General features: G+C 46.1%; 7 protein-coding genes across 7 annotated transcripts; 5 read left to right on the plus strand and 2 right to left on the minus strand.

The window, feature by feature from the left end:
* Positions 1-9,112: 9,112 nt before the first annotated feature.
* On the minus strand, positions 9,113-14,857 carry LOC117854026 (mediator of RNA polymerase II transcription subunit 6). Its single transcript, XM_034736306.2, has 5 exons — positions 14,467-14,857; positions 14,205-14,379; positions 13,931-14,000; positions 9,976-10,085; positions 9,113-9,724 (listed from the first exon to the last, which is right to left on the minus strand). Exons 1-5 carry the CDS (start codon positions 14,715-14,717, stop codon positions 9,566-9,568), a joined length of 765 nt encoding a protein of 254 aa, XP_034592197.1. The 5' UTR covers positions 14,718-14,857; the 3' UTR covers positions 9,113-9,565.
* Positions 14,858-16,101: 1,244 nt separating this feature from the next.
* Positions 16,102-29,002, minus strand: LOC117854027 (kinesin-like protein KIN-14L). Its single transcript, XM_034736307.2, has 23 exons — positions 28,587-29,002; positions 27,690-27,813; positions 27,240-27,326; positions 26,968-27,138; positions 26,697-26,803; positions 25,787-25,918; positions 25,486-25,664; positions 24,952-25,113; positions 24,691-24,782; positions 24,240-24,391; positions 23,476-23,649; positions 22,675-22,821; positions 21,962-22,147; positions 21,057-21,128; positions 20,440-20,495; positions 20,132-20,348; positions 19,734-19,925; positions 19,400-19,618; positions 18,559-18,909; positions 18,383-18,481; positions 18,007-18,147; positions 17,760-17,918; positions 16,102-16,791 (listed from the first exon to the last, which is right to left on the minus strand). The coding sequence occupies exons 1-23, from the start codon at positions 28,806-28,808 to the stop codon at positions 16,360-16,362; spliced, it is 3,873 nt and encodes a 1,290-aa protein (XP_034592198.1). The 5' UTR covers positions 28,809-29,002; the 3' UTR covers positions 16,102-16,359.
* A 9,824-nt stretch (positions 29,003-38,826) lies between these two features.
* LOC117852128 (uncharacterized) lies at positions 38,827-41,106 on the plus strand. Its single transcript, XM_034734097.2, has one exon. The coding sequence runs from the start codon at positions 39,317-39,319 to the stop codon at positions 40,859-40,861; it is 1,545 nt and encodes a 514-aa protein (XP_034589988.2). The 5' UTR covers positions 38,827-39,316; the 3' UTR covers positions 40,862-41,106.
* A 1,814-nt stretch (positions 41,107-42,920) lies between these two features.
* LOC117851853 (chitin elicitor receptor kinase 1) lies at positions 42,921-44,782 on the plus strand. The gene has a single exon (XM_034733756.2). It carries the CDS (start codon positions 43,029-43,031, stop codon positions 44,334-44,336), a length of 1,308 nt encoding a protein of 435 aa, XP_034589647.1. The 5' UTR covers positions 42,921-43,028; the 3' UTR covers positions 44,337-44,782.
* Positions 44,783-49,796: 5,014 nt separating this feature from the next.
* Positions 49,797-51,429, plus strand: LOC117851496 (12-oxophytodienoate reductase 1). Its single transcript, XM_034733320.2, has 2 exons — positions 49,797-50,293; positions 50,383-51,429. The coding sequence occupies exons 1-2, from the start codon at positions 49,945-49,947 to the stop codon at positions 51,165-51,167; spliced, it is 1,134 nt and encodes a 377-aa protein (XP_034589211.1). The 5' UTR covers positions 49,797-49,944; the 3' UTR covers positions 51,168-51,429.
* A 3,241-nt stretch (positions 51,430-54,670) lies between these two features.
* Positions 54,671-56,389, plus strand: LOC117853137 (12-oxophytodienoate reductase 1). The gene is made up of 2 exons (XM_034735510.2): positions 54,671-55,395; positions 55,469-56,389. Exons 1-2 carry the CDS (start codon positions 55,056-55,058, stop codon positions 56,251-56,253), a joined length of 1,125 nt encoding a protein of 374 aa, XP_034591401.1. The 5' UTR covers positions 54,671-55,055; the 3' UTR covers positions 56,254-56,389.
* Positions 56,390-66,972: 10,583 nt separating this feature from the next.
* On the plus strand, positions 66,973-68,494 carry LOC117851677 (putative 12-oxophytodienoate reductase 5). Its single transcript, XM_034733547.2, has 2 exons — positions 66,973-67,456; positions 67,565-68,494. Exons 1-2 carry the CDS (start codon positions 67,117-67,119, stop codon positions 68,347-68,349), a joined length of 1,125 nt encoding a protein of 374 aa, XP_034589438.1. The 5' UTR covers positions 66,973-67,116; the 3' UTR covers positions 68,350-68,494.
* The last annotated feature ends 1,650 nt before the right edge of the window (positions 68,495-70,144 follow it).

Below are 70,144 nucleotides of genomic sequence, written 5' to 3' on the forward strand. Positions count from 1 at the left end.
AAAGCTGAGCACGAAAAGCTTGCACGACACAGCACCAACTATGTTGTGATCGGTAAGGAGTTGTACAGGAAGGCTGCATATACCGGCATTCTGATGAAGTGCATCCTCCGCAACAAAGGCATCAAACTCCTCCACGAAATCCACTCGGGTTCGTGCGGGAACCATACCGCTTCGGGCAATATGGTTAGGAAAGTGTTCCACTCTGGCTTTTACTGGCCAACTGCTATCACTAACGCAAAAGGGCTCGTCTAGAGGTGTAAAGGGTGCCAATTTTTATCCAAGCAGCAGCACCTCCCAGCGTAGGCCCTACATACCATCCCACCATCTTGGCCCTTCGTATGCTGGGAGCTGGTATGGTCAGCCCTTTCAAGACTGCTCTGGGTGGTTATACCCATATCTTTGTGCCCGTTGATAAATTCACCAAGTGGATCAAAGTCAAGGCTATCACCAGCATAGAGTCAGCCAAAGCTGCTCAATTTGTCAAACAGCTCACGCACCGCTTTGGCATCCCCAATAGGATCATCACCAACCTAGGAAAACAATTCACATAATACGAGTTCTAGGATTTTTGCCAGGACAACCTCATCGATGTATACTACACCTCAGTAGGTCACCCACGATGCAACGGCCAGGTAGAACGTGAGAATCGGATGGTCCTCCAATCCCTCAAGTCTCGCATCTTTGATGACGCATCTAAGTACGCCACCAAATGGCTCCGCGAGCTACCCCATGTCGTTTGGGGTTTGCGTACCCAAAAGAGTCAGGCCACCAACTACACCCCATTCTTCCTCGTCTATGGCTCAGAGGCCGTACTACCAACAGATGTAGCCTTTGGTGCCTCGCGGATTTAATACTACAAGAAAGGGGAAGCAGAAAAGAGTCGGTAGGTCGATATCGATAGCCAAGAAGAACACCGTGTGGCGGCTCTCATCCAACACGTGCGGCATGAACAGTAGATTTGATGCTACCATGATAGGAATGTCTTGGGACGCTCATTCAGTGTCAGCGACCTGGTGCTCCACCGGATCTAGTCCACCAAAGACATGCACAAGCTGTCGGCCCCTGGGAGGGCCCCTTTATCGTCAAAGAGGTCATTCAACCAGGTACATACCGACTGCAGTGGGCGGATGGCTAAGTCATCCCCAACCCATAGAACATCCAACACCTACGACGCTTCTACCCTTATGATATAAAAGCTATGTACTCTTTCAACTTTCTCATATTGAATAAATAAAACCCTAGAGGTTCTTTGCGTACCTTCTACCTTCTCGCTTTCTTATCCGAGCTCTTAATTATGCTCAAGGGCTATCTGACTTGTTCAACAGACCACACCCTCGCCTTTACACTCGGATGCTTCCTCCACTATGCGCCGACCTTCGGGTCCCAACTTTTCTCCTACCCCTCTCAAGGTTGTACGACTAACTCATGTGGACGGCGTCCTAGCATGCGAAACCTAGACAATCTTGCATTCGCCCCCTCTACAAGCTCGAGATCCACGCTCAGCAAAGTGCTGGCCATGCAAGGCTGGGCGCTTAGCAGCTACAGGCCTAGGCCACACGGTGTCCTGTCAAATATACCAAGGGAGGGAAGGAGTTTTTCCTTTACATAAGTTAATCAACAAGTTTTCTTGCCCCACGGCATAGATTGATACATTTTTACAATTTTTTATTACAGGTCCAGTTCCTTAACTATGTCCTCCATGGCTTGTTGGTATTGCTCAGCTAGCTCTAGGAGGTTATCATGATCAAAGTCCTTAGCAACGCCCGTTCCGACGCACTCCATGGCCAGCCGGGGGAAGTACGTCTCCAGAAGCGCCATGACATTCTTGGCACACTCCATGGCAGTCTCCTTCATGAAGGCCTTCAGCCGACTTAGCACACTCTTCAGGCGGTCCAGTAGCGGCGTTAGCTCATCAAGGTTGGCCTCAATCTGGATCATGTCCATCACATAGCTCGCGGCCAACCTCAAGTCCTCCAGCTCCACCTACAGCCTTGGAATTAGCACCTGATCATGCTGAAGACTATGCATCGCCGCAATCAAGCACCGGTCCATATCCTTGCGCAAGTCGGTCTCATAGGCAAGGTTTTGTGACATGGCATACTCACGGTGCATGGCAATATCATGATCTAACTGGAGTTAGGCTTTGGCTGCTTCGCACTTTTTGAGGTCTCTCTTAAGGCTCTCTTCTTTCTTCTGGGCATATGCAAAGCAATGAGATTCAAGAACAAACACTAGTCGCATCTAGAGGATCTGGACTCACAACAAGGATCGAAGCTGTTACCATTTAGCATGGCGTCGAGGTCACTCTGGATGCCATTGGTTATCTATTTTTGGTCTGCAATCTCCTGATCTTTTTGTCGGATCTGCTCTGTGGCGTCCTCCTTGGCCTTCCTGAGCTTGGCCTATAGGCGGTCGGCCTTGAGACGATACTCCTCGAGCGGTGGATGGCGTCCGCCCTCTTGTGCACATGCTCGGCCATGTTCTGGTCAACAATCATCCCAACTAATTAGAGAAGGAAACCAGAAACGATGATTAACATCAAATCAGGTCGCCTAACTTACGTATAACAGCTCCGCGACCTTGCCGGAAGCCTGCTTCAGCTCGGCAAGGTCTCTCTTGTCGTTGGCAGCCTCTTGCGCTAGAACCATCCCGGAGAAGTCCAACATGGAGGGATCATATTTTTCGTGGGCATTGACGTTGGCCTCATGGCCCACCACCCCAGCATCAACCGGTGCTTCCCTGGGGTCTTCCTCCATCTGGACCTCGATGTTGGCATCCATGTCACTGGGTGCGGCAACTGCAGCATCTTCAGCAATGTCTTGGCGAAGGGGCGCTTGCTACTTGGGCCTCTCAAGCTCTTTCACTAGGCCACTTTCACTACCAGCCTGAGTAGCAGATGCTGATGCAGCTCCCTGGGGTGCATCAGATGTCCGACCCTCTGCCTGGATCTTGACGCCAGCATCCTGCGGGTTCGACTCGTCCTCCATCACCGCCTTCCTGCTTGGATGGTGGGACACAGAGATAAAGTGACGTAGCATACAGACAAGCTTTCAACAACAAACAATGTCATGAAGATACTTACATCATGCTCTTCTTCACTCGGAACTTTGGGCGGAGAGGCGGTTGCCGTGGCAGGGTCAGCTCCTTCTGCTTTCCCCCGCGGAGCTTGGCCTTCTTCTTTTTCGCGACGAGGCTGGGCGAGTCGGAGTCTTCGCTCACCACCCCAGACGAGGCCTCAGCCGCGGAGGCAGATGCCGCAGCGGGGGCCTCGGTCTTTGCGGCTGCGTTCTTCTTTTGCTTCTTCTTCTCCGCCTCCGGCGCCTTGGACTCCGTCACTTTTCGCATGGCTTGGCGCGTCTGCGGACCAGTAGGAGCAGCGCTCCCCGCCTCTGTCCCGCTACCTTGGACTGGCACGTCCTCGTCGGAGCCATCGAATGAGGAGTCTGACTCCCAATCAAGGGCAGCAGGCGGTTGGTTGGCCTTGGCGGATGGACACAGCTTGGGCTACTGTTGCTCAGTGATTCTGAGGAGCAGTGCCAAATAGAAGAATTTGCACTCGCGGCTCTGGTCAATCAACGGGATCAAGTCGGGTAAGCGCAACACAAACTAAACTAGGAATGTCAACAACCGAAACAAGAATTTACCGAATCGGTTGGCCTCCTAAGGGAGTACACCTTTGGGCATCGCTTGTTTTTGATGACCCCGCAAAAGAACTCGGCTATCCGGCCAGCGACCTCTTCCCGGATAACCTTACGCTGTGCCTATCGAGTCGGATCCAATGGCCCCGAGTACTCATACACCGGGTAGACCTTGTCCTTGATCATCTGCGTTAGCCTCTAGCAAAAGTTGATGCTCACAGCCCTGGCTATGAGCCCACGACCTTTTAGGTCGGCAATCTCCTTCAGTAGCGGCTTCACTTGGACCATTTCTGTGGAGGTCGGCTGGTTCGACCACTCTGGCATTATCATGGGTGCATACCCGAGGCAGGGCGGCAGCTTGGGCTTCTGATTGGCGACAAGGAACCATTCCTTGTGCCACCCCTTGTTCAAGTTCTTGAGCTTCAAATCAAAATACTCCAGGACCCTTTTTGGTTGCAGTGGAAATCCACACCCACCGATGACCCTCGGCCCATTCCCCTTTGTCGCCACGATCTTGAGTTGGTACAGATACCGCTAGAGATCCAAATGGGAAGGGGGATTCTAAGGAAAGCTTCACAGAAATGGATAAGGACGGTGATATCCAAGATAGAGTTAGGGTTCAGATGTACCAACTAATCTTGTAGTAGTTGAGCAGCCCATGGAAGAAATCCCTCGCAGGAATCTCAAATCCACACTCGAAGAAGGCTGCGAAGACGACAACCTCAGTCTTGTCCTCAGTTGGGAATTCCTGGCCCGTTGTGGCCTTCCAATCAAGGAGGGATTTGGGCCCGAGCAAGCCCTAGTTGACGAGGGCTTGGATCTTTTCCTACGTCATCATGGACTTCACCCAGTACATGGATGGATCTGGTGCCTACTCCGATACCATCTCTTCAGTTTCTATCCCCTGGGACATAGATCTGATGAAGGTGGACCTCTTGGTTCGCATACGGCGGCGTGGCAACAATGGATTTGGGATGAGGCGGAGGAGGTGAGCGAGTCGATTTGGGAGAATGACGGCACAACCTAGGGTACGCAAGCGCGGAAATGATGGAATCTGCGAACATCGGTCTTTGAGAGTGAGAGAGTGGAAATGAAAATGGAAACTGCGCCTCTTCGGCTTTCAAAGGCATCGACGGTGTAAACCTAGCGACGGAATCTGCAGTCACCTATTAAGGCTCAAGCGATGCACGGAATCCACGGGTTTCCCATTAAGTCTCACGGCGTGCCTCTGCAGTTCTGCCAGTCCTCGCTCTCGGGGGCTGGGTGCCTATTTCAAGTCAGCGTGCCTCCGTGGCTCCGTCAATCCTCGCGCTTGGGGGCTGGGTGCCTGTTTCGGGTCGGTGTGCCTCCATGGCTCTACCAGTCCTTGCGCTCGGGGGTTGGGCGCCTACTTCGCTAGGTGGCTCCGCCAGTCTCGCGCTCAGGGGCTGGGTGCCTACTTCAGGTCGGCATGCCTTCGTGGCTCCGTCAATCCTCACGCTCGGGAGCTGGGCACCTATTTCAGATCGGTGTGCCTAGACGGCTCCACCAGTCCTCGCGCTCGGGGGCTGGGCGCTATATTTGGATTGCTTTTACGACAGAAACAATACATCAAATTCTTGACCATTGGATCGATTACTTTAATCGCTTCAATGCTCAGGGGCTACTCCATATGGAGTGCATCTTGTGACGCCCTCCATGTGTTTCCCTTCGATCTACAGGATGCCGGACATCCGAGAGCTCGGCAGTCGCATAACCATACGCATTTGGTCATACGCCTGTGGAAGCTTCAATGTTTCTTTCTTTTTTGAGCACTGCGCAACATCTCCATCACTATGACGACACCACAACTTCAGCTGAGTACATTACAAGCTTCGTTGAGCATCCATCAGGCTCCTGTTCGACTCCACATTGCTCGAGGGCTTGAGGGATAAGGGTACCCATGGGTCCTCATTGATCAGAATACTGGTTGGCCCTGACAGGTGGGCCCACCCAACCATGCCGTGGGGGCTAAGGTATGAAGATACGTGAAGCACAAGCTTAGAGGTCGGGCGAACGGATTCTGCCCAGATATTACGGGATACTTATTGTAGTCAGACTTAGATTGTTTTCCATGTAACAACCTTAGGTCATCAGCCTATACAAGGCGGCCAGGGATGCCCCCTGAGGGTACATCAACTCTTCGCATTCCATACCAGTAATACATCACCAGAACACATGCCGTAGGATATTACTCTCCGGAGGTCCGAACCTGTCTAAATCTTGTGATCTCCCCTGCCTACAAATCTACCACCTGGGTAACCCCCTGGTGGACTGCCAGTCACTAAATCCGACGCCTAACAAAAACTAAAAGGATATGTGAACGCACATTTGCTGCTCCCTAAGCACTAATAATCTCACAACGTCCAAACGATCAATGGAGTGGTTATGTAGCCCCACCCAAAAACTAGTTGATCCGTTGATGCGCCATGATTACGAAATTTATTCTCATCCGATGTCCTGGTGTTAACAAAATGATATTCAGTAGGACATCGAGTGAGTACAACTTAACTAGATGTTGGACTAGTCGTGCCAACTCAGCTCCATGTCCGTTGATCCTGAATATTGGGTGAGTTCTGAGGTCTTCGTGTCTCTTTAATTTTGTCTAACTAAAAAGCTTCTACGGTTGATTTCTCCTACGTCAAGCATCCGGTGAACTTAGTTCCCATCATTAGAACATCTTATGACTTGTCTCTCACTAAACTTTTGCATCTTCAAGCTCTCATGTTAATTTCTCTAGTGTGAAGCATCTGGTACGGTGTACATTTTGTACGCATCGGGGTATAAGTTGAAACTTCCAGTGTCTACAGTGCAACGATGACTAGCTAGTCTAACAGCCTCTTTGGCACGGCTCATCGAGCGGTTTTTGATGAAGCCATGCCAAATGGTGCAAACTAAAATGGTTCCAGCCGTGAAGCTGGGGAGAAACACCTGGGCAGCTTGCCCTGCGGGGGAGAAGCCAAAAATTGTGGCTTTCCTCAGATCATCCTCTTCTCCTGGGGTCATTTCCCACAACTGCACCTCGTGGCACCTCGTGGGTGTACCGGAGGTAGCGGTGGCAGACAAGGCAAGTGAGCACCAGAAGTGGCAGTGGCAGGCGGGGCAAGCAAGCGCCAAGTGGAGGCTAGGGTTGGGCGAGCATGGGGTGGAGCCCACAGCGTGCGGTGCAGGTGAGTAGGCGAGCACAAGGGCAGAGCCTGCTCGATGACAAGCATTGTGAGCAGAGGGAGGCGAGCGGGTGCGCGTGAGCCAGCGTTGGCGGCACGGGTGGAGGGAGGTGGCCTGAGGAGTGGATAAGGAAGAAAGGGGCGGCTGGGAAAGTGGAAAAAGGAGGAAGAAAAGAAGGAAGAAAAAAAAGGAGGGGCAAGGGAGGAGAAAAAAGAAGAAAAAAAATAAATTGAAATAAAAAGAAAAAACAGAAGGTATTGTGGTCATTTTATATCTTTTATCTATTTAAAGCACTAGGTGAAGCCGTTTTACTGAACGTTTTTCCAACTAGACAAGCCAGAACAAAAAAAGCTACTTTTCCAGATAAATTAGAGCCAGAGTTATTTTGGTAGGAGCAAGAGCCGTACTAAATGGGGTCTGATCAATCTTTCTATCACAAACTTCGATAGCTTCTCCTTTCTTTCTTTTTTAGTACTGGGTCTTCCTATGATCCTTTAATTTCTTCAAACATGTTATTTTGAGGTGTTTTCTCAGTCACGTATCTTTGCATCCATATATATTACTCCCTCCATCCCAAATTGTAGGTCGTTTTGACTTTTTTATGTGTATAGTTTTTGCTATACACTTAGATGTAGTGTATGTCTAGATGCATAATAATATCTATGAACCTAGAAAAACCAAAACGACCCACAATTTGAAACGGAAGGAGTAGAAGACATGCTATCCTCCACTTATTATCATTTATCACAAAAATATCAGCGGTACGTGTCAGTGTGTATGTGTATGTTAGCATTTACGACCTGCGAGGATCAACGCTAGGCGAACGCGGATAGATGGTTCAAGCGTACTTAATTGGTTAGGATTAGACATGATTATTAGGGTCTTAATTGGTTATAATAGACATAAATCCTCTTGGCAGGGTTTCGACTTCTAAAACGGGGATTAGACATGATTATTAGGGTCTTAATTGGTTATAATAGACATAAATCCTCTTGGCAGGGTTTCGACTTCTAAAACGGGGAGGAGCTGGAGGAGCTTTTTTTTACTCCAGCTTCTCAATACAAAACGGCTCCGGCTCCTCTAGTGCTTCAAATGTGAAGCTGTTTTTGACCAAACTGCTTGGTAGGACTCCAGCTGGAGCTGTAGGAAAAGTCAGAGCCAAACCTTGCCAAAGGGACTCATAGTGGTCGGTAGGTATCAGGTCTAGATCTAATGTAATGGCCTCGAAACTTTTTTCCATCACTTAAAATATGGACAAAACCTTCTATCTGCTTTAAAGTTATTCACTGTTGCTAGCATTGTGGACCTAACGTACTGCAATGTACGTGCAATGGCTAAGAGCATCTCCAAGAATCCTCAAAATATAATCAAAAAGGAAACTCCTGCTCCAGCGGTTACCCAAACTAGTACCCAATTTTTACGCACGCCCAATCCCAGCGGCAAACGGAGCCAAATTTCCACCCCTTGCTCGCGCTCCCAATCCGCAAAGCCGATTCCCGCAACGCGAACCGACAGCCGCGATTTTTTTTCTTCCTCCGCGTGATTTCTCCTGCTACGCGCTTCTCCGCTCTTCACAGCCGACGCTGCATCTCCATAGTCCTGCAGGCGGCAGGCGGGCATCGTGCGCCCCCTGCATCTTCTCGGCAGGTGTTGAACCCGGCGGTATTTTTTCCCCTTTTGTTTCAGGAATCAGGAGGCCAGGACGTGGTGAATGGTGATCAATAGGCGGCGGCACGACTATGGAGCCGCAGTCGCGGCGTTCTTGGATCGAGGAAGATGGGAGTGGCACTGTTTGTTCGTTAAATCTTGACGTGAAAAAAAAAAACAATAGATGGCCCACCCAATGGATGAGGTGGCATGAATTTAAATCTGTTTTGGAAGTAATTATGGGAACTGTTGGAGAGTAGTGAGTTTTTTCCTCCCAATATTTTTGGCAAGTTTAAAAACCAGTTTTTATCTTTTGGGCACTCTCGGAGATGCTCTAATAAAGCTAAACCTGTCCTTGATCTCAGTCGGATCTGGAGATGTCAGATAAAACAAAAGCCAAAACAGACTGCTCTGCCATGAGCATGCATGCATGAGCCTACTCGTACGGTCGTATCTCCAGTGACCGGGGGTAGGTTTGGTCATCCTAGCAGCCATTTTCTTTCTTTTTTCTTTTTTAAGCAGCCATTCTAACCATTCTACACTGGTACTTGTATCTGTGCGGGCAGGTATAGTACAACACTGTATTCTAAAAGAAAAAATATCAGGATGGCATCAACAAAAAGATCATACAAGGGATCAAATACAAAGCAGGTACAACCTCCAATCAGGATTGAACTCTTAACAAAAGCAAGTACAAAATTCGGGAGTCAAATAACTTACTGTAACAACGTCATGACAGCAGCAGAAAATGGAAGTCGCAGATGGTCACCGGCTATCAGGTCATATGACTTTTAAGTCTACAATCACTAATGCATGAGTCCCCCAGTCTTGCACACTTGTAAAACCGAAAAACTATAGCCACTTCATGAAGTCAAAAATATCTCAGTGGAAACAAGTCAACAACAATAGCAGATAACACCGGATCAAATGCCATTGCCTAATCTACAGCCTAACCCATGGAAATATCATGCCAGGTGGTTAGTTCTGTCTTTTGGCCTTAAATAAAACCATCATGACTGAATCCAAAGTCCACATCTGCGACTTAAAAACATACAGGTAGTTCTTGAGTCAGCTGTATTTAAGCTACAAATCTCTCATTGGAATCTTGGTCTTTTTGCAGGGCCTTGATCAATGATAGGGTCAAGTTGAGGCGGTGCCTCTGATGCCAGCACATCATCTGGTGCTTTCTCTTGTTCTGCTGATGGCGGGACATAGCCCTCAGGATAAGGTGGAGGGGGAGGGGCAGCACCAATCTGCAAAGAAAATGTGTCAGAATTTTTAAAATATAATTAACCAACAAGGGAAGAGATGTAGCAGGTTGACAGGATCAACAGTAATCTCAGAAGTTAGCCACGGAGGAATCTCTACACTGCATTTACTCTTTTGTCTAACTAGTGTTATCATCTATATTAAGTGACCGTATAACAGAAGGCATTTCCTCCCTGAGCCACAATCCCACATAACATGCGAAGTTATTAACCACAGAAAATAGAAACCATATTACCTTCCGTTTCAAGGATGAGAGGATATGATCAATTCGTTTAAGTTCCTTCAGGTCGATTGCTTCCTTTTGTGTCTTTGATTCAGAGGCTGCTGCATCAGACTCAGTTTCCACTGCAATGTACAAAAACAGACATTCCTAGTAACACTTCTCTTTCAAAGTGAAGCTAGATGTGCTTCATGAATTACTCAGCAACTATTTTATGCATATGATCTTTAATGCAACTATCACTATCGAGCACGGCCAATGGGTCAAGTTAAAATGAAGTTTTGCATCAAATCTTAAGTTGCCCATACTATTTTGTTTCTGTTCTCAGCTCCAATAGCCAAGCCAAGAGGAACTGAAAAAAGAAGGCCAAGCCAAGCACTAATTTGGCAAATAGATCAAGTTACCAATTCATTTGCAGACTCTACTGCCAAAAATTGCAAAAGCCTGAATCAAACTATCAAAATACTCTTCTTCAGAAGGGGGAAAGAAATACAAGAACTAATTTATCCACCTGGCCCTCAAATGAAATGCTTATGCCATGAATCATACAAGGACAACAACAAAACCTTCTGCCCAAGCAAGTTAGGGCAGGCACTGCCGTGATCCATGCGCTGCTAATTTATGCATAAGCTGCTGCTGGTTCGTAAGCACACCTCCAAAAGCCAAGAATGGAACTACAGCCGTGTAACACCCCGGGTGTTAATATTACGATTAGAGAACTTCATTAGTGCATAATGAGCATCATGTCATTGCAACAGTTTAAACTCCGATAAATTGACATTTATTGTTCAAATGCAACTCTGTGAAGAAACTTCAGTTTTTGCAATATAATTGTGGCTCCTTTAAATACTTGATGAATTTAAATTTATTCATTTTATTTAAATACTTGATGCAAAATGATGAATTTACAGAATTTTTGCTTAATTTTTTTGGGTGATGTGTGCTAAGTGAAGTTTCAATTTCAACTGTTTTCCTTTTCAAATTCTGTGCCAACCTATTGAGCTCTGCAGTGGTTTCAAGCTTCTTTGTGTTCTTTGTGTTTTTATCTTTACAATGGATATTTTTTTTGGGGGGATTTTTGGTCAGTAGTAACTTGCTCTTTTCAAGGAGGAAAGATCTTTTCGAAAAAATGGCATGGGCCCACTCGTCACTCCTTTCTCCCTCCTCCCATCCCTCTGTTTTCCCTGTCGCGGGTGACAGAGCGCTCCCCGCGATGCCGCCACACGCCGGCGACCGCGCCTGCACGACCCCCTCGCAGTCAACCCGCAGGACGACTAATCGTACCATGCCCATGCCGCGGACATCCCGGGCCGTACCGCACCATGCCGCAGACGTTCGCGCCATGCCGCGGACGTTCGCGCCAGCACCGCCTCGCCCGTGCCCGCCACTGCTCGCTCGTCCCCACCATCCTTGGCCACTGCTCGGCCCTGCACAGACGCCAACACTGTGGCCTTATCTCCTCCCTTGACCGCCCGGCCTCCTCTCCCCTCCCTTTTTCTTTCTTCTTCCTCCGGCTGGACAAAGCAGAAACAGAGAAGAACCGAGCAAGCAGTCACCGCCCGCCAGCCAAATCCTTGAGCTCCCCTCCACCAACTCCAAATCACGGCCTCCCACAACTACTAAACCTTCCCGGCTACCTCCTCCACCACTCCTTGCCCGGCACCAGGACCCCAATCTCCAGGGATTAGAGCTCCCGTGCTGCCATTGCCACCGACCAAAACTCCACTCGCCACCACCCACCTCACTGTCGACACCCACCACCCCGACCTTCCTTTTGCAACCAACAACCAAAATAGACTCTTGGTGAGCCCCTGTTCGTGACGCGCTCTCTATTTCTTGGAGTTAGGCTAGTTGCCACGCTCGATTTCGCGCTCGCCGCTGGAGTGTCACCGCCGCTCATCGGGGGTAGCCTTAGAGCTAGGGTTTCAGGTAAAGGAGTGGGCAAGAGGGTGCGACCAGATGAAGAAGAGGTCACGGGGTAGTCACCAGGGCAGGGGAAACCACCACCGGCGGCCGTGCGTGCGCACGGCGCCTAAGAAAGAAGGAGAGAAGGGTGGTGTTGTGAGGAAATAGAAAGTCCAGGAGGTTGAGTGAAAGTTCTGGGTTTAAGCGCTAGTGGGAAATCTTCAAGGGGCCTAGGCGCTAGATCCAGGGGTTGGTTTGTAAAGGGAAGGGTAGATCTGCGGGTAAAATTTGGTTCCAAGGGCGTAATTGTAAAAGTATTTCTACCGTTTGCCATCCGCAGCTCAACGGGGCATGCATATGCCGTGTGTATAGGTCCACCTTGCAAGGTTATAAATCGAATCGATTCGCCGCCGCTCTCGGTTAAGAGAACCTTGATCACCGTGTCACATCGTAGTAAGAAGTGGAATGGAAGGAAATGTGAAATGATGTTGATGTTGTTAACTACTCAATTGTTTCTCCACACTGAATAGTTTTGAAAATGTTGCTCACTTAGAATGGTCAGCTCAACTTTAATTTGGATGCTAAAACTTGAAAGTAAGGATCCACTCTTAGTTGCTTTTTGGCAAAACAAATCCCTCAACCAAAAGCCTTTCATACTAGGAGTCGGCTAAGTATATACCATAGTTGGGTAAGTCTTGCTGAGTATTAGTATACTCAGCCTTGCTTTGTTGTTTACTTTCAGGTCTTAGTGAAGAAATAATAGAGTTGGTTCCCGATCAACTTTGGGATGGCTGTCCTTTACCTGAAGGGTGGTCGGTTGAGTGGTCTCCGGCCTCGCCTTGAGGTGATCGCGTGTTGGATGACATGTTGGCGGGCTACTCATGTCGTCATGTATCTCTATTTGCGCTTTATCATTTAGACTTCCGCTGTATTTTATTTAAGAACTCTGGCTTGTAATCTTTTATGAATTCCGAACTCGATTTGTAAATCAATTAAGAACTCTATGTTTGTAACCTGAAATACCATGTTGTATCATCTGCGCTCACCTTCGTGTGAGACTTGTTGCATGCTGGTTCGATCGAGATATTCAGTGGTTAAATTGGGCTTGACCCGACGGACTGTTGGATTACACCATTTTAAATGCGTGTGACCGGATTAACTATTAAAATGATGGTTAGCGCACTTGAGCCGGTTTAATTTGGGCGGTTCCGCCACAAGCCGCACCTGATACAATGTTCACAAATCACAACCAGTAGACACGCTCACTGTGCTGTGCCCAGGAATCCCATCCAGTGATAGCAAGAATTTCAGAATCTAAAGTTGTTAGGTTTAAAGAGTTAAAGTTCTTTTGACAAATCAAACATAGAAACTAATATTATTAGAAGGTTATCAACCAACAAAATCACAAGAAATGAAAACAAACACACTGACTCAGTAACATGAAACTGACAGGCAACGTATTTTTTGTTTTTCGTTGGAAACCAGATTGTAAAACACTGGTGCATACAGATGAGCAAAGCTTGCAGATTCAGCCAATTTGTGCATCTGTGACTAATTTAACGCTTATGTTCTTAGAGAAATCACAGATTTCAGGGATTTAAATTTGTAGGTGCTGTCATATAACAGGGGAGGGTTGAGAATGACAATTCTTTTATAAGCAGGACAACTGGTTTTGCAACTTTAGTGAGCTATTATATAAATCGGAATATCAGATGCTTTAGAGACAGAATCACATGTTCCTATTCAGAAAGTTTAACAGTTGTTTCCACATGATGAATCCATCACAGGTTTTTCTGTGAGTAACGGTGGTGGTAAATGTTTGATTCAGTAGGTAATTATAGCAACCATAAAGAATTATATCAGTTGGTTGTCCCATGGGAGTATCTTGCTAGCAATACAACAAAAATTTGGCCAAAGATTTACCCCCAATTCCATTTAAGACATCAAGTTCTTTAACCAGGAATCATATACCGTCATGGGGATAAGACACTTTTACCATCGATCATGTGAGAGACAGGTAAAAAGAAAAATAATGTAAATAACAGGTAAGGCGCAAGGATCATACCATTCCTAATCTTCTCCAACTTCGAGCATGCCACAGTAAAGGCTTTCGATATATGATGCATAGCCCTACTCTGCAATGTTACATGAGCAGTTCAAGTAAAACTCATAAGGGCTAAAAACACACAATCCCATTGGTACAACCCACTGAAAATGTCCACAGGATGAAAGGCTCAACTAACAGAAAGTTTTTACAGCACATTTCATAGCATTGATAGTCAGGAAAATGCAGAACCTACAATCCCCTTGCACCATAGGAAAAGGAGGAGAGGATATACTATGCGTGAGGCGAAGACATTGCAGAGCTGTGGCGCCTGGTAGATGGAGCCGTCAAGGATGTAGTAGGCGAGCATGGCGCTTGATTTCTCGGGGCTCTCCCGCTTCTGCTTCCGGATCACGAACAGGTGCGGCTCCATCACATCGCTCAGCACGTACTCTATCCCGGTCATCTTCCTGCGACCACCACACCGCACGGATCGGATACCAAACCAAAAATTCTGACGAATTGGTGGGAGATGGGGAACCGAACTAGGATCATACGTGAGTTGGGACATGTCGAGGGGGTGGATTTGTCGCGAGCGGAGGGACTCGTTGTTGCAGGTGATGTCGTAGAAGGGGGAGAGCGCGAAGTAGTCGAAGACGAGGTTGCGGTCGAGCGGGTAGCTGTTGAGCCACAGCTGGTCGCGGAAGCAGATCCCCGTCATGTCCGTGCCCGGCGGGGGCGGGAGCGCGCCCGCGCCGTCGGCCCCCGGAGGCGGCTGCCCCGGCGGGGGCAGCGGCGTCGCCGACATCGCTCTGCTCGGGTCCTCTGTGTATCCCTAGTAAGCGCCCTCAGAACACCGAGCCGAACGGATTGCGACTTAAGTTGCTAGGATTCAGGAGGTGGCGGGGCCCATGAGGCGAGGGCCGGCGGCGACCGGCGAGACGGGAGGGAAGTCTCTAGTCTGTACCCTGTAGCGCTTCAGAAGGAGAGCGCTTGCGCCGAACGTGAGATTAAGGGCCAGTTTGGCAGGACTCCGGCTCCGGCTCCGTGCGCTTACCGAAGCACGGAGGAGCCGGAGCCGCACCAAACGGTATTAACCGCGGAGCTATTTTTTGGCACATTTGGGAGGAGCCGGAGCCGTTTTAGGCCTGCATGGAGGAGCTCAAAAAAGTGGCTCCGCGGCTCCAGCTCCGCACGAGGAGCCCCTCGCGAGGAGCCCTGCCAAACTCGCCCTAACACGGACTCGCACGAGTGCTGCAAAATGAGCCAACTTTTAAAACCTAAAACTGTTTTTTGACATCTCTCACAACTCTTTATCAAATCAGATACTGATATTATAGACCCCTCTATTACAAACTAAAAAGATCAATATGTGGATTTATCTTTCTAGCTAAAATCTAAGATTTCTACAATTGGCACTACATGTTTTTTAAATTTAGGGATCGGGCATCTTACGGTTAGTTTCACTTGTCCACCGGAATTTAAATCGAGCATAGCTTAATCGATCGGATTTGAGTCTCAGACTCAGCGCGGGTGCTCACATTGACGTGCCGCGAGGCTCATGCAAGTTAATTCGTAGGGGTAGAAATTCATAGGGGTCCGTCTGTGTTTTAAAAAAAATGGAGTTTTGTACAATTAAGTTCTCAACTGTATATGTCAAAATAGTTCACACTTGCAAAACTGAAGATTTACTTGGTTTGAGGCTTTTGGTATATTATAGGATCAGGCGAACAGCTAAAACCCTGCAAACAGATCATATATACATATCATAGATCTACAAAAATTTCAATCATAGGAAGGGTAACTTAACAAATATTGAGAACAGTAGTACGATATTCATGTATAACGTTAATTACGATGAACGTCAAGTTGAATCCATTCCATGACAAAAATTAGAGCATTCTTCTACTAGAGAAATATAGAACTTCAATGATAAAACAGAACGTTCTTTTATTAGAGAAGTATAAAACTTTCTTGTCAAAGTAATAACGTTTTCACTTTTCAATTCATATATGTGCACAAGTTAATTCTTTTCAACAGTTTCATCAAAAAAAAAATTCTGCTCAACAGAATGTGTTATTAATCTTCACCTGTGTATCCATATTGCTTATCAGAAAGGAACTCCCTCGTAAACAAAGAGTTACAGAATAGCAGTCAGCGAAAGCGCACCAGGTAAATAGCCCAGCACAACATAAAAAAGAACCATAACTTCCCTAAGCTGGAAAGTTAACAAACTTATAGCAGTGCAGACACTTATCAACTGCAGCTACACTGTATTTGGCGACATTACCCAACCATTACACAGTTGACAGGCACTAGCAAGGAACATCTCTTGCCAAAGAATAGTGTTACAACATAGGCTTCCTCTTAGTATAAACAAAAACAGTTACAAGGGATGCCCTCAAATGGCATCCATATACAACATATATAACTCTACAAACGCACTAGCACTACGATGACCGGACATCCTTGAAAACACCACCTCTCTCCATCTCCACGACAATCTCTTTCAAGGCCGGCACTTTGCTAGCTAAGGTTCTGTACAATCTTGAATACCTGGCTCTTGTACCATCGGCTGTTCGTGCCAAGGCAAGCAAGCTGACTGCCTCTGGCAGTTGCTCGAACACTCCTTTTATTTCCTCAAAACTCAAGTCTGCAAGAACAGATGGTCTTGGAACAACACGGATCACCTCACCACCTTTAGGCTCCTGAACTCGCAAATCAGCTTTAATCACCAGTTCACTGCTCGAATTTGCTCCACATTTTATGATGAAAGGCGCTGTTGTTCCCGTGTTGAACTGCAGTACGTTCCACTGCGAAACTTCGCTTTCTCCCAATGCATTAGACTGTGGGACAGGATCATCAGGGTCTTCTTCCAGTGACTGCACCAAATGCATGGCTATTGTGTCAAAATAAGGTTGAACTACACTTTGTGAACATTACGTTCTTTAAAGAAAAGATAGTACGGAGACTTGCATTTATCAATGCTTGGAGTAAAGCTTGTGCAAATCATATACAATAAGCTTTCTTAAAATGAGATAAAGAGGTGCTGATTAGTCTAATATTTGCTAAAAGTCTTTAGCCAGTTCTAACTGTATGATATATTGAATGTTGAATGTGTTTCTTCAGGTGTATTATTGTTCCTTGGGTCTCTGGTGCGAACAAGACGTGGATATGAGGCAATCTCTTGTACTTTCACATATATAGATATTTAACAGTTCTGCAATGGTATCAAATGTTTGTGTAGTGGATGCGGTAACAGAAACATTAATGAACAGGGTAGTTATTGCAGGATGGTACCCCTCACAAAAAATAATTCCCTTCTAGAACTTCCAGATTCCAAAAGGTCATTTCAAATTGGAAACAACCACCAGAATTTGGAGGAAATAGTATGCACGGACTGTGTATTTGCCAATGCACTGCGGAAGAAGCATAGTTCTAGCAACTTGGGATGTATTGAGTTATACAAAAGCCATGAATGCCAAATTTCGTACATATGATAGAGTTGCAAAATCATAGGTAATGTCAAATCCTAGTTTCTGTTCAGAAACTAAGTTAAAAATGGTAGTTAGTGTACATTATATGTGCGAAGTTGGGCAGGATAAAAAAATGTTAAATGAAAAGTCGAAGTAAGATTGGGAAACTTAAGCTCTACTCACAAATGATAACAGCAAAGATGCAGTGAAAACAAAACTCACAGAGGAATACCATGCCATCACAATACTTCTCAAAAGTAGCGATATTTATGTTTCTAGCTTTCTTAATAAAACTGGGAAATGACACTCGACCTAAGTAGTGATATTTATTCTATTAATTCAGAGCAATGATTTGAAGGTACTATCTTATATACCTCTACAACTTTCCGTGCCTCCATGATCTGCTTCTGAGCACATGGATGATCTATATCAAGAAGAGAAGGCATCTGTGTCAAGAGGTCATTCAATGATTCTAGCAAAGCTTTCCTTTTTGATTTTCTCATAGGTCTTGTAACGCTTTGTCTCATTACTTCCTGATGTCACAGAATGAAAAGGCACAGCAAGTTAGTAAGCATATTATAAAAGCTACCTAACCATATCTGCATGGAAAAAGTATCAGACCTTGACTTGTTTCAAGATGTTATCTAGAGATATGAGAGATGCTAATCGCGCATCCTCAACAGCAGTAGGAGGATTTCGAATAGGTGAACCACCTTCTTCTTTGGTTAACAAGGCCGTGTCAGTTCGCATTTGTTGCATGATCTGAAAAGAGTATGGCATAACTAGGATCACTTAAGTACAAATGTCACACAAAAAAAGAATCATGCAAAGTTACAAAAAGAATGCATCATCACTTAAATTTCTGACTGCATCAGAAATTCAGAAATTTAAGGCACGTTCAGAAAACATTTGATCCACCGAAGCACACAAATATGGCAAGTGCAACAGGTGGAAATATGAAAAATGGAGGGTATCATGTGGTGATTCAGGTAAGCACCTTTCTCCTTTTGTGATCAACAGACTCCAGAGCAGAACGGAGTTTACTGACATGCGCAGGATCATCAGCCTCTTCCGTTGCCAATGTGCCAGCTATGTCCTGCAAAATTTGTGAATGATAAGACAAAAAACTTTAACAAATTTAGTTGACCAGATGATGAGACCGGGAAATGAAACCTTCAAGTGCTGTAGTTGTGATGTGTAAACACGCTTTGTGTATTCTGATAAAAGCTGGCCTAGAGCATCCGTGGTTGGGGGCTGAGCTGTTCCAAGGCCAGCCATCCATCCATCCATAATAGCAGTTGACAGCAGTTCAAGCTGTCCTGTAGCTCCTCCAGCAGCATCTCCACCAGTTACAGATAGAAACTCAAAGTTCTCAGCAAGCCATGCACGAATTTGGCGCTGTAATTCACCAGCTGGTGTGTGAACAAAGAGAGCAGCTAAAGCCTTGTTTCCAATTGAAAAGGCCTTGGCTTCCTCAGTAATTTCCCGAAGCTTCCCCCCAGTCACATGTTGTCTCCAAGTCTCCTGTCCAATTATTATGACATTAGCATTAGACTGGTCCAAAATGAAAATAAATGCCAGGTCAGGCAATGCCATCAATTTTTTTTCCTCGAATGACGTAGCAGAACTGTGTGTCATTTCATTAAGAAGGAGAAAACGAACGGGTCCAACCCAAGTACAGAACACACACCACACACCCCACCGGAACTAGATTACATACACGCCCCTGAACATGGAAAAGGACGACCAAGCAAATGCCACAGCCTAATGCCATCAATAGCTCAGCCTACCATGTCCAAGCTCGACACGTTGACTTCACTACAACGATACTACAATCCATATACTAGAACATGGTTACGTGGAAACAATTAAGCCAGATCTCATTGAAACATATATGTACCACAAAATTCAACTAGAGTGGCATGTAAACTAGTCCCATAAATATGAAGCGATTAAGATTAAGTAGAGGCTGGTAGAGTTATCTATAAGCAACATTCACAGAACAAAACTTTACCTCCTCAACACCACGAAGCTTGAGAACAATTGAGGAGAATTTTGATTTCCTTTCCTGCTTAATGTTCACCTTGAAACCATGCACATGTTCATCAACCAGGGCAGTTCGGGAACCATGATCATGGTGGTAAACAGGAGACCTTCCAGGACTACTTCCCCTGCTAGAACTTCTACTTCGACCAGTATTTGATTTCTCCAAGAAACGTTCAACTGGAAAGACCTTTATGAAGAAAGGTCAGAGACATATACTGTTAGGACTAATGCAAAATTCTAAGATGGCTGCTTAGATTTCTTTGGAAAAAATAAATATAAACAAAACAGCAAAATCATCATACTTTGATGGACTGTAGTTCTGGTGACCTAGCAAGCAAAGATCTAATGTATAATATCCTGACTCTTGAAACTAACATAGCATCCATAACTTTTCTTGGTTCCATTTTGCAAATGAATGAAAACACCGCATCACGGATCTCAGCAAGTATCTCATGCTCCCTAGCTGCACCAGCTTTGATAACTGCAGCCAAAACCTGCACACAAAACATTTCCACTATTGACACACGTTCTGTACAAAACAAGTGTTCAGAAGAAAAGGTGAATGATATATGTACCCAGGGATGTACAATGGAAGGGAAGGGGGCGGAACAATACAAGGGAAGAAGCAAAACTATTTTAGTTGAGAGGAACAAAAATAAAATCAAGTATTAATACTATCTGTTGGGGATGTATTAATTACCAGCATCAAAAGCTTATTAGCACCGTCAGCTATTGCAGCAAATCCCTCAAACTGGTCAGGATCAAAATCCATCAGTGCAGAGGTAAGGTACTCCCCAGCAGGTGTAGTTTTTGCTAGCTCATTGCTTGATTTCACAATAGCTCCACTGATTCCAGTTTTATCCTGAGACGTCGGTGATGCAAACACATCTGGTGATCGACTTTTGCTGCTGTCACTCCTGCAGATAGTCATAAATTTGGACTCGATCATGCCTAAATGCTTTTTACATTCAGTATTATTGACTAATTGTACGTGAGCAGTTCTTTTACCTGCCTATCTCCCTTCCCTGAGCATTAGCTGGCTTGTTTGCTGAAGGGCTTGAAGCCTATGAAAGTAGTTAGTAGTTATCCATCAGAACCTTGTCAAAAAAATTTGGAAACACAAGTACTGATAGGTCACATATTCACATATGCTAAGAAGAAACTTATCACCATAACTCAATAAAGTTTCAGAAAATTATTCAGTCAGAAATTCAAGTTGAACACATTCTAGAAACAAACAAGCAGCAATAGGCAAACTAGGAGCGTTTTCCTAATAAGTTCAAGCAGGTGTTTACTAAATCCATCAAGTTAAATGAGCAAAAAAAAATATGCCAGACAACTATTCTTCATAAACTCAATTTGGGTAGAAGCTAGACAGCATAAGCAATGAATGATACTGATCATTACTTTTCGTAAAGCCTCAGCTGCAGATTTTAGAATGTTGATTTTTTTTGTTGTTTCCCTTGATAAAAAAGGAAAGTTGCCTGTCTTACATTGCATCAGACACAGCAAAATGTGACATGAATCTTTGGTCCTTTCAACATGCAGGAAGGGTAAAGAATAATTGAAAACCAGCTAGTTGAAAACACAGAGCACAACAAAAGGATAAAGAATACTGTGACAACCTGTGGCGCGCTTCCTAATCCCGACTTCTCTGTAAGTCGGTCAAAAAGCTTCTCGTTCTCTTCATGCAATTTCTGCATTTGTTTTTGCAGCAAGGAAAAGGAAGGTTTGTGAAAATGTGATAAAACAAATGAAGAAGCTACAAAAGAAATTTAGATCAAATTGTAATAAAATATGTTTCAACAGTAGGTCAACAGAAAACTTGAATTGTGCTAACTTAAACATAAAGAACAGACAGATCATGCATCAGCAGGCACCGTGGAATGCACAAGCATGGCAAGAATCTTCACAACAATAGTGACAGTAGAAGGTACCAAAAATGCAACTTTTAGTTAGCAAACGTTAGAGAGAAAAAGGAGGAAAAGACCAGGTACTTAGTCAAAGGTTTTATGGTAAAATTTTAATACACTGAGAAGATCTCCTCTAAACTTGTAGTTGAAGATAGTAAAGCAAATGTTAAAAACAGGGCAGTCAGAACTAAACTGGTAGGTCACACTTTCTCAATTTAGAAATCAGGTAACAATTAAGTATATTGCATTTAGGATGATACCATGACCAAAAAAACATCCATAACAATAAAACCTTGTTCTCCTACTCAACTTGCAACGCAAATTGCTCCAATCAGCGAACCCATCCAATCTGCAGACTTTGTTTTACCATGCAACTATCATTCCAAACAACTCAAGGTGACCAAATTTCTTCTTACTAATACAACGATATGCAATTCGCCAGCATGCTCGAGGAAAAGAACAAAGGGTGACCAAATTTAGGTCACTCTAGGGTGTACATTAAATGGCAATCAGAATACGTCCGTCATCCAAACTTTCAAGCTAACTTACAATAGGACATGCATTTAAGGTGGAACGTGTGATACTTCATGAAGAAAGGTTCCATGGAGTATCTATACCTCAATAAGGGCATCCCTTTTTGCCAATTCCTCCTCAAGCCTTTTGGTCACTGACGATGACTCAGCAGTTGATTCTGTTACCTTTGGCGAAGAAATAACTGAAGCAGCTTCAGACCCAATAGTTGATCTAGCATCACTAGCATTAAGGGCCTCATTAAGTTGTGACTCAATTGACTTGAGTTTCGCCTGCAAATTATATAAAGAAAAAAAATGGAAGCCATAAGGAAATATCCGGCATAGTAAAAAATATGTGCTTCAGAGTACAACAAATAGCAGAATCACAACCACTCCAGCAGGTTTAGGTGGTTTACGAAGAATATAACATAGGGGGCTACACCGTATCCAATCAATTCTAAACAATGGAGTATGTAACAGTAACACCCCTGATGAGTAGGCATCAGGGGGGGGGGGGGGGGGCTAACAATAATAATAGTCTCACTAGTCACTGCCCCTGATGAATAAATAACTATTAGAAAGATATAACAGTCAAGCCTTCATATCATCATATATAATTGACTGACAGTACAGTGGAGACACGGACACCAAGAACCACAATGCATGTATGCAACATCATCATGAAGAAAAATAATAGCAAAAACCTACAAGATTTATAAAAAAGTAGCAGGACAAAAGACAATACTGAAAAAAGTAAGCCAAACAGGATTCAACGAATATGCTTGTTAGAAAAATATACAGATGGATTAAAATTAAACCTGTAGCGACTGAATTGTTAAATCACGTTCTTGCAGCTTTAGTTTCTGTTCTTGTTCAACTTTCAAAAGATGAGAAATCTGATCCCTTAGCTCGTTATTCTGCTCTTTCTCAATCTTGTGCTTCTCAGCAAGCATTAAATTTTCAGACTGCAACCAATAACGAGATAACTAAAATGTAAAGCATCTTCAAATGTAAGAACTCAAAAAAGAAATGGACGGAATACTGTATATCAAGTTCTGAAGCTAATGTTAAGTAAATTGCAACCAAGAGCCAGTGCATCATATCACATAGATTTAATAGATACATCAAAACAGGTGTAAGACTGAAGAGTGAAAATGAAGCAAATGCAACTATCCACTTAAGCAAACAAGGCCCTTTTTACAGGGAAAGAGCATAGTGAAATATACTGATAATAACATTAAGATCCACAGGATACAACAAAAAAGGTACATACACAAGACAACAAGAAATGGCCAACACCAGGGGGGCGGGGGGTGCTCATATGATGCTTGTCCCTAAAACAAGATCAACCAATTCTCCTTGTGCTACTTGAGACCAAGCAATTCAATACATGAACCTTGGTTCGAGAGAAAAATAAGATTCCACTAAAAACAGTATCAGAATGTGTAGTCTTATTTCTGCTGACAACATTTTAGAATCAACTACTCCCAGGATGTTGTAATCCTCTAAACTTAAGGTAACTCAACAGAAGAATTTCTAAATGCATCATGATTGACTGTCTTGGGTACTGCTAATTTAATAAGATCAGAAGCAAACGCTGCAGATAAATCAAAATCAACCTTAAGATCAGCTTGGAGCGTAGAAGAAACTCTCCAGGCCTTTTGAACTTCATTAAACAGAAGCATGCACTGGTCGTTGGCCTCTTTTAGAGAATGTTTTAACCCCAGAACTTCTTGCCGCAAGTCTAGAACCTCCTTTTCTTTATCATGCAACTCTTTGCGTGAATCATTTGCCTGTAAATAAACCAGACAGGTGGTTACAAGTAGTTATACTATGATGCTGGGGATGGTGCCAGACCTGGCAAGACTTGCATGTGGATGCCAGGTGGCAAACAAATGGGACCCAAGGATTAAGCTGCCTAATATATATTTATGTTAATAAAAGTATCATTTTAAGATTGGATGTGTATGCAGCACTGAAACTAGCAAAACACAGCCACAAATCATAATACACATCAATGAACTAACTGTACAGTATGCACCATCTGCTCCCATGAAGAAAAAGAAAAGAAATGGGCAAAAGGCACAGTGAGAAAAGGCTGTTCACAGTGCATCTCTTACAATGGAGCTCTCGTGGGAAGCATGGCTCCCAACGTCTCACACTCTCACCTTTCCCACCTTCCCCTCCCTTCTTTCCCCCCAGCACTGCCAACTCATACTACAGCGTGCAAACTATGAAAACCCAAGAAGAAAAATGTGACACGAATCCAACTTCTTCTAACATGCATAGATGCACAAAATACATCTGGAATTGTCTGTTTCCGTAAGAGCGTAACACAGTATTGGAACAATGCAGAGATAAATCAAAAGATTCAGAATCATACCACGTCTTTCCATTTTTTTATTGTGTCACGATTGCCAAGGCTCAGTTCAGCATTTCTTGCTCTTGCAGAAAAACTGAGTGTGGACAAAGTTCTTGACAAATTTGAAGCACTCGGACTTACATGCACGATCAATAAGATCTTCGAGCTACTTCCTGCACCAATGAAGGTATGTCAATACACAGGCACTACCAGAGGCCAAAGATTACTTTATGCGTCTGCTTCGCAGGGAGGACCAGATGCACTCCGTAGGCAAAAGAAGACTCTGTTTTCCACAACACAGGTGTATTTTCTTTGAGGAAAAAAGAAGCTTAAGACACATTGCTAACTAATTCGACAACCTACAGTACCGTTGTTCCAGTGGATCATCTCCAATTCATCAAACAACAATTTTTCCAACATGTTAATGGCAGGAAGGCATCAAAACAAAGTATTAGCCTCAGAACAGCATTACCTAGTGAATCAGCTAAGATTTGTGTGATTCTTGAATTCCCAGATAGAACAGGTTCCTTCTTTGCGCTTAAAGAGGCAAATGCATCACCCAAGCTAAGCAATCAAAAAATGAGCACAACTTTAGTTACAATGAAATAAACAAAAAAAAGCACCATCAAAGGTAGTGTGTCACATAACAAAGGTCCAATTTACTGGAAATCAAACGGACAATGATTATAACAAATGGAAAAGTAGAAATCTGGTCTCAAATCGAGCTACTTACGCAGAAAGTGACTTCGAGACATGCAAGAAATCTGTTACATTGTCCCTACCGGCATCTTCTTCAAGCAGGCATTCACTTGCTGGCAAATCCACTAGAGAAAGCTTACTGTATAGGTGCTCTCCTGTTACGTAGTTTCGGTAGTGTATATGAATGGTAATGATCCTGAAAAAAGAACAACAAAAACAATAAACCAAAACAATAATGATTGAGCAAACAGAACATCACAAAACAGAGTATTAACAGACTATAATCAGCTGCTGAGAACAAAAATAAAGTGACTAACAACTAACATGCAAGCAGGAAAGAGCTATTTTTATTCGAAAAAGAGAAACCAGCAAGCACATGGAGCTGACAGTCTATGTTCAAGTGGAAAAAATGGAGCTGGCAGTATGTCACCAAACTTACATAAACCATTACAAGCTAAAAATAATTATAACAAGAGTTAAACAGCAACTAAACTCAAAGACATATGGGGATGCTTAATATAAACAGTGATATATTCTAAAGAAACAAAACAGGAAATGTTTCACATACAGGTGAGAAACCATGGCCTTTGGCGAATTCACTGATCGGTTTTGAAGTGCTGTCTTTAGTGCTCCAGAAAACTCCAGTGGATTTTCAACCTTTTCTTGGACAAGTTCCACAAAGGATTCTTGCACACCCATTCGAACTTTTGGGACAGTGCTGCTAGATTCTGACAGCAAATCCCTAACCTGTGTTGGAAAGAATACACAAATTTAGCTCCTTATTATACCATACAGTAACATGGAGCAACATGTCTTCTTAATAGCATAACAAAAATCAGTGAGAACATATTTGTAGAGATCAAAGGCACCTGATCATTGTAGAGCTCACAGGCAGTAAAATAGAAGTTAAAATGTGCAGTAGAAGTAGTGTCTGAGTTTGAAAGATCAAACAGTTCTTCAAAGCTCCGCAGATATAAGCCACGATCATGACTTGATCCTTCCTGGAAAGAGCACATGAAATTTTTTGTAAAAGACGCTGCACACATGTATTTAAACACATGTCAACGAAGAGCTTAGAAATCATGTAAGAATACCAGTACTTAGCATAAAATGCTGACTGACTTCAAGTACAATACCAATACTAGATGACAAAGTGACATAGATATGAGTAGAAATCACATTTTATCAAACAAAGTAATTCTAAAACATCAGCATTACCCGATAAAAAACCGTTAGCATCACCCATGGAAGCTCTACAACAACATTTATCCACCAAACTGATACAAGAGTGCCATTTCATAAGAGCTACCATGTGTCTTTGTGCAAGCGATTAACACTCATGTTTCATTCTGATAGCTTTCCATAATATGTTTCTTTTGCGAGACTGTAAATGACACAAATGACCAATGTATAGTATGCTATTGTTTAAACACAAAAAATACTTTGACTGATTGTATTTTGTACGAAAGCAAGAGTGTCAGATTGCATTAGATTCCATGATTCATGTTCTTTCATTAAAGCTCAGTTGCGCTCTTTTTGTGGCTTCAGCCCTGTGTAGCCTTGTGATATGAAGAGGTATTTATGGTAGTATCTGTCATATCAAGTAAGAAATCAGTATGGTGCTAACAGAGAATTTGCAGATGACGGGTACGTCACATGTGAAGGTGTCAAAAAACCTAAGCAATTAAATTTCTCAAGGTGTCAAAAATAACCTAAGCAATTAACTTTCTCGTATGGGAGTTCAGGGGAAAAATTATGGTATAAAAATGTGATGCGTACCAGTGTATGTGTTTTGCCAGAACAGCTTTGACCATACGCAAATATGGAAATATTATACCCATCCAGAGCAGATTGCACAAATGGTTGAACATCATGGAAAAGTTCACCTGAAAGGAAAATTGAGCGACTGAAAAGTGTAAAAACAATATAGTATGACAACATAGTATTCCATCAAGATTCTGCACAATCTGACTCCTTTGAATCGCATCCTACATTGCTGTACACCTACCTATAAGAAATAATATTTAGAACCCCACTCCACTAGTCTTACCTTGCCCAATGTGGGGTCCATATACTCTATCAAACTCATAATCCTTCTTAGGATTGGTTAGAGATTCATCTCCTGTGTTTACACGGATAGTAAAATCATCTGGAAACTCTACCACTGATGAACCCTCATCTTCGAATAGTGGTCTGCTACGACAAAACACTTTGACATTGCCTGCAAAATGTTGAAATTTATTAAATTATTATGGACAACTAAAATATGCCATATATAAAAAATATTTGCAAGCCAGACAATACAAACATTGTGTGGGGTACCTTTCAAGGTCAACAGGTCATTGAAAAGCCTTTTCTTCTCATGAATCAAAGGGGTGATTCTAGCTTCAGTCTCAAGGGCAGCTTGATCTAAAGCAGAAACAAAAAGAAAAAAAGAAAACTCAGAAAACAATACAAAAGAATAGAAAACACTAACTCAAAAGAGAGCACGAGTTTTGGAATGAGAGTTGCTACTTTCCAGTAAGCCTCCTTGAAATTTCTACAATTGATTGGTATACAAATAGAGAGAACAATGTATTCCAACCATAATACCATATGGTGTGCAGTGTGCTATTCAACTAAATTCCACTGGAAGCATGTAGCTTATTCTAAAAGTCATATAAGACCCATCTTACTAACCCGCCGAGGGTGCTCCCTCAATAATCCAAGGGTAGTAGAAACAAGGATAATGCTTCAGTTTACTTAAATATATGAAGAGAGATGTTAATTTACCTAATTTTCGAGTTCTGTCAGCAAGAAATCCAAGATAGCGGGTGACACGGCCCAGTTTGGCATTAGAATACTCAAGAAGGTCGCTAGCTTCCTGTCTAAGCTCCAAGCAGTCCTCTCTAGCAAGCTACAAGAGTTTAAAAATATAAATGAGTAAATGGCAACAGAAAGAGAAAGAGCATGAATTGGATAAATACAGAGTCATGGACAGTATATCAGATTTTTATGTGATGCTAATCATGTTAAACCAACATACTAAACTGGATAACAATGTTAACCCAGGCACTTCTTTTTTGGGGCTCTATACCTTATTTGCACTCCTTCATTCCTTGTGATCAGGTCATACATTACTTTCGACACTGTCCTCCCATCACACAGTAGTTCAATGGAACAATATTAAAGGCCATAACCCCACCACAGTATCACTAACACCCAACTGCACCAGTAACTGAAGCACATGGGCTCAACAAGCACATACCCCTAATCCCCTGAACTTACTGCAGTACCAATTGACCACGCTCCAATTTAGTTCGCACATCCAACATTTACTGCAACCGAACCACCACGGCAAGCTCTAGACCCACCAGTAAACCTCCACTAAGGCCCAAACAGATCGACCAAAATGGTGTCCAATCAAATCACCGGAACCACCAGGAGTCCAAATCATCTGTGTCAGTAAACTCGTGCTAATTCCTAAACCTGCTAAAGGGAACTGTACAAAGCTAGCTCAATTTCCCCGCTTAACGAACGCAAAATGCTTCATCAGTGGCGGCACCTCGGCACCTTACAAAGCTACAGCACCAGCTCACAGCGGCTCCGGAAACAAATCGAGCTAAAACAAGACACAACATAAGCATCCACCACCACGGAATCAGAACCCAAGTGGCGAGAGGCGAGCACCTGGACGCTGTCCGCGAGCTGGTCGAGCCGGTCGGCGACGGGCACCGCGCCAGCCGGCGCGCGGGGTGCCCCGGCGGAGGGGCGGAGCACCATGGCCGTCGGCGGCGCCCTCGGCATCGCGGTCGGCGCCGATGCCCCCGCCGCCGCCGCTGCCGTCGTCGCTGGCTGCGGCGGCTCGAACCCCGGCACGTCCCAGGACCAGCGGCCGCGCGTGTCCGCCATTGGCGCCGCGGCGGCCGGAAACCCTAGATCGCGGCGGGGTTTTGGGGAGGGGAGGGAGCCGGGGCCGAGGAGCAGCAGGCGGTGGTGGTGGTGGACGGAGGAGGGAGGGAGACGCCCGCCTCTATTCTATCTATCGCTTCGAATGGGGGGAGAGAGAGAGAGAGAGAGAGCGGAGGACAGGGGCCAGAAAATTTTCCGCTTTCGCATTTCGTTTTGGTTCCTTCCTCTTGTTCGGGCGACCCCGCCTCGTGGTGGAAGCTTTTCGGCATCGGTTTCTGTTCGTTTCTGGCTGTGGTTTGAAATCGGTGGGTCCACGGGTGTGGGGGGCGCAGAGGAGTGAAGTCGTGAAGGGAGTAACTGCTTGGTGTACCAGGTGTTTCACTACTGCAGCTACTACGCGAGGTATTAATACCCCCTTGACAAACCTTGAGGAACTGTTTGGGGGTATAAATGGGACGTGTTGGTAAATCCTATTTCTACTTTCGGAATAATATAAACGCAAGGTTATATCGGTGCCTAATTCTTTTTCTCATTTTTTTTCCAATTGATTCCTTTCTTGAGAAACGAGAAATTTTGTTTATTGGGGCAGTAGCCATCGGAACGGGTGCGTCTAACAATTTCTCACCAGGCGGTACAGTTGTTTTCCGGCGCAACTCAAGTGAGCGCGTGCTGTGCACAAAAGCTGCATTTTCTTTTGGGTTCTTCCTATCCGTGGCACGAGCACACGTTCTTTGGCATGCGGCTTTCCCTCCAGTCAGCCACCAAGTCACCCGATGAGTTGAGCCAAAATTTGGCATTGTCCAAATTTAGCAACCAAATAATTGTCAAAAAATGTTATAATTTCGAAGCATTTCGTCTATTTATGAACAAAACATTTCACTTCGTAGTAGCAATGCCATTTTAACAAAAAAAAACATGTTATTGAATTTTGCTCATCTTTTATTTATTCAATTTATTTCAGTTCTACGTAGAGTAGTGATTGGAACCCCAAGCTCATGATCAACATGTATGACAACAAAGGTGACGTTCATGCATGAAAGATGTCGAGATATGGACGAAAGGCCGTAAGGAGGCTGGTCCTCTTTTTACATTCTTCGTTCTTTTCTTGTACTCAAAAAAGTGCTAAGGATATGTTAAGTACAGATCGTGGCAGCTAAGCACAAAAGAAGGTTAGAGAATAATACGGTTACCACTTACTATTTTACCCAGCTGCAGCAATACATCTTATTCCACAGTTTCCTTCTGTCCATCAAGGATGATATTGTTCACAGAGGAGATGATACATCGAGTACTTGCAAGAATAATAATAAGCGTAAGTCATGCTGAAGTGTGCCTTTTTGAGTAATGTAATAGTAGTGCCAAAAAAAGACACTATAAATTATTTTATCATTCAGATGACATCTATTTTTTTTATGAAACCAGATGACATTTATTTAGAAGTCTTATTACACAGTACAATTACCAGGTCCTCCATAATAGAACATACCATCAAGAAATGGGCTAACTTGGTAGCACTGCTTATGAGATATCCTTGGCCACTAGGGTCCACATATTTTACATATCGAACAGATGCTGAATTTTACCAGGCCATTGCCCATTGCCCATCGGAGGACTAGTATATCCAGTATGAGATTGTGTGTAACCACCCCAAAGTATAAGATTTGAATGGTCTGCTAAACCACTAAACAAACTCTTTGGCCAAAATCCAACTGGCCTAAGATCGTCACTAGTATACCCGAAGTGTAGCCACCAATCTGCATAATGATTACAAAAACTAGGTAAATCTATTGTTTTCCATCAGCTCTTATATATATCGGTTTTGAGATATATATGTGGCACAATTTTTTTCCTAAATAATTGACATTCATTGAAAGAACCACCGATCTATATGGAACTATTAATTACTGATTCAAAAATTTGACATTATTTACATGAATTTTATTTCATGCCACATCTTGTCCATGAATATTATGAGTTCAGTACTTATTACCAATAATAGTGCATTTAGAACTAAACTGTAATTATAGTAAAAATTAATACGATATAAATATTTGTTATTTGTGCTCAGTACTTTTGACTACTTACCTTAAATATTTTGATTGTGATCTTAAGCTGGCCATTATTTGGCTCTAAAACATCACCTGGAGTAATAGGTGCATTGTTTACAGGCACAAAACCATCGCATGCCAAGTTGTAACATCCAGTAGATGCATGACTATCAGCCTGTTCGTGGAAACAAGTAAATTCCAAGTATACATAATAAAAAATGCAGCATATAGTTAAGTACACAAAATGGAAAAAAGAGAACAGCCAAGTGCACCGTCCATTCTGTGAAAAAAATGTGTTTTGCTGTCACCGTATAGAGATGGGTTTACCTGGACAGAATAATAGACAGAGAATTTAGCATCATTCTATAAATTCATTACATTTGCACAGGCGACTTGAAACCTACCATCCATCCAGCGACCACAGAATTAAATTCAGGATTGTTATCATTTGCTACCGATATTTTTTATGCGCTTAGCTGGTCCTTTCTATTCAAATCTGGGAAGCTATACACATCAAATGTCTCCATAGCACCAGTAAGAACAGATTTTATATCTGTGTTTGAATAATATTGAGCAACCTGTCGAAATAACATAAGTGCAATAGTAAATAAAATAGTTCTAGAGTGATTGCTTATTATACATGTACAAGAAACTGGCACCGCAGTTTAATGGGATTTATTAGAGCAATATTTGGAATCTGTACTTGCAAATAGAATTAAGTTATAAAATCATCGTGAAGTCGCCAAGACATGTTAGGCTCATGCATTGGCAGATCGTCATACACAACACCCGGGCATTTCTTGATACCCCACTCGATTTTTGCAGCCTTTGTATTGTGATTAAATGGATACACATGTTTCTTTCTCCTCCCAACGATGACTTCTTTTTCCTTGAGCTCACTCCTCACCCCTACCGAGGCAACCCCCTCTCCATGCCACTTCCATCATTATTGCCACCCTGCCCAACCATCGTCCTCCATTGCACTAGCCCGTCGTGGTGACACCGCCACCTTGCCTCACGGCTTGCAAGCCCACCACCACCGCCTGGTTGGCTGCTGCCAATATTCTTCCCTCTAAGCTGGGCAATGGAGAGAAGCTTACTAGAGCAAAACCCCCAGCCCTGAACCCTAACCTTGCTGGAGATCTTGCTAGAGGCGGAGAAGGTGCTCGCACGCCGTTGGATTGATGAGTGGAGGAGGAAGCAAAATTCGGGTTTGAGGGGGTACAAAATGCTCAGATGTAGCATTCCCGAAAATCAAATAGCTCAGTGGGCTAAAGCTAGAAAAACATAGCTTAGCCCAGGCCAAGGTTTAGTTCTAGCTGCACCTGGTCCGACTGTACCACCATAAGTTGATTAAATCGGTGATAAAATTTCTCATAGAAATAGGAACAACCCAGATAGTTAGATTTTTTTTATTTTTTATGATGCATGTATAAACAATTCAGAATATAATTTTAGTGACTTACATGGGCTATTTGTCCGCTTCTAACTTGAGGCTCGGCGACACCATTTGTGAGCAGCGAGCTACTACTTGAGGATGGCTGCTTTGACCTTTGTATCAACCCCCCAGCATCCACATCGATCATAACCCCATGATATTTCAGAAACTTGATCGGAACAAAGCATGAGGAATAGAAGTAATCGCTGTAGGAAGACCATAGCTCGTGGCATTCTGTAACAATAGTTGGGCCACTACCTCCTCGAAGAAGATATGGTAGCCAAATATGCTGTAATGAATTTTTTTTGCAGTAGCTTGTGTGCAGTATTATATATATAGATTTTCATTCTCTTTCTGTTCCAATAGACCGCGTCTCTAATATAGGTGGTAGCTAATTATGCTAGATATGCATTTATGAGATTCAATTACTTCGTTAACGTCATAATATTTATAATTTTTATCTAAGGGACAAGAAATGAAGAAATGTAGTATCTCCATGGTGAAACATTGTCACCAGATCATTCCATAATTGTGTAGTATTAATTACTTTTGAGAAATCGCCAACCTCAATCTCTTGGGATATACTAATATTATCATCATAAACATCCCAAAATCCTGTGGCCTTTAATGCACTCTTAAAAAATAGCCAAACCCAAAAGTTACGGTATATAGTAACATTGTTACCAGATCATTCTATAGTCCAGGACCATGCAGTATTAATGTACTTTTATTTTTGAGAAAATAGACATCCTTAAAGTCTCTTGGGATTTACTAACATTGTCATCAGAAACATCCCAAAATCTTGTAGCATTAATGCTCTCTTAAAAATAGCCAAATCCAAAATGTTACAGCATTAGTTCACTACCAAAATTTTGGCAAGCCAATTTTTTTTGGCATTGTTTGGTTTGTTACCAAAATTTGACAACCTCTCCCATTTATCTTACCAAAATATTGGCAAGTTTTTTGCCCAACTTTTAGGCAAGGAACCAATCAGGCTCTATATTAACATTATCACTAGATCATTCCAAAGTATAGAATCATGTAGTATTAATGTACTTTTATTTTGAGAAAATAGCCAAACTTAAGATCTCTTGGGATATATTAACATTGTCATCATAAACATTCCAAAATCCTAGCATTAATTCACTCTTGAAAGTAGACAGATCCAAAATATTATGGGATATATTAACATTGCCACCAGATCAGTCGATCTTTAAGTGTTAATGCACTCTTAAAAAATAGCCAACTTCCAAATCTCGTGGAAAATACTATTTTAGAAATAGGAAAATTATTTAAAAAATCATGCTGGATACGTGGCGATATCTTTAAAATCTTGCAAATATTACACGTGATTTAATAATGCTAATATGTGTATGCATTTAATGAGGAAATAAGTCAGAATTATTTTGATTCTATTTGCAACGAAAATGGTAAATTACTGCCAGCATCCTAGTCCTTGTAGATGAAAGGCTCACTATTTCTATATTGGAACCGTTATTTATGTACTACTATGTGCGTTGCATATTTTTAATATGGTGAATTGATGAATGATTAGAAGGCACCTTGTTTTATTGGCGTTAGTAAATTTATCTCCACTAATTGTTCGAGGGAGGCAAATGATGACTTGGGTTCAAACTGTCAAAGGGCCCCTTTGACACGCAGGATTGAAAAACTGAAGGATAAGCAAAGTAGAGAATTTAGTGAAGTAGCATACACAGGAATTTTGGTGGAATGGGCATTTGGATGAGCGGTAGGAAGAACAGAGGAAAGCAGTAGTATCTGTAAAGTTGATTAGAGACCAAACCGTGCTCTTATCCCTAAAAACCAATAGTCCTTATTTGTATATAAAGTTTTTTTAGAGTTTTGGAGAAGTATTACGGGTTTTTGCAAATGCTTTAGTTTTGAACCTATAAGGTGTTTCAATGCAACAAATCTAGTAATTTTCAAAACCATGGTGTTGCTGAAACTTTAATCTTTTAAAGGTTTTGTAAACTACACTCCGGACATAGCAATTTTTTTGGGTGGTTTGGGGGTCGCGAGGCAAGCTGATTTGGTTAATGATCTAGGGGGTTTTTCATTCTTCAATAGAAGGGATCTGGCTGACAATCGGTGGTAGGATCGGTGCGTTTGCATTGTGTTCTTGGTCTTGTCCGGTGCCTGAATTCACGAGGGATTTGCCTCGAACGACTCCGCATGAGTCGATAAACAACGAGGTTTAGGTGGATGTTTCTTGCTTTCGTGTCCTTTAGAATTAAACTGAGAGATATGGGTACCTCATGGGTCGCCACCGATCAAGATACTGACTGGTCCTAATAAGTGAGCCCGTCCAACAAGAACGTGCGGGCCAAGGACGTGAAGATACTTGGAACACAAGTTAAGGAGGCCGGACAATTCAAATCAACTCGGATATTGTGGGATACGAGTTGTAATTCGACTCAGATTGCTTTCCATGTAACAACCGACTAGATTAGATTCAAACCAACTTGTAACCCTAGGTCGTCAACCTATATAAGGTGGTCAAGGACGCCTCCCGAGAAAACAACCCATCCAATCTACTTCGCACCCACGCAAGCAATACAATTCAGTAAAACATAGGACGTAGGGTATTACTCTTCGGAGGTCTGAACCTGTCTAAAGCTTCGTGTTCTCATGATTACCTTCGAGTTCTTGATCTCGCAATCCTCTTTGCCTACAAATTAACCATCTAGGTACCCCTAGGTGGATTGACGGGCTACTAAATCCGACAATTGGCGCGCCAGGTAGGGGTGATTGTGAGATCCTCCCCAGCGAGCTCGATGGCATCTCACCCCGGCGTCATCTTCCTCAAGAGCATGAAGGACATCCTCACTAATCTGATCCAGCTTCAGTTCGGGACCATGACGGCGGATTCCGATTCCACCGCTTCTTTCGTCAACTCGGCGTCCATCGCCAGCTCGACGTCTGTTGGATCTATGCCAACAGAACAAGACCTCTACCCGGAAACCTTCGTGCCGCTCGCCCAGATGATCGGCAACCTTTCCCTCTCCGAGAGGACTCCCAACATCCTTGCTGCAACCCGCCCACCCACACCCTCCGACCTTATCGCAGGGCTCGATCGCATTAGCAACACAATTGCTGAGTGCATCAATCTCTCCGAGGTGGCACTACACCTAGGAAGATCAGCGCAAGGTCCTTCCTGCGCCCCCTTTGGTCTAAGGAACTCGGCTGCCGTGTTTATCGCGAAACTCGCATAGTCTTTTCAAATCCAATTGAAGATCCACCCAGACCCACCCAATTTTCGGACTGCGGTGAGCTCCAGATCCCCCGCATCATCCTGATTCCAAACCCTTATGGAGACGACATCGAGAGCAACTCCACCATGCAAAATCATGAAGCCTTCATGGTCTCTACCGACGATCCACCCAGGGATAGCGAAACCTCTTCTCAAGAAGAAGGTCACAACGCCAAGCACTGGGATTGTGCAGTACGGTAACAATGGGAGCAAGCCGACGCCCAGCAACGCTAACAACTTGCTGCTAACATGGGGGCCTAGACAGCAAGAGACCAGCGCCGACCACCGCTCGCCACTAACGCCGACCCACAGTGTGCCAACGATGGTGACAACGCCGACCAGGATGGTGCCCGGGGCAGACGCAGGCGCCCTATGCATGCCCGCAATCTACAAGCCGACCTTGAGGAGGTCGGCCACAATGTCTTCACCACACCCCTGGCTAACCTAGGGGCTACCTTCACCGATCTGGAAAAACCTTCTAGACTTGGAGCCACTCCGGCGGATCCAGGCATGTATCCGCATCACCAACGCCCAAATCGAAGAGCTAGCTTAGAGCCGGTCAATACACTCCTGGTCCACATCTACCCGGCACTCTCGAAGCCGATCCGCTCATAGCAAATCCGGTCTCCATCGAGGCAGCCACGGTAACCGCGCGGTAGGACGGTTGGAGCCCGTCCGTGAAGAGGAGGAGGAACAACCTGCCAGACCAACCATCTTCCTTTGGGAAGAGTTTGATGACACCCTGAATGCTCCGTGCCCCTTCCATAAAGACGCACGTCATAATCTTCGAGACTGTACAGTCCTCAAGAAACAACTCGGCGCTCCGGTAGAGTACAAGCGACCACCCCGCAACGACTACCGCAAGGACGACAATCGTCGCGACAATTGCCATCGCAATGACCGTGACGACCGTGGTGATTGTCGCCGCGACGACCGCAACCACCGCCGTGATAATTGCGACGATCGTGACCGCCACCACAATGACCGCGATAACCGTGGCAACCACCGACGCGATGACCGCGATGATCAACACAGAGAGGAGCACCATGACCAGCCAAACCCAGACGCCCACTGGGCTGGCACCAACAAGAACATTGAATGACACCATGGTCTCACAATCGCCCCCATGGCAGACACCTCCGCTTCTACCCTCAGGACTTAAAAGTTATGTCTTCTTTTTTTTCCCTTTTTTATTTAATGAATAAAACCTTCGAGGTTCTTTGCATACCTACTTCCTTCTTGTTCCCATGCCCGAGCTGTTCCTAATGCTCGGGTGTTGTCTGACCTGTTCGGCAGACTACTCGCTTTCAAGCTCGGGGGTTGTCCGACCTGTTCGACAAACCACTCACTTTCAAGCTCGGCGGCTTCCCCCAGGCACCGACCTCTGGGTCTCTCATCCTCCTCCTCCCCTTCTCAAGGCAATACGACTAACTCGTGTGGTCGGCGTCTTAGCTCGCGAAACCTAGACAACCTTACATTCACCCCTTCTACAAGCTCGAGATCCGCTCTCAGCAGAATGCTGGTCAGGCAAGGCTAGGTGCTTAGCGGCTACAGGCCTCAACTACACGTTGTCCTGTCGTATACACCAACGGAGGAATGGAGCTCTTTCTTTCCACATACGTTAAATCAATTACATCACTTGTATTATCATATAGTTTGATACACCGTAAGTTTTATTTTACAAGTCCAACTCCTTAACGATATTTTCTGCTACACTATTGAATTCCTCGGCCAGTTCCGAAATATTCTCTACGTCGAAATCCGACGCAACCCTTGCACCAACACGCTCCAAAGGAATTCACGGGAAGTGCGTCTTTAATACTACCAAGACATTCTTGATGCACTCCATCGCGGTGTCCTTTAGCAGCTCTTTCAGCCGACCAGGCGCACTCTTAAGACAATCGAGAAGTGGCATCAGCGCGGTCGGGTCAGTTTTCGGTTGGACCATGTCCATCACATAACCGTCTGCCCTGTGTAGATCTTCCAGCTCCACCTCAAGCCTTGCAATCACCAATTGGTCACGCTGAAGACTTTGCATCGCGGCTTCTAAGCATCAGTCAATATCTTTGCGCAAGCTGGCCTCGTAAGCCAGCTTCCGCGACACAGCGTACTCATGGTGAACCGCCACGTCGTATTCTTGCTGGAGATAAGCATTTGAAGCCTCGCATTCTTTGAGGTGTCGCTTTAGCCTCTGCTCCCTCGCTTCGGCATCTGCTCATTCGAACCAGCACACATCAGCACGAAGACTCCAAGGACAGAACCGAGTAGACAGGTTGGCACAAACGTACCTTTCAATTATGCAGCAAGGATCTATTTCTGCTCGGCATGCTCCAGGTCCTTCTGCTTCAGTTGCTCCACGGCGTAATCTTTAGCCTTCTTGAGGTCGACTTCAAGTTGTTGTGCCTTAAGGCGATACTCCTCGGCTTTTTGAATCGCGTCTGCTTTCTTGTGAGCACGCGCAACTAGATTCTGTTTACACTCTGAAAATAAAGTGCCATCGAATGAGTGAAGAAAAGAAGGGGAGAAAAGAGAAAAATAAAAAGAGGAAAAGAAAAAATATAGAAAAAATAAAACATAAAGGAATGAAAATAGAAAAAAGAAATTATTAGTTAATCTAGATTATATTAATTAATCATTTTTTGTTTCAACTGAAACCACGATGTAAATTGATGAAAATTATAATACAAAATAATCAGGATATAATGGACATTTGACATCTTCATCGAACTCATGACAAAACACGAGGAGTCGTTTTACCAAACGTTTTGCAAAACAGCTTCATCTACATCAGGGAAGTCTCTCCACCAGAGGAGAGGCGTTCTAGGAGCAAAGGCTTGCCCGTACCTTGATGGTCGGCTTCGGGTATAGATGGCCAAACGGGTAGCCCAGCTCGCCCTGGCACGGGCATGGTTTGGCTCGGCCCGATTAGGTCCGGCCTGCTTAGGCCCGCATAGTAACAGGCCGGGCCCAAGCATGGCCCACAACCTTCTTAGGTGATCCGTGCCAGCCCACTGGCCCGGCGGGCCTTAGTGGGCTGGCCGTGCTTGTGCTGGCCCGCATCACTGCTCCGTGCACCGTATAATACCCCCTGTCACCGGCTGCTGTCTACATGCTCTCCCTCTGCCTCGCCTCCTGCCCATCGACGCCTCCGCCCTGAAGCTCCTCCTCACCGCGCTGATCACTTGTCCTGGCGGCGCTGGTGCCAGCCGAATCGCGGCGGCCTGGCAGGGGAAGCGGCGGAGCTGCGGAGGACGCGACCGCGCGAGGGAGGGTCGAGACGCGGCGGGAGCCGGCCAGCCAGGAGGGCCGGGAGGCGGCGGCGAAGGGCACGGCCGCGTAGGAGCTAGGAGGAGGCGGAGGGTCGGAAGGAGGCGGGGGAGGCGAAGGGTCGGGAGGAGGCGGCTAGAACCTGGTAGAAGAGGAGCGCGCCGCTGGAACAGGCTGTTTGGGCTGGAGAGTTCATATGGGCCGACCTCTTAGCCGGGCCAAAATAGACCTATTAGGCCTAAACAGACCTATTAGGCCTAAATAGGCCGTGTCGTGCCAGCCCACGGGCTAAATAGGCCGTGTCGTGCTAGCCCACGGGCCGAGGCAGCAGCCCAGGCACAACCCGTGGTGTAGGCTGGGCCGGGCCAGGCCGGCCTGCAAGGCCGTCGTGCCGTGCTGTGCCTGGGTCGGATCAAAATGCCGTGCTGTGGGCCGGTCCATGGGCCGCGGGCCAGATGGACAACTATAGCTTCGGGAGTCAAGAATGTGTGCTCGCCGCTATAATGTGGGACCGCAAAGAAAAACTCCAGTATGCCACAGGCGCGCGCATGCAGAAAAACCCGTCGACCGCTTGGGGTGCTTCCACAATCCCATGCTTCCGCACGCCCACGCCGCCCTCGTCCGAGCGGTCACTGCGTGTGCCGGTTGCCGGGAAGCGCAGGCCCTTCACTCCCTCGCTTGGAAGCTGGGCCTCGCCTCCGACGTGGTCCTGGCCACCGCCTTGCTGACCCGCTACGCGAGGCGGGGTCTCCTTGCTCCCGCCCAGTGGCTGTTCGACGAAATGCCGCGCAGGGACGTGGTCGCCTTCAACGCCATGCTCGCCGCGCTCGGCGCCGCCGGGAGGGTCGCTGACGCCCGGGAGCTGTTCGACCGTATGCTGGAAAGGACCCCCGCCTCGTGGAACACCATGGTCACGTGCTACTGCAGGGCCGGGGACCTCGGCTCGGCGAGGCTGGTCTTCGAGGCGAGCCTCCGCGCGGGGCGCAGCAGCGTCGTGTCATGGAACGCGATGATCGACGGGTACTGCAAGGCCGGGCGGATGGACGCCGCGCGAGACCTGTTCGACCGTATGGGCTCCTCGTTGCCGGACGTCGTGACGTGGAACACGGTGATGGCCGGGTATTTGCACCGAGGGGACCCCGCCACCGCCATTGCCATATTCCACCGTCTGATGCACATTTATCAGCAACAGCAGCGGCAGGAGGAACACAAGCTGAAGCCCACCACGGTGACCATGGCTACAGCGGTAACCGCGTGCACCCAGGTGGGGGATTTCGCCCTGGGCCGGCGGATCCACCTCCAGATCCGGCACCAGGGGACACGGACCGACGCCGTGCTGAGCAACGCCCTCATGGACATGTACTTCAAGTGCGGGAGCGTGGACGGCGCGCTCGACGTCTTCCGCACCATGCCCTGCCGCCCCAACCTCTTCTGCTGGAACACGGTGATCGCGGGGCTCGGCATGAACGGCCGAGGCGAGGACGCCGTGGCCGCGTTCCACGACATGGTCGAGGGAAGGCCGAATGGGGACAACGTCAAGCCGGACGGGGTGACGTTCGTGGCGGTCCTGTCGGCGTGCAGCCACTCGGGGCTGGTGCCTGCGGGCCGGAAGCTCTTCACCGACATGCTGCCGGTGCACGGCGTGGCGCCCCGGACCGAGCACTACGGCTGCATGGCGGACCTCCTGTGCCGCGCGGGCCACGCCGACGAGGCCGCGCGGCTCGTGCGGACGATGCCCGGCCGGCCCAACGCCAAGGTCCTCGGAAGCCTCCTGCTCGACGCGCGCGCCCCGGAGCGGCAGGAGGACGGGGTGAGGCTGAGCGAGTGGGCGGCGCGCCGGATCTCGGAGCTGGACGTCGGGGACGGCGCCGCGTACGGCCTGTCCAACGTGTACGCGTCGCTGCAGCGGTGGGAACGCGTCGAGGAACACAGGAGGGAAGTGAGCGCGGCCGTGAGACAAGGCAAGGGGCCACGCCGCAAGCAGCCTGGCCGTGCTTGCTATGATCTGGCTAGCTCCTGCACGAATTGAACAACACGACGGCGGCGGCGCGGCGACAGGGTACGAGAGTAGTTGTCGTGCTAGGATCCTCAAAGTCAAAGCTGACGTGGACACCGGAAAGCTGTTCCCTGGCTCATCCACTCGAGGCTAGGATGTCGTTGGGCTGTGGCCGCACGCAGGCCCGGTGGAATCCTCCTCTGGTCCTCCGGCCAGCCGGCCTGCCTCGATTGCAGTAAGCGTACGGCAGAGCTAAATTAGCATGCAAGATTTGACCAGATCAGTGGTAAAATCGGCTCAGGCCTGGTTTGGTTACGTGTGCTTATTTTTAGCACCCATCACATCGATACTAATTAGGAGAATTAAACGTAGACTATTTATAAAACCTATTACATAAGTGGAGGTTAAACGACGAGACGAATCTATTAAGCCTAATTAGTCCATGATTTGACAATGTGTTGCTACAGTAAACATTTGCTAATGATGGATTAATTAGGCTTAATAGATTCGTCTCGCCGTTTAGCTTCCACTTATATAATGGGTTTTTGTAAATAGTCTACATTTAATACTCCTAATTAGTATTTAAACATTCGATGTGACACATGCTAAAAATAAGCAAAGTGAACCAAACGTCCCCCAATATGATCTATGGAAGGTGTTTGTGCCTTACTAGTTACTATATCTCCGAACCCAGAATGTCGTCACTGGCTGCCCGGGTAAGCTGGGAAAGAGATCCCCTGTCATGCAATATAAAGCTTGTTTCCTCTTGATTTTGTGACATAATCACAGATAGAATAACTAGCAGCCAGCCGGCGCGTGCCCAGCTTATTGCACGCCTTGATAGTTGATACTCCCCTCCCGTATAGGATAATGCTAGCTGGAGAGGAGAATACGCACTCAGATCAGCAGAAGCTAGCTTATCTTGACCCAGTTGATTGTCATTCGTTGTTACATCATGCTATGTGTACACATGAAACACCCAAAGGGCTAGTAGTCGTAGGGCAGGCATAGGCAAGGTGTCGCGTTTGGTTGGCTGAGAACTACGACGGGTCATTGGAGGACGGCCGTGGAGAGAAGGAAGCAACCGTGGCAACAGTACTACGGCAACAGATTCCAACAGCCCGTGACGCTACCCAACGAGTGTGAAACGTGAAGCACTCGCGCGCTCTCTGCGCTGCGTCCTGCGAAACCAGGCAGGCGGGGACGGTCGCGCCGTGTGGCTAACCCACGTGCGAGCATCTCCACGGGCGAGCATCTCCAGCAGATTCCTCGTATTCATCCTCAATAAAAAAATTACTTTTTTTTTGAGATTTTAGAGATGGAAGAAAACTCCAGCAGACTACTAACGAGATCTCCAATACCAAAAATTTTTCAGCAATTGCTAAAAACTCACCTCCTCTCCCCTTGATGCAAGGAAGAAGCAACCCTCTTTGGTGCTCTCCCCTATCGACCGTTGGTTTTGGTGCGCCGGACATGTCCACAGCCTTGTCGATCTCTAAGGCGCTCCACCACACCTCCGCGCTATGCCCTTCCTCCATCTTGGGGCCACCTCGCTATGCTCGGAAGTCGTACCTTACCACCTCGAGCCACCCACAGAGGAGGGGAACGACGGGCTGCGAGCAGTAATTATTGGAGAACATTTAAAATACAAAAGTAATTATTGGAGAAGGAGAGAAAAGACTGTGTTTGGTTGGACTTGTAAGCCGGCTGAAAAGCTAAAACGGTTGATTTGTTATCAGAGAAAAATACTCTTTAGTGGCTGATAAGTCGGCTGATAAGCTGAAGCGAAGAGAGCATTTAAGGTAGTGTTTGGTTGGCTCAAATGTAACGTAATCTGATTACTGAAGGTAACGAATCCCATTACATATGTTTGGTTGCAGTGGTTCGTAATCAATTGACACTGTAATCGAATCCCTTACCTAAATAATATCTATACAAGCTTGTTACCCCTCCTCCCCCACCGTAATCAGATATAGCACCCACACAGTAATCTGATTACGTTACCAGAGTGCAACCAAATAAAGAGGGCAATCACCCATTCCACCTCCAAATACACCGTAATTTGATTCCCTTTGCGTTTACATTACCTTAGCACGAACCAAACACTATCTAAGATTTTTGGCAGTGGACACGAGCTGCTCTTAGCCGTCGCCCCCGACATCCCAACGGCAGAGCCAGCAGAGCACGCGTCTCGCGGGATATGCTCTGCTCTGGCGCGGTCGCAACCCCGAGCCGCAGCCGCAGCTGGACGCGGTCGCAACGGGAACGGGCGATGTGCAAGCCCAGGGCCGGCTCCTCCGACGCGTTGGCGTCGCAGCCCGCGGCCGCCGCCCCCTCGTCCCGCCGCTCCTCCGTCTCGTCCTCCGCCAAGCGCCGCCTCGCCGCGGCAGGGGTCTCCTCCGCCTCCGCCCCCTCCACGTCCTCCTACTCGGGGGCAGGACCCTCCGGCACGGGCACGGGGACGGCCAGCGAACAGCGCCGGGGCGCCACCTCGTCGTCGTCCACCTCCTCCGCGTCCTCCAGCCGCGCGTCCCTCGCCGCGGCGCGCGCCTCGCTCCCGGACCCGCCCGTCCTCTACCCGTTCCAGGAGCTCGCCGCGGCCACCAACAGCTTCCTCGCCAAGCGCGCCGGGGGCAGCGCCTCCGCCGCCGCCTACTGGCGCTGCTCCCTCCGCGGGCGCGACGCGGCGCTCTTCCAGCTCCAGTGCCGCCCCGGACCCGGCGCGGCCGCGGCCGTGGACGCCGCCGCGCTCGCCAGGATCGGCAGGTACCACCACACCAGCCTCGCGCGGCTGCTGGGCGCGTGCCCCGCGGGCGCCCACCTCTACCTCGCCTACGAGCTCCCGCCGGGGGGCGCCACGCTGGCGGCGTGCCTCCGCAGCCCGCGGAACCCCAGCTTCACGGCACTCCGCACCTGGGTCTCCCGCGTCCAGGTCGCCGCCGACGTGGCCCAGGGGCTCGAGTACGTCCACCACCACGCGGGCTCCGTCCACGGCCGCGTCTCGCCCGCCGCCGTCATCGTGTCCGACCCTGGCCTCCGCGCGCGGCTCACCCACTTCGGCGCGGTGGAATTGGCGGACCCCGCCGCCGCCCGGGAGGCCGGGGAATCCCCCTACGCGGCGCCGGACTCGGGCGAGCCGTCGCGGGAGGCGGACGTGTACGCCTTCGGGGTGCTGCTGCTGGAGCTGCTCTCCGGGGAGGAGCCAGCGAGGTACCGCTTCGACAGGGGCACCAAGGAGTTCCAGCGGGTGTCGGTCCTCGAGACGGCCGCGGCGGCGGCGGCTGGTGGATCCGTGAGGAATTGGGTCGACAGGAGGCTAGGTGACTCGTTCCCCATTGCGGCCGCGGAGAGGCTGGTGGAAGTGGCGCTCCGGTGCGCGGCGGCGGAGGACCGGCCGGACATGACGTGGGTCGCGGGGAAGATTTCCAAGGTTTACCTCGAATCCCGGGCGTGGGAGCAGAAGGTCCAAGTGCCCACCGAGTTCTCCGTATCGGTGGCGCCGCGGTGAACCGAACGCGAGCGCGCACCGACATCGCCGGCCGGCGGTGTAGTGATTGCCATTTCTTTTTGGTGGCGGCGGCCTGTGACCCTAGTTGCTCCTGGTAGTGGGGTTGGGGAAAATTAGGCGAACCGAAATTCTTTGAAAATTTATTGAAATTCTGGTGAAATCTCAATTTTCAAAAATATATCCTGATTCTGCCGTAGACCATTAGCGTCGGCGCCCACAGGCCGCAGTGTCTTGCTGAGATTCGGCGAAGGTTCTTTCCACCTTGGGGATTTTTGCGTGAAATCTCAACTCGATGAAGAATTGGGGATGGATGATTTTTGCGTGCACGTGCAGCAGTCATGCTCCTCATGCCGTCATGCGGTTGTAATTTGCATATAGAACAAAGAGCATGTGTAAAAGTGGCTGCACTACTGCCAGCACATCACAGTAGCTTTGTGCTTTCGCCCTTTCCGCACGATCGAAGAAGTCTGAAAACAAAGTGACTGGTCGGCTCCAGGCCACCAATTGACAATTCACATATCACAACTGTGGTCCGGCTCTTATTCTTTTCTCACCGACTCACAAAAAGCAATGCATTGTTTTTGCTCTTTCCGGCCCAACAAAGGCGTGTCGATGCTTGCTTGAGCCCATGCATGGCTGCTGCCTTTCCATTTGTTTTGGACCAGAACAGAAGCCCAGAACGAAGGCTGAGCTTTTGAGCTGGGCTGATTATGATACCCCCGCGATCGCGTTTTGTCCGTGTTCTGGATTCTGGAACCCGCAAGCTCTGACGTCGGCAGGATGTAAGCAAGTATCTCAGCTGCCAGTCAGCCGACGGCTGCTGGGGAAAGGACAAAGGAGAGCCTTCGCGTTGCTGCTTTCGGTCGGCCGACGCATCTGGGGATGCGATACGCCGCGTGTGCCGTGTGCGTCAACGCCTCGTGGGAAAATTCTGCCACCGGTAGGATAGGGTCGCGATCTGCTGGACCTGCACGCCGTTCCAGATTTGGAAATGCCAACGAGCAGCGTTAGTTCTTCCTATTGGGAAAAATAGTTGCAGGTTGGATTTGTAGTCCGGACTAAAATTCATGTCACACCGAATATTCGGAGGCTAATTAGGAGGATTAAACATGAGCTAATTATAAAATTAATTACACAGATGAGGCTAATTCCCGATACGAATCTATTAAACCTAATTAATCCATCATTAGCAATATTTACTGTAGCACCACATTGTCAAATCATGGACTAATTAGGCTTAATAGATTCGTCTCGTCGTTTAACCTCCATCTGTACAATTAATTTTGTAATTAATCTATGTTTAATACTCCTAATTAGTATCTAAATATTCGATGTGACAGGAAATTTCGGAGTTTCTAAACGGACATTACACGCAGTACAGTACAACTGGGATCCAAGCTGTGAAATCCTGAACTAAAATTTTACCCACACACCAACCTTTATGATCCATGTGGCCTTGTGTACCTTTAATGGATTCACGCTCTGATTGTATAACTCTGATCTCTCCTGAGATTTTCGGGTTCTATGCAGGTACATTTGTGTCAGAAAAGAAAACAATAGAAAAAACAAATTGAGAGGAGAAATTTTGAAAAAAAAACATCCCACTATTTTTCTAGAGTTAGAGATTTTCTTAGAATTTTATTGCAAATACCTACCTAAATAGGCATATTACTGATTGGAGGCTCCTTTTGAAGCCTCCAGGTGAAGCTACATATGATTCCTACGTTAACACTTTAGAAAAAGAGAGAAATTCTAGAAATTCTCAAAAAAAGTAAAATATCTGTCTATTAATCAGTAGACTCAAATCATCGTAGCCATTGGATCTATTATATATGAAAATAACCTAAAGTAACCCCCTAAATCTATATCTAAATTACTCACCTCTGCCATTATATAAAATTAACTAAAGTAACCCCTATTCTCTTCATCAAAATTACCCACTTATACCATTATAAAAATATTTAAAATAACCCCCTAAATTTGTAACTAAATTGCCCACCACTAATACCCAAAAAACTTAAAGTGACCCCTTAAATTTGCATCTATATTAATTATTAAAAGTAACATGAGGTAACCCTACATTTGAATCTAAATCGCCTTAATTAAAAATATACAACAATACATGATTCTAAATCATCTATTTCTTATACTATTGGTATATGATACAATAATTAAAGTATATACAGTGTGTCACCATTTATAAAGATACAGAAGAAGTGATGATAGCTCAAACTTAGGATCCATTAAACAAATTCAAGCACATACCTACGATGCAAAGTGAAAAGTTAAACAGTATAAATGTGGATGAAAATATTATAGAATAATTACTAATTAAAATCTATCACAATTGGATGAAGATAATAAGTATATATCTGTTGACGCCAGATTTCGACACGAGTAAAATCGGCGTTAGGAGAGGAAGAAATTAGAAGATGCGGCGAGATACAAGGGTGACGATTGAAAATCGGCCGATTGGTGCTACAGTCAAGGATCGGTTGATTGGTGCTACAGTCGAGGATCGGTTGATTGGTACTACAGTCGAGGATCGGCCGATTGACCCTTGGAGTTCCGCCTCGCCCGACCCCTGAGGTTTGGGATCGGTCGCGCCCGACCCTCCAAAGGAGGATCTCCGCCTCGCCCGACCTTAGTTTCCAGGGTCAGAGTAAGTCTGAGCCCTCGACATGTGGGTCCTGATCTGTTACCCCTTGCCGATGAGGTGATCGGCCGATTAGGAGGTTGGAATAGTTGGGCCGGTGTGGGCTTAAAAAGGATTATGAGGATGAAGAGGGAATGAGCCCATGAAGTGCGTGATAATCGACCTAGTACGAATCGTACTTGTAAATATTCGTTTTCTGTTTAAATTTAGGGATAGAGTTCTAGTCGGATAAGAAGTCGTCTGTACGGGGCTATAAATAGCCACCCTTGTAGATCTGTAATCATCATCAACTCAATACAACAAACTACTATTTCCTCGTACTTACTTTCAAGCAGGCGACTTCGCCAACACTTTTTTCTCCTTTTTCATGAGTTCGTACGGGTTGCCGGGGCTGCATCAACTTGACCTCCGACCGATCTTGTAAGTTCTACTTATCGAGTAAATTCTAAGCTTTAACTTCGGGCGCATCGCTGTCGTTTCGTTTAGATTTATTCATCAGTTATCGGTATTTACTAGAATTATAGGTTTTACCTGTTGATTCTAGTTTTATCACTAGTTATCCAGCTAGGAATAGGTAATTTCGGCTTTCCTTGTACTCCATTGTTTGATCTATTCATTTTATGCATGGCCGATTAGATCTGTTCCTAGTGTTGCTACTGTAGTGTTGTTTAGATTACTCTAGCAGTCTTCTTTATTAACGTTGCCTGGTAATCGGCCGCATCATAGCCGATTTCTTTATTACGGTAAATCGGCCGATTCGCTGATAAGCTTTCTCGAGATCGGAACTTTAGCCGATCGCAACCTCTGGGAATTGACACGTTTGTTTCCTTGCCAATCAACAGGTCAGATTGGCTGGCACGCCACGCGAACTGCACCAAGGCAATCACCCGAACAGGAGCTAAGCAGATTCTCCCGGGTCGTGTGTCCGACGCTGGGAATTTGATCAGCCGATTTCTAGCGCCAACAATATCTATATAAGTATTGTGTTTGAATATTTAACAGATGAGAGCTAGCTCATGGTAATAGTTTTGTAGCAATGTGGTCTTATTTTTTTTTCATTGGAGACTACACATTAGTTCCCACGAGACACGCTAAAAAAAGAAACAAATCCTAGAAATTCTCACAAAAATAAAAATATCAAACATCAATCCTACAAACTCTAATATTGATAGCCATTGGTCTATTATATTTTCTAAAAATTTACCTATCACTATCATTATGAAAATATTCAAAAATAAACTCTATACCTATATCTAAATTACCGAGATCGGTCACTATAAAAATAATCTAAACTAACCCCATAATCTTGATCCAATTTATTCATACATGTCATTATAAAGCATAACTTAAAATGACATTCTAAATTTGTATCTAAGTTATCCATGTATATCATCATTAAAAATAACCTAAAGTAAACACCTTAATTTTAATCTAATTATCTTCATGTGCATCATACAAAAATATCCAAAAGTAAACTAATATATGATTCTAAATTACCTATTTATGCCATTGTTAATATAGAAATACTAAATTAAAGTATATACACATAATGAGTATCACCATTTAAATTATTTATACATGTATGTGAGGAATTGATGAAAAATATTGATTTCCATGCTAAACACAACGTATGGAGCTGTGATACAAAATGAAAAAGTGTGAATGTGGATGAAAAAAATGTATAGAGTAATTGCTAATTAAAAATCAATCACAATTGGATAAACATAAGTACACATCAATATAAATATTATGTTGAAGTATTGAAAAAATGAGAAAATAGTAGGTAAACAATTTTGATTATTAGTTAGGAGTTTAATTTCTAAATAATTTTTAAATACAATAACTTTTAAAAACATTCGCTCCTGCACGGGTTGATACACTAGTATGGTTAAATGATTCCACAAGTTTTCAGCAATGCAGAGTTACGAAAGGCTCAACTAGCTGAATTAAGCTTCCTTAAGTGCTTGGACTATGCTTATTCACCATGTTATAGTTACATTTTTACAAATAGCAAAAGTTGTTGTGATAAATGAAAGCTCCTATTAGGGTTTTTTCCGGTGAAATCCTAAAAATATCGAGATTATACTTGATAAAGGCTATATCAGCGGCTCAAAATTAATTCCAGTGAAATCCTAAAAATATCGAGATTATACTTGATAAAGGCTATATCAGCGGCTCAAAATTAATAAAAACATGACTGTATCGATTAAGCATATGTGCACCGGTGCTGTTTTTTTTGAACAAAATTAAGTAGGTGTGAGTATTTGCAACAAAAAAGCTTATGGAAAAATTCTTAAACTCTACGTGACATATATATGACAAAATTCTTAAACACCATGTGATATATACCAATATATAATTTTAGGCAATGCATCTAATTGCCTTTTGTTGATGATGAACCTTTGTAACAATGATCATAGGCTGTAACGCTGTACCCATCCGAAGGGTACGTATACGCATACGCCCTAGTCGCGTCATCTGTTGTTAGTGTGTGATTGACTGATTGACACTTCGTCTTTCTAAAAAAGAAAAGACTGATTGGCACTTCAACATCAGAGTCGAGGAATCCGACAGTCTGAAAGCTCACGTGCGGACCTGCGTGAGAAAACGAGACATCATCATGCCTGCTGTTGCGGCACCTACAGACTGGATGACGCAAAGGGTGACGCAGGTCCAGGGATGGGAACAATCTGGACGATTCAGAAAAGAAACGGCGCCCGGCGGTTAGGAAAAAAAGGAATCCAATAGGCATCACCAGGCCTTGACCGCCCACCCCGACACGTATAAATAGGGCCACACCCTGCCCGGTTGGAGAAGCAGAAGCTTTCAAGCAAGAAGCAGAGCAAGTGAAGCAAGCAGAGGCCAGAGCAGAGAGCAAAGCGAGCAGCTGCGGCGTTCCATCGCATCTCCGGCACGCCGGCGACCGAGGCCGATCAGGATCAGGCAGGCAAGATGGTGCATCAAGCTCCCAAGGAGGTGATCCCGCTGATGACGCCGTACAAGATGGGCCAGTTCCAGCTCTCCCACCGGGTGGTCCTTGCGCCCCTGACGCGGTGTCGCTCCTACGGCAACGTGCCGCAGCCGCACGCCGCCGTGTACTACTCGCAGCGCGCCACCAAGGGCGGCCTCGTCATCGCCGAGGCCACGGGGGTGTCCGCCACCGCGCAGGGCTACCCGGAAACGCCCGGCATCTGGACGCAGGAGCAGGTCGAGGCGTGGAAGCCCATCGTCGATGCCGTCCACCGCAAGGGCGCGCTCTTCTTCTGCCAGATTTGGCACGTCGGCAGGGTCTCCAACAACAGTGAGTTTCCATCTACGAGCATACCCTAACCATCTGCTTGTTCTGTTGCTAGTTGGTTGCTGATATTTTTCTTTTGGCTCAATTGACAGAGTTTCAGCCTGACGAGCAGGCGCCTATCTCGAGCACGGACAAGCAGATTTCCCCGGACCCCGAGTCCGGCATGGTGTACTCCAAGCCGCGCCGGCTGCAGACCAAGGAGATCTCGGGGATCGTCGACGACTTCAGACGGGCCGCGCGGAACGCCATCGAGGCAGGGTTTGACGGTGTAGAGATCCACGGCGCGCACGGATACCTCCTGGAGCAGTTCATGAAGGACAGCTCTAATGACCGCACGGACGAATACGGCGGTAGCCTTGAGAACCGGTGCCGCTTTGCTGTTGAGGTCATCGATGCCATCGTCCATGAGGTGGGTGCGCACCGTGTGGGCATTAGACTATCACCGTTCGTCGACTTCGTGGATTGTGTGGACTCCGACCCGATAGCTCTTGGCCACTACATGATTCAACAGCTCAACAAGCACGAGGGCTTCCTCTACTGCCACATGGTGGAGCCCCGGATGGCTATCGTCGATGGCCGCAGGCAGATTCCACACCGCCTCTTGCCATTCAGGAAGGCGTTCAATGGCACGTTCATCGCCGCCGGTGGGTATGACCGAGAGGAAGGCAACAAGGTAGTGGCAGAAGGCTATGCTGACCTTGTCGCGTACGGAAGGCTCTTCCTAGCCAATCCAGACCTGCCTAGGAGGTTTGAGCTAGACGCGCCGCTAAACAAGTATGACCGCTCGACGTTCTACACACAGGACCCTGTCGTTGGATACACAGACTACCCTTTTCTTGAAGAGGATAGCAACAGGAAGGCTGCTACTCAAGCTTAATCATGGATTTCACCGAAGCTTAATCATGGATTTCACCGATTTGAACAAGGCTAATAATGTGCATGATTCATGCATCATTAGTTTATTATTGATTTCCACTATTCTTCATCATTAGTATCATTAGTACACACATGTTTCTTTTTCGGACTGTTAGCTGATATGAAGAGAAACAAATGTACGGGTGTAATGAAATAAATCTGTTGAACCTATTTTCCCTTTCAAATGTTTCATTCCTCCGGTTGAATATAGTACCATTCCTTCAGCTCTGCTTGCACTTGTATAAATGATCCATGAAGTGAAATTTAACTCAATCAAGTGAACACATGAGGGAAGAAACATTTATCTATTTATTTATTTTTAGTTCAATTTGGAAAAAATTGTGTAATTCGGCAGCGGTTGAGGTTGATCGAGATCAAGCTGAAGGACATGCACTAATCTCATCATACAAATAAGTACGGAACTGGACTCTGCCATCAACATGTTCCTCTAGTGTGAGATTTCAGGTTAAAAGCATCATTAGTATTCAGTTTCATCACACCGGCTTCAGTGGTTCTCATCGGCTAATTCAAATAATTCAGCTTCGATTGGTAAGGAATTGTGTGTAACTCTAAACCACACAAAAAAATCAACTCCGGTGGAATCTTCAAGTTCCACAAATATTTCAACTGGAGGCGCACCCCTGCCGAACTCGATGTGTTGCTTTCAGTTTGGTTTGTGTTACTTTCAGTTTGGTATGTGCTACTTTCAGATTGGTTATGTTCAGAGATGTATGTGTTTAACATGAAAATTGATATTCTCATTGATTTTTCCATACGTATATACATGGTTTATATGGTTACACACATCATGCATATATTATTTTCACTAACAATGGTAGAATCGGGTTATCTATAATTGTACTTTGGGTTATTCTTTTTTATAATGCCATATGTTGGTAATTTAGATTAAGATTTAAGGATTACTTTAGATGATTTTAACACTAGTAGATGTGGTAATTTAGATGGTTACTAAAAGTTATTGTTTTAAAATAATGGCATATCGGTAGTCTGGATAAAGATTACCGGATTAATTTATTAATTTAGGTTACTTTTATAATGGTAGAGGTGGGTAAATTTTTATATAGATGGTAGGTTACTTTCAGCTATTTTCATAATTACAGTTATAGGTATTCTTTAAAAAATATAATAGATCTAAGGCTATGATCATAGAGTCCGGCATCGATGGTCGGATGTTTCTTTCTTTTATAAGAGTTTTCAGATTATCGCTTCTCGTGAAGATTAATGTGGAGGTTTTTTTAAAAAAATCTCTAATTAAGTGGTAGTAAGATAATGCTTTTAGAACAATGTGTCTTTGATAACTCTGCTGCATGGCTGTGTTACAATAATTCTGCAGCCTTTTTTCCCAAGCATAGCCTGGTTAAGCAAATTCAGGTAAAAAAAATCCACATTACTGGGTCGGGAATATTAGATAACTTTTTAATTAGTGGATCTTTAGGTTATCCATTGAACTACCCCACCAATAGTTCTAAGATATCATATGGCATCTTTTGTCATAAATTTGCATATGGTAATGGTGCTGGGCTTATTAACATAATACTTCCCTACGAGCTAACCCTAGTTTAGCTTATAAGGGCCTGTTTGGCTCCAAGGTGCTAAAGTTAAACATCCGATATTTGGATACTAATTAGGAGTATTAAATATAGGCTAATTACAAAACTAATTGCACAGATGGAGTCTAATTCGCGAGACGAATCTATTAAGCCTAATTAGTCCATAATTTGATAATGTGGTGCTACAGTAACCATTTGCTAATGATGGATTGATTAGGCTTAATAGATTCGTCTCGCGAATTAGACTCCATTTGTGCAATTAGTTTTGTAATTAGCTCATGCTTAGTCCTCCTAATTAGCATCCGAACATCCAATGTGACACTGCTAAAGTTTAGCACATAGTATCCAAACACCCGCTAAGATCCCTTGTGGTGAAACTTTCTTATCCGGGTTCGAGTCAACTCAGCGTGTTCGCATATTTCTTAGATTTATTGTATGAACCAGCTCCATTCTTTTAGTGGTAGGCAGCGTTCTCAGCGAGGCACCTATTGTGACTCTCAAGATTTACTGATTTAGTCTCTCGGAGGCACTTGAGAAAATAAAACATAAATAGACCCTGCTCTTTAGAAATTAACCAGTGCTATTTTTTTTTCCAGTAGACGATGTTCCCATGAATAACATTATGACTTCATCAATCTCAAGATTTACCTTAGTCTCTCGAAGGTTTTTGAAACATAACTAAAACCTCCTCGTTTTATGGTCCGCCACTGGACTTTTATGGCGACGGATGATGGTACTCGTGCTATCAGTGCTGCGCAACGGCAGGGTCGGCACAAATGATCTCCACAGGCTCCAGTACGTACTAGCTGCGGTCACCCGTTACCGGCGTTGGAGTCAGGCTGACCACACATCGGATCGTGGCGGACTGGCGGCTTTGTTGGTCGTGCATGACGCAAATGGTGACGAATGTCCACGGCGGGTCATTGGCTCGTTGCAACAAGAGGAGACCGAGTCAAAAGAAGAAGAAATGGCAGGAAGATGCCAAAGCCAATAAGCTATCAGAGCAGGACAAAACCAAAGAGCTTTATTATTCGCATGCAAGAAACATTGCAATTTTTTTTTAAAAAAAACACGGCAAACCATGCATGTGGCGCTTGAAAAAAAAAGGTTACACGCTAACTAGAAATAAGAAAAATAACAGACTTGGAGCAAAATCTGGTTGATTGGTTATGCTGGATTTCTTGCAAATTTATCCCACTTTTGTGAAACAACAACAATTATGGGTGATCTATTACCTCGAGGTAATATGTAACTAAATGGATGGTCCAGGGTATTTCGGAGTACCTTAGCAAAATCTTTATCAACATCTTGTCAATCAAAATAAGCTTGCAGATTGCCCCTTTAAAGAGTGTGAGTATAGCTAGCTTGGTCCTTGTTTACTTCCCTCCAAAATCCCAACTTTGGCACTATGCAAAAAGAAGATTCCCCATCACATCAAACTTGTGGTATATGCATGGAGTACTAAATGTAGACGAAATTAAAAATTAATTGCACAGTTTTGTTGTACATTGCGAGACGAATCTTTTAAGCCTAATTAGTCAATGTTTGGACAATAATTCACAAATACAAACGAAACGCTACAGTGTGCTACAGTGCTGTAACAGTAATTTGGCACCTCCAAACTTTGGCAACTAAACAAGGCTGAATTGCTGCTTATGTCTCTGTCAGGTCTTGAATTCATTGTGTTGACTGATATGAATTGTTCATACTTGGGAGTTTATGTTCGGTGCAAATTAAAAGGGATAGTAGTGGGCACGTGAAGGTACCAAATGAATTAAACACAGCACTAAATTTATCTTCTTCTTCGTTCCTCGAATGCTTTTGTATTTTTCCTGTGGCATTCTGCATTGGTGATCATGCTACTGCAGCGCTTTTCACTGAACCTACATGCGCAACGGCAGGGTGGGCACAGAAGATCCGCGAAGATGATTACCACAGGTAGCTGCGTCACCACTTACCGAGTTACCGGCGCTGGAGTCAAGCAGGCCACACACCGCATCGTGGCGGCTTTGTTGGTCAAGTGCATGACAAAAATGGTGACGAATGTCCACGGCGGGCCATTGGTTCGTTGCAACAAAAGGAGACGGAGTAAAAAAAAAAGGAGAAGAAATGGCAGGAACATGCCAAAGCCAATAAGCCATTTGCGCCCACTCCAAAATGTATATATTCCCGTTGGCAGAGGCAGGATCGGAGCAGAGCAAACCTAAAGAGCTTTATTACTCGCAAGCAAGAAACAGAGCAAAGCAAGCCACCAGTAGCCAGTACTAGTTCCCTGCAAGATGGAGCACCAAGAAGTGATCCCTCTGATGACCCCGTACAAGATGGGCCAGTTTGAGCTGTCGCACCGCGTGGTGCTCGCGTCGATGACGCGGTGCCGTGCCTACGGGTACGTGCCGCAGCCGCACACCGCCGTGTACTACTCGCAGCGCGCCACCAGGGGCGGCCTGCTCATCACGGAGGGCACGGGCGTGTCCGCCACCGCGCAGGGCTTCCCGGGGTCCCCCGGCATCTGGACGCCGGAGCAGGTCGCGGCGTGGAAGCCTGTCGTCGATGCCGTCCACCTCAAGGGCGCGCTCTTCTTCTGCCAGATCGCGCATGTGGGAAGGGTCTCAACTAACGGTACGTGGCATACTTATTACAAGCGCAAGCTTACTGTAAGCTTAGTTTGATCGATCTTGTTGTTCATTGGCAGATTTTCAGCCAGACGGTCAAGCGCCGATCTCGAGCACAGACAAGCAGCTCTCCCCTGACGCCGAGTCCGGCACCGTATACTCCAAGCCGCGCCGGCTGCGGGCGGATGAGATCTCGGGGATCGTCGATGATTTTAGGCGTGCCGCACGGAATGCAATCGAGGCTGGGTTCGACGGCGTGGAGATCCATGGCGCGCATGGTTTCCTCTTCGAGCAGTTTATGAAGGATAGTGCTAACGATCGCACTGATGAATATGGCGGGAGCCTAGAGAACCGGTGCCGCTTCACGGTAGAGGTCGTCGACGCCATCGTCCAAGAGCTGGGCGCACACCGCGTGGGCATTAGGCTGTCGCCCTTTGCTGACTATATGGACTGTGTGGATTCGGATCCGGTGGCGCTTGGGCACTACATGATTCAGCAGCTGAACAAGCACAAGGACTTCCTTTACTGCCACATTGTGGAGCCACGGATGGCCATCGTCGATGGCCACAAGCAGATCCCTCACAGACTCCTACCATTCCGGAAGGCATTCAATGGCACGTTCATAGCTGCCGGCGGTTATGATCGGGAGGAAGGTAACAAGGTAATGGCGGAAGGCTATACCGACCTTATAGCATACGGGAGGCTCTTCTTGGCTAACCCGGACCTTCCTAGGAGGTTCGAGTTAGATGCGCCATTGAACAAGTATGACCGCTCCACCTTCTACACGCAAGATCCTGTTATTGGCTACACGGATTATCCTTTTTTGGAAGACGACGACAACAACGAGTCAAATAATCAAGTTTAATCATGCCGTTTATCTATTTTATCAGATGTAATGACGTACATGATTCATGCAACATGAGTACATCATTGATTTACACTTATCTTCCTTGTTTTTTGTGGGCTCGTGGGAGAGGAAATACATCTATGCTGTTTTATTATACAGTGGTGTGAGGTGCATTCCTTTTCTTGAAGATGACAAATTGACAATGACGAGTCATCTACTAAAGTGCATGCAGCACAAGTTGTTCATTGAATTTCACCATTCTTCATGGATTTTATGGCAATGCAGTATGTGATATATATTTTATTTCATCTGCAATAGTTTCTTTTTGTGGGTGAAATGAATGTACAAATGCGTTAAAACAAAGAAAACATGTATTTTTCCTGACATCTTACGGTGTGGTCATCCATTATTGTGAGTTTTTGATGGGAGTGCAGTTTGGATAAAGTTTTGAAATTCGATAGTGAATAGTGATTGAAGTAGATCAGAAACCATATACAAATTAGAATATGAGTCCATAACCATCTTAGACCGAGCTTGTTATGAGTTCATTTATATCTGTAGGGTGTATATAACAGTGAATATGTTCCATAGAGTTTATAATTGGCTAGATACGGAAAAATTTAAATTTTATACACATACAAACATCAGTACATTTCTCATTGATGCTGACTGACCACATCCACATACATTTGTAAACTGCTTCAAAAAATACAGTGGCAAACAAATATGAGAAGGCAACACTACATCAACCCACATTACTTGTTCTTGTACATGTTACCTCATTAAAATATTTTATTGAGAAACCAAATGGGATAGAACTCAATAGAAGGAAGATATATGCTTATAAACATTATATACCTTGAGGACAACAGCTCCCAACTTCCTCATACTAATATGTATTTTTTTTCCATTTACATCTATCAAACAATTCTATCTAACATGTATTTTTTCCATTTACATCTTAGGTTTCAGTCAAGAGTCATCTCATCTGTCGACTATTACTAATATACCAGTATACTGTTCATTTATACTTGCAATTCACGTGTAAATGTTACGTGCGTGAATTCAGTTCGGCCAGTGAGAAAAACATGGAGGAAATACTAATCCATTATTTTGAATTTGAGTTCAGTTTGGATAAAATTGTGATTCTGCTTGTAATCAAAGTAGATCGAACTAGAGCGAAGGTAGCTACCCTTGGATAGGGTTGTCAATTGTCATGAGGAATTGAGGAGAGCATCATGCGTAGGTTAGGTGCGGAGGCGGGTGAGATCTTCTACCTTTTGGGGCTTGAGTAGGGATCCTATTAGAATATGTTCTTTATTTTTTCATATGAGGATTGTATTGCGCCTGCATGACTTAGGTCCTGTTGGAGCAAGAAGAAATTTTCTCCATTTTACTACAGACCACTGTCGCTCTACAACAATAGGCATAATTGTCACTACCGGTGCTGCATCTGCAAGCGCACGGTGTACAGTCATAGATGATATATCCTTGATCCTCCAAGAGGATTTCTATGGGTTCGATTACATACGAGTGGCGTCATCTCTTACTCATGATTACTGGGGCTAGCGCTACAGTCACAGTCAAGCAGTACGCGTCGTCTCTGTCATGCCCACAACTAACACGTGGGTGCCGCGAACGGTGACGCTGACGACGGGCCATTGGAAGTTGCAGCAGAAAGCGACGAGTGAAAAAGAGAGGAGGCGACGGCTGGGAGATGCCCTACGTCCTGCTTATATGTCCTTATATGTACGTTCTTGTTTTTTTTATGAAACTATGTACGTTCTTGTTGCTGTTTTGGTGGGGATTACAGGAGAAAGAAGTATAGAGCTCCTTCCTTCGAGCCGAGGTCTCCTCTCCACTTGAAGACCCTCCTTATATAACACGCAGAGGGTCCTCTACTTGCCTAACAAGATAAAAAAACTATTATTGCTAGTTTTTACTCCTATGTTGTAGAGGTAAATTTGATCTTGTCTTGTTATTTGGTGCATACACCCTGCCAGCGATATCCTGAAATATCTTGGGCATCACAGGATGTTTTTCTTTATTACCTGCATGCATGCACCTCCTTATTTTGGAATTTTCACCACGGACCAAATGCTCTCATGCTAGGTGAAAAAGAGCAAGTGGGTTGAGAGAGAGCGCGCACATGGCTGCAACCTTTCCTCATGACATGTCTTGTCTTTAAGAGGAAGTCTTTCTTATCCTCTCATGTTAGGGGCATTTAATGCCAGCTGCAGGAGCGCTGCCTTCATGACGAAGGCAGCCCACTTTCTCCCCTAGGACCCTTTTGATTGGCGTCATCCCTTGGAGCCTTCAGGCTTCCGGGATCCGAGAGTTAGGTGAGCCCACTCTATGGACCACCCCTCGAGGTGATATGGTGGTTGAGCCCCTCTATGAATCGTCAATAGGGGGGCCGTTCTCTTGACGCTAACAACAGCCCCAGCCCATGTCCGGCCGAGGAGAAGGTCGGGCGTGGGGTCACTCCTCGCTTGAGGTGGACGGCGCTCCGCATGCCCCTTACCCCGCCGTGGACGGCTCCGTATCTAGAAGAAATGCCCGCTGCCTTGGTGGGCGCACGTGCCTGGACTTCGTTGTCGAGATGAACGATTGCTGCGCATGGTGGTAGGGAGCGACATAGTGTAATACCTGTTCACCTTGTTTGGCAGTATGTGTATGTGCGTGCTTGCATGTGTGAAGCAAGCAGTAGTGTGCACGAGTTTGAACGTGTGTTCATAGCAGTGCTCCGCAAAAATGTGTGGTGTAGCCGACCGTGCAGCTCCGATGCACTCGTACACGTATGGCGTAGTTGTCCCAGGACTACGAGCATGGCCGGGGTCACTTGCGACTAAGCCGAACAGCACGGGTGTGCATGCCTACGCGAGTGCACATGCACATGCAATTTGGATGGTTGAAAACTGGAGCTGCATGCAGTAAGCAGAGAGAGCGGGCATGCTCATTCAACTGGCCAGCGCCCAGCGGAGCGTTGTAAGCAACGCGGATGGGTTGCGTGTGTGACCTGAGATACGCAGGGAGAATGGGAGTTGCGAAGGTTCCACCTCCGGCCGCGCGAGACCCCGGGCCCCGGGACAGCAGGCGGAGCTCCCGAGCCCCGGGAGTGGGACAGCCGAGCTGGTTTTGGCAGAGGAGGTCCCGGGGGTGGCCCTGGCAGGAAAAGGTCCCGGGAGCCCCGGCCCCGGGGTTGGATGAGTCGCCTCTTGGCTTAGACGCGCCCGCATGGTAGCTCCTGACCTGGGCTTGCGTGTCGCAGGGCTTCCTTAGGCTGCTCCGTTTTTCAGGTCTTGTTTAGTTACCTAATTTTGGGTGTCAAAATTATTGTAGTAACACTATAGCGTTTCGTTTGTATTTGTGAATTATTGTCCAAATATTGACTAATTAGGCTCAAAAGATTCGTCTCGCAAAGTATAACAAAACTGTGTAATTAGTTTTTGATTTCATCTACATTCAGTACTCCATGCATATACCGCAAGTTTGATGTGATGAAGAATCTTCTTTTTTATAGTGCTAAAGTTGGGATTTTGAAGTGAACTGAACATGACCTCATGCACGTAGAAGCAATCCGACATGCAACAGCCCGGTGCGACTGGTGGCATGACCTGTGCTGTATATACGAGACTTACATTGCATTTCGGACTCGGTTTTCCGTCGGAGCGGGTTACCGGAGTGGACTTAGCGCGACCGTAGTTGTCTTTTCGTCGGAGTGGGTCACCGGGGTAGAGCGGGCTTTGTGCGATCGGAGCCGGCTTTCCGCCGGAGCGGGTCACCGGAGTGGACTTTGTGCGAATAGCACGACCGGAGTCGGATTACCGCTAGAGCGGGCCACCGGAGTGGGCTTTGTGCGACTGGAGTCGGCTTTCCGCTGGAGCGGACCACCCGAGTGGGCTTGACGGGACGGTCGGTTTTGGTGCGCTCGTGACGAGACGGGCGGTTTTGATGCAAAGTGCGTTGTCGTTCAGTGAGGGATAAATGACGGTCCGACTACGCATGTGACAAGACGTCACCTTCGCGAGCCCCCGAGGCCTCGCGCGCGAATTCGAGGAGCCTCCGGGCGCAGCCTGCGCGAAGCAGCTGTGTTTCCGATGCCGTGCGCGGTCGTGGTGCCGCCATCGCGGCCATCGCATCGCCTTCGGGGTTGCCGTCGACGTCTAGCCCCCGGTGCCGTCTGCTGTGCAACTGGCGGCGTCGGCGTCGCCACAGTGCCCTTGCCCAGCCCCACGCGCTGACGTCCCTGTCGCTTGGCGTTGGCGTTGCCATTGTCGTGCCATTGCGAGGCCGCGGCGGCGGAGCTGTAGAACTTCAATGTCGCGGCGGCATCGCGCAGGGTTGGCGCTGCGCGAGCTCGAAAGCCCTTGGGGTCGATGAGCTGGAGCCTGATCGGCGAGCACGCGTAGCCGTGCAGCTCTGAAGGCTTGCTCCTGAGCTGCCTCGAGCCGCTGCTGCCGCTGCTCCGAGCCGATCTGAACGCCCGGACCGAGCTAGGCAGCGCGGCGCCGAGGTGACATGCGCGTGCGCAGGCAGAGCACCCGCGACGAGCAGCGCAGGCGTGCCTCGAGCCTGCACGTGCCCTCGTGAGCACGTGTATGCTTGTAGCTCATGCACGCGCGTGTCCACGCCAACAGTTAAACAAAAACGGATGGATTAGTGATTAGTAATTAAACGATTGAATACTTAGCTTTGGGATTGATTCAGGGACGTGTGATCTTGTGAGGCTGCATGCAGGCGAACGGCCTGCGTAGTCGCTGTATTTCGGGGTCCATCAGCTCGGGTTCGGCGACCCGGGGTCGCGTCGGCCCGGCCGGCTGCTCCGGGGAGCCGCGCAAGGCTGAGAGTCTGGGACGCATCTCGGCTCGAGGAGTTCACCGTTGTCGCCCGGCGCTCGGCGTCATCAGCGCATCGCCGCCGCATTGCTTCATACCATGGTCGCAGCCCGCCGGATCCGTTGTTGTTCTCGTGGCCTGGCGTCATTGCCATGCCGTGCCATCGTCCACCGATCTGCACGCAACTAGCAGTACGGAAGGGTGCCCGGGAGCAGCAGCGGCGGTAATATACGCCCGGAAACATCAGCGGTGCACGCCCCGGGATGAGCGGTAGTTCATGCCCGGCAGCCGGGAGCATCAGTAGCACGCTGCATGCCCGTCCCGGGCCCGGAACCGCGATAGCACCTTCCCGGGGCAGTGTGCGCCCGGATGGTCCCGGGTCAGCGGTAGTTCATGCCCGGCAGCCCGGGAGCATCAGTAGCATGCTGCATACCCGTCCCGGGGCCGAAGCCGCGACAGCACCTTCCCGGGGCAGTGTGCGCCCGGACGTTCCCGAGGTCTGCGGTTGTTCATGCCCGGCAGCCCGGGAGCATCAGTAGCATGCTGCATGCCCATCCCGGGGCCGGAGCCGCGACAGCACCTTCCCGAGGCAGTGTGCGCCCGGACGTTCCCGGGTCAGCAGCAGTAGCATGCAGTACGCGCCTGGACTGCACACGCATCTGCAAAAAAAAAAAAGGAAAAAAGAGACAGGACATGCAGCCAGCTCCACGTGCATCTGTGGGGCGAGTACTCAAAGCATCCATGAGTCCGAGCGGCTGCGTTATCCTTGCTGCCGAGGGCGTTGCCGGTCGCCCGGGGTCGTCGCCACGTCGCAGTGTCGAGTGGGGGTGCCCCGCCAACTCGGAACGAGGCGTCGGTGCGGCGCAAAGGCGGGATTCGCAGGGCCGGTGCGAAGCCCCCGGCTTCGTTCGCCAGTGTTGGGCGTCGCTGTGGTGTTGCTGTCGTCGGCGCATCCCCGGGAGCAGCCACCGTTGAGGAATCCGCCCACGTGCTCATCCTGGCGCCGCAAGCGCTTGCATGCATGCTCGCATAGTGAGCCACCAGGATATTCCATGGAAAGGGAGATCGAGACCAACGATTTGACAACCCCAAAAAATGTTTTGCGATTAAATAAATCAAGGCCCCGGTACTAAACATGAGAATGTATGCGAGTGTTCCCAGCGAGTACGCACATGTAGCAACAACGCGCTAGCACGTATGAGGAAAAAGCACAGTCTTCGTAAATCTGAAGGGGAGGCAAACAACACCTCGTTGTTATGCGCGACAGGCTGTTCTTCAGCCAAAACAGGTGACCGGTGCGGACCGAAAAATATCTATATTGGAGAAACAACACCATAACCCCCTACCTAGCGAGCCAGCTGACAGCGTGCGAACGAGCGGGGTCTGAGGAGATCTCCTTTTTTAATTCAGTCGGGGGCTGAACATGATGACCTCCATGAACTGTACGGGTGGTGAGCACAGAGAGATTTTTACCAAGCTCGAGCCTCCCGGAGGATAATAGCCATACATCCTGCTTATATGTATGTTCTTGTTGCTGTTTTGATGAGGGGGTTACAAGGAGGAAGAAGTACATGAGCTCCTTCCTTCAAGCTGGGGCCTCCTCCCTTCCTTGAGGACCCTCCTTATATAATACGCAGAGAGGACCCTCTATTTGCCTAACAAGATAAAAGAGCTACTATTGCTAGTTTTTACTCTTATATTGTAGAGGTAAATTTGGTCTTGTATTGTTCTTTGGTGTATGCACCCTGCCAGCGATATCCTGAAATATCTTAGCCATGACGAGGTGCTCTTTCTTTATTACCCACATGTATGCACCTCCGTATCGTGTAATCTTCACCATGGACCAATTGCTCTCAGGCTGGGTAAAAAAGAGCAAGTGGGTGAAGAGAGAGAGAGTACATGGCTGCAACCTTTCCTCATGACATATCTTGTCTCTTGGAGGAAGCCTTTCTTATCCTCTTGCGTCAGATAGGTGCATTCAATGCTAGCTGCAGGAGCGCTACCTTCGTGGCGAAGGCAGCCTGCTTGCTCCCCCGGGACGCTTTTGAGTGGCATCATCCCCCGAGGCCTCCGAGCTTCTGGGACCCGGGAGTTAGGTGGGCCCACTCTATGGACCACCCCTCCATGTGACGTGGTGGTTGAGCGCCTCCATGAATCGCCAACACGGGGATCCCGTTCTCTTGGTGCTAACATGGTCTGTATTTATAGGGAGGAAAACCCCCCAACACCCTCGTATATTAGTAATATGTGACTAATAAATGGTGTACCCCTCTTACGCTAGTGGATCTTTAAGATTTATTCAGAATTATCTAAATGGATAAGCTCCATAACAGTTGCATGGTGCCAGCGTACGCGAGGTCGTTGCGACATGGGATCTGCGAGTGCGAGGGGTTGAGTTTGCGAAAGGAGGTGAGCTGCTTACGCATGACGGCGAGTCGGCAACGGCGGTGCCATTCTAGGATGCGAAGGCGTACGTGCAGCTGCACGGCCGTGACATCGTGGCAGGCACGCGATCGGGAACAGCTCAACGGTCCGTCGCTGTCCTTAAGATAGAATGCATTGCAAAATTCTTCCTCCAAACAATTCGCTGGGATCTCGGAATAATGGTATCCTTTTGTTAAAGGTCTAATTTTGGTGAGCTCATGGCTCGTAATTGTTGTTATCGCTTCCTACGATCAGTACTAGCTCTGTACTTTGTATACATGGCCGGGCTCTGATCTTTCGACTACTATTGCCGTGCTTACGACGTTAGTAGTTGCAGTGATGTAGAGCAGCAAATCTTTATTGGAGCTAGGCGCCGTGAGGATCGGTGGCTTTGACAAGAAATCCTTCAACCGTTGCAAGACTTGGTCTGCCTCCTCGGTCCACTGGAACTGGTCTTGCCGCCTGTGTAGTTTGAAGAAGGTAAGGCTCTGTTCTCCAAGTCTTGATATGAATCTGTTAAGGGCCGCCATATACCCAGTCAGCTTCTGAACATCTTTGATGCCAGATGGAGCTTGCATATCGATGATGGCGGATATCTTCTCGGGATTTGCTTCAATGCCTCTGTGGCTAATGATGAACCTGTTGGTGTTTAAACCCGGCAACCTACCCAGGGGAGTACCCGGGATAGAGTTTTGGTTGGTGGGTATTGCCGAAATCAAGAACTTGATGGTGTACGTAGGCACGCAATTTAGATAGATTCAGGCCGCTAGGTCGCGTAATACCCTACGTCCTGTGTGTCATTTTCTTGTAATGGATTGAACTTGTTTGGAGGGGGTCTCTACCCACCCTTATATATCAGGAGAGCAGGGTTACAGGTACAGGAATACTAGTCGGATTCGACTAGAGAGTCCTACTCTAACTGTTACGAGTAGTTTTCCGAGTCTTTGACTAGTTTCTATCTTCCACGTAGACTACACCGTCCTGCACTGTAGTCTTTATATTTGCCACGTCTCGGTGCGCAACCCTGTATACGGATCTATCCAAACCCCCTGTACATCGTGGCAGGCGCGCGATCAGGAACAGCTCGACGGTCCGTCACTGTCCTTAAGATAGAATGCATTGCAAAATTCTTCCTCCAAACAATTCGCTGGGATCTCGGAGTAATGGTATCCTTTTGTTAAAGGTCTAATTTTGGTGAGCTCATGGCCCGTAATTGTTGTTATCGCTTCCTGCAATCAGTACTAGCTCTTTTCTAAAACCGCTTGCAATGTCTGCAGTTAACTAAGGTGTAGCACCAGATACTATATTTCCAATCAAAATTTTTGGAAGAGCTCACTTGTTCAGTTGTTTGGTCAGCATACGTGTGACGACACAGCATGGTTTGTAGTTGGGGGTTGAATTTCATACCACCGCAAGAGATGGGGGTGTAATACGGACTTCTTCATTTTTTGAACTGCACTAATATTTATTTATTTATTGCAAATAGCTCTATTACTATTTGTTTATACTAGTCCATCAACCCGTGCTCCCGCACGGGCTAATATTTTTAGAAGCTATTGTATAGAAAAATTATTTAAAAATTAAACTCTTAGCTAATTAAAATTGTTTACTTACTACTCTCTTATTTTTCCAATACTTCAACATAATAATTATATAGATATGTACCTATCTTTGTCCAGTTGTGATTGCTTTTTAATCAATAATTACTATGTACTTTTTCATCCATATTCATACTTTTTCCATTTTGTATCACACCTCCAATCCTTCGTACATTATGTTTAGCATACAAATCAATATTTTTCATCGATTCCTCACATACATGTATAAATGGTCTAAATGGTGGCACTCATCATGTGTATATACTTTAACTTAGTATTTTTATATTAACAATAACATAAATAGGTAATTTAGAATCATATATTAATTTTCTTTTTGATATTTTTGTATGATGCACATGAAGATAATTAGATTAAGATTTAGGTGTTTACTTTAGGTTATTTTTAATATCGACATACGTGGGTAACATACATAAAATTTTAGAATGACATTTTAAGTTATTCTTTATAATGATGTGTATTAGTAAATTGGATGAAGATTATGAGGTTACTTTATATTATTTTTTATAATAGCTGAGCTCGGTAATTTATATATAGATTTAGAGCTCATTTTTTAATATTTTTTACAATGATAGTGGCAGGTAACCTTTTAAAAAATATAATAGATCAATGGCTATGATTATTAGAGTTTACACGATTGGTGTTTGATATTTTTAATTTTTATGAGAATTTCTCTCTTTTTTCTAACTTGTCTCGTGGGAACTAATGTGGAGTCTCCAATGGAAAAAAAATGTAGGGTTACCTCATGTTATTTTTAATAATAGCATCTGTGGGTAATATAGATGCAAATTTAAGGGTGAAAACTTTTAAGTAATAGTGGTAGGCAATTCAGTTGCGGGTTATTTTAAATATTATTTATAATGGTATAAGTGGGTAATTTTGATGAAGATTAGGGGGTTACTTTAATTAATTTTATATAATGGCAGAGGTGGGTAATTTATATATAGATTTAGGGGGTTACTTTAGGCTATTTTCATAATGGCATAGGTGGGTAATTTTTTAAAAGACATAATAGATCCAATGACTATAATGATTTGAATCTATCGATCGATGGTCGGATGTTTTGCTTTTTTGTGAGAATTTCTAGGATTTCTCTCTTTTTCTAGAGTGTCCACCTAGGAATCCTAGGTGGCTTCACCTGGAGGCTTCAAAAGGAACCTCCAATTAGTAATAGTAAGATTGGAACTATATTTAATGTAAACAAAACTTATATATTTTCTGGATGCAATTTTGGGGTAATGGTGCGTAGTAAATTAGGTATTGGGAAAATTACAAAAGCACGCCTGCAAAAGCTAGGGGAGTTTTGAGCATTCACCATCTTTATTATTAGTACAGATATTTAATCTTAGCTGCAGATTTTAAAATTGGATGCCAAGAAGAAAATTCGATGTCCTGGGCCCCTAAAACATCTGCGTGTTAGATAAGACTCCTTGAAAAACGTTAGAAAACATTTGTCAATGAAATATGTTGTGACCCCGCGCTACGAGATAAAGCGATCCTTTTCAAATATAAGTGAAGCGTTATGCATCAGATGAGCTGCATTTCTTGATCAGTCGTCATTCAGGAAGAATACCAGGGGATGACGTACTAGTGGCGTCATCTCTAGCTCATGATGATGGGCACCAGTGTCAGCATACAACGTACCTGCATAAAAAAAAGGGAAATAGCATGGCTGCTATTGTTTTTGGAGAATGACATGGCTGCTATCGCTGGTTACACGACAGAGATCAAGAGATGACGTCGGCGACGGCGTGGGAGGATCAAAAGGTGGACCAGTCAAAAAGGAGGCGGCTGGCAAATGCCAGGCTGCCAACACGCCCGGAGCAAACCCTCCGACAGGTATAAATACTCCTCCACCCCGGCCGGTTGGAGAGCACCACACCACAAGCAGAGAACAAGCAAGAGCTTACTCGCAAGCAAGAAACAGAGCCAAGCAAAGCCACCTAGTGATCGCTGATTTCCTTCATCGGCAGCGCATCGGCGATCTCGATCTAGCAGACAACATGGTTCATCAAGAGGTGATGCCGCTCCTGACGCCATTCAAGATGGGGCGGTTCGAGCTCTCCCACCGGGTGGTGCTCGCGCCGCTGACCCGGTGCCGCTCCTACGGTAACGTGCCGCAGCCGCACGCCGCGGTGTACTACTCCCAGCGCGCCACCAGGGGTGGCCTCCTCATCACGGAGGCTACAGGTGTGTCTGCCACTGCGCAGGGGTACCCGGAGACCCCCGGCATCTGGACGCAAGAGCAGGTCGAGGCGTGGAAGCCCATCGTCGACGCCGTCCACCGCAAGGGCGCCCTCTTCTTCTGCCAAATGTGGCATGTCGGCAGGGTCTCCACAAACGGTAGGCATCCACACTAACATCTCAAAATTAATCTTGTTCAATCAGCTGCCTGGTTGGTTGATTATTGTTCGTTCAAACGCTAATACGTCGTTGTGAACGAAATGGCAGATTTTCAACCTGATGGACAGGCGCCCATTTCAAGCACGGACAAGCAGATTTCCCCAGACGCCGAGCCCGGCATGGTGTACTCCAAGCCGCGGCGGCTGCAGGTGGACGAGATCCCGGGGATCGTCGACGACTTCCGGCGCGCTGCGCGGAATGCCATTGAGGCAGGGTTTGATGGCGTGGAGATACACGGTGCGAATGGGTACCTCCTTGAGCAATTCATGAAGGACGGAGCCAATGACCGAGATGATGAGTACGGTGGAAGCCTCGAGAATAGGTGCCGCTTCGCAGTGGAGGTGGTCGACGCTGTGGTCCGTGAGGTGGGAGCGCAGCGTGTGGGCATCAGGCTGTCACCGTTCCTCGACTACATGGACTGTGTGGACTCTGACCCAGCGGCGCTCGCCGACTACATGGTTCGGCAGCTTAACAAGCACGAGGGGTTCCTCTACTGTCACATGGTGGAGCCTAGAATGGCCGTTGTTGATGGTCGTAGGCAGATCCCGCACAGGCTTTTGCCATTCCGGAAGGCATTCAATGGTATGTTCATTGCCGCTGGCGGATATGATCGTGAGGAAGGCAACAAAGTAGTCACAGATGGCTACACCGACCTCGTTGCTTATGGAAGGCTCTTCTTGGCCAATCCGGACCTACCTAAAAGGTTTGAGCTTGGCGCGCCGCTGAATGAGTATGACCGTTCCACATTCTACACGCAGGATCCAATTGTTGGCTATACGGATTATCCGTTCCTTGACGAAGACAGCAGTGACCTAACTGCAAATGATGCTTAATCATCCAGTTCAATTGTTCGATTGTGATTAATAACGTGCTACATTCTTGCGAGAGGCACAAGTTTTATTTCTCCCTTCATTGTTGCTTTGTTGTATCCAGAATAAAATATCAACTCTGTTGATCATATAGTCCTTCGTTTCTTTACATCTTGTTGTTCACTGCTATGGTTGAGGTTGAGAACATCTTTTTAGAAATATTATTGTGGCTCAGGTCCAGCAATTCAATTGTTGTTCCGCTGAATGAAGGAAATAACAGTTGGTTCAGGAAGCAGACACCATTTACTTGGCTTGAATTCAATTTGTCTGAATTGGCCATACACCATTTATCTAACCTGTCAAATTTAATAGGAAATAAACATATAATTTACTGGATTTGATCTCCTTTCGTACAAACACCACACCTAACAAATCAAATTACTGAAACAGCTACTCATCTGGATGACACTTATTACACATTCCATCCGTCTGGATGAGTTCTGACTAACTTCTGCACCCGTTCAATTCTGCTGGTGAATAACTCAAAAATGATCCACAAAGTGAATATATTCATTCGAGAGAAATTACTGAATATCACCCCAGTGCTCGGAAAGACTCCATCATCGGAATTTTGGTGCCTCGCACTTAGGTAAAGACTGGGATACGTACTGAATCGAACCTATATTTTTTTAAGGAATAAGTCCACATTACCCACCTAAACCCTGCCAAAAGTCTAAGGCACAACCCTAATCTATGAAACCGCCTAATGTTTACCCTCTATTTCCTCAAACCTGATATCAGGATCTCCTGCTGGTGTTTAGACCCAGCAACATACCGAGGGGGTGCCCGAGGTAGTGTTTGATTTGTGGGGCTCGCCGAGGTCAGGAACTCGAAAGTGAACACAGATATCCGATTTAGACAGGTTCGGGCCGTTGAATAGCATAATACCCTACGTCCTGTGTGTTGGTTGGATTGAATTGCTTTGGAGGGATCCGTGGCTCGCCTTATATTGTTGGGGGCAGGGTTATAGGTCGGTTGTTTACAAGTTTGGATTCGACTAGGCGAGTCCTACTCTAATTGCTACGAGTAGTTTTCCTAATCCTCGACTTGTTCTTGTCCTACCACGTAGACTACACCGTTCTGCACCGTAGCCTTCATGTTTGACACGTCTCGGTGTCCAACCCTATATCTAGGACTGTCCAAACCTTTGGGTGGGCCCATAGATGTACGTACGACAAGCCCCCGAGTACTTTTTAGTCAATTGCAAAAGTTCTGAGTACTTTTGTAGACCTCACCGACTAGTTTTTGTGCTCTTCAAGTACTTCATCGTGTTTGAGTCTTCAATTGTACCCGAGCACTGCCATGCGGCTAGAATGTGCTCAAGTCTCATTTAACTCGGTCTTGAATCTTCATCTCTTAAATTTTTATATGGAAGTGCGACGAAAGTCGCCCTCCATATGGAGTAAGCCCGAGCCTTAGGTTGAATTGAAGAATCAGATTGAGGGTCAATCTGTAATTTGCATCTCTTTTTCCCTTAAAAACTTAGAGAAAAAACTTTTTAGCTGATGGGCACGTGGCACACAAGCCCCGAGCCGTCACACGACTAGTTTGGTGGGTATAAGGGTCAACCTTCGGTCAACGTAACCATCGATCAATAGTAACCTTATCTCCTTTGAAAATAGTGGTAACTGACAATCAGGTGCGAAATCCTCGGGTCAATTAAAACCTGACTATTCCTTAATTCCCGCTGCTGTTTACTGCGCTACGGTTATAAATAACAGAGGAAAATACCTCTTCCGTTTTATCTTTGTCATTTGCT

The sequence above is a fragment of the Setaria viridis genome, chromosome 4, assembly GCF_005286985.2.
Source record: "Setaria viridis chromosome 4, Setaria_viridis_v4.0, whole genome shotgun sequence".
Taxonomy (NCBI): Eukaryota; Viridiplantae; Streptophyta; class Magnoliopsida; order Poales; family Poaceae; genus Setaria; species Setaria viridis.

Excerpts from the sequence above, each read along its gene's own strand:
- LOC117854026 (XM_034736306.2), bottom strand. The coding sequence starts at position 14,717 with ATGTCGGCGACGCCGCTGCCCCCGCCGGGGCAGCCGCCTCCGGGGGCC. Across the intron at positions 10,086-13,930 it reads GTTGGAGAAGATTAGGAATG|TGGAAACTGAGTCTGATGCA; the intron begins GTATGATCCTTG and ends TGTACATTGCAG. Across the intron at positions 9,725-9,975 it reads TCTCATCCTTGAAACGGAAG|ATTGGTGCTGCCCCTCCCCC; the intron begins GTAATATGGTTT and ends TTTTCTTTGCAG.
- LOC117854027 (XM_034736307.2), bottom strand. The coding sequence starts at position 28,808 with ATGGCGGACACGCGCGGCCGCTGGTCCTGGGACGTGCCGGGGTTCGAG. Across the intron at positions 27,814-28,586 it reads AGCTCGCGGACAGCGTCCAG|CTTGCTAGAGAGGACTGCTT; the intron begins GTGCTCGCCTCT and ends AAACTCTTGTAG. Across the intron at positions 25,919-26,696 it reads CTGGCAAAACACATACACTG|GAAGGATCAAGTCATGATCG; the intron begins GTACGCATCACA and ends TGCTCTTTCCAG.
- LOC117852128 (XM_034734097.2), top strand. The coding sequence starts at position 39,317 with ATGTGTGCTCGCCGCTATAATGTGGGACCGCAAAGAAAAACTCCAGTA.
- LOC117851853 (XM_034733756.2), top strand. The coding sequence starts at position 43,029 with ATGCTCTGCTCTGGCGCGGTCGCAACCCCGAGCCGCAGCCGCAGCTGG.
- LOC117851496 (XM_034733320.2), top strand. The coding sequence starts at position 49,945 with ATGGTGCATCAAGCTCCCAAGGAGGTGATCCCGCTGATGACGCCGTAC. Across the intron at positions 50,294-50,382 it reads CGGCAGGGTCTCCAACAACA|AGTTTCAGCCTGACGAGCAG; the intron begins GTGAGTTTCCAT and ends CTCAATTGACAG.
- LOC117853137 (XM_034735510.2), top strand. The coding sequence starts at position 55,056 with ATGGAGCACCAAGAAGTGATCCCTCTGATGACCCCGTACAAGATGGGC. Across the intron at positions 55,396-55,468 it reads GGGAAGGGTCTCAACTAACG|ATTTTCAGCCAGACGGTCAA; the intron begins GTACGTGGCATA and ends GTTCATTGGCAG.
- LOC117851677 (XM_034733547.2), top strand. The coding sequence starts at position 67,117 with ATGGTTCATCAAGAGGTGATGCCGCTCCTGACGCCATTCAAGATGGGG. Across the intron at positions 67,457-67,564 it reads CGGCAGGGTCTCCACAAACG|ATTTTCAACCTGATGGACAG; the intron begins GTAGGCATCCAC and ends ACGAAATGGCAG.